Here is a 72,089-nt window from a genome sequence, read left to right as displayed (position 1 = left end):
CACGTGATGCTTTGGACTTTTTCTCTATTGGAAAAACTACCAAGTCTTAGCTTTTTTTAATGTATTTGACCAACATGTTACCCCTCGTTGTACTTATTTCAATGTCTTTCTCTCTTTCCTTTGCTCCACATTTGTTACGTAGAGTTAGCTTGTTAAAAAAGTATGTATTCATGTGTTCTTTTCTTTTTTGACACAAAAAAGTATGTGACCTTAAGAAATTTACATATACTAAGTCTATAAGTGTATGTTTAAATTTGCGATCAAAAAAATAATTTTAACTCAATTCATTTTATAAAATTATTGAATTGAAGGTAAAATGAATTATGTTGGATACAATCATATAAAAGTGTGTTAATTAATAAATTTTAGTTTAAAAATCAATTTTAGAATTAGAAGAAGCAATTTCTAGTTTCAAGTAGAATTAATTCATGAGGAAAAAAAATCAATTCTAATATAAAGAAACCAAACATGGGAGTGAAGGTGAGAAAAACACAAGAAAGGAGGGTTGAATTATGTTTTGCCTTTCTAAAAATCTTTTCGTGTTTAACAAAACAGAGTTAAGTGCAACGGAATAATAACACACAAAGAGATAAGGAAAGCAGAGAAAGACAACTCAAAGTGTTTATACTGGTTCCTCCCACAACGAGAGTAGTCTAGTCCCCTTGCACTTTCAAGAGAGTTCACATAATCATAACTCATTACATGCAATTTCCCAAACACCAAGTTTAGGAATTCTTTGCTCAAGTATCACGTACAAGAAACTTATATGCCCGAATTCTCTAGCCTAGGATTTCCTTGCTCAAGTACTACGTACACAAGCCCGACCTAGACACATATGCAACATGTGTTGTGGCATCGGGCATCCTAAAAATGAAGGCCTCAATTTTTTTTAAGTGTAGTAATATTAGTAAATTAGGTGTGCAAAAATTAATATTATACAAAAAACTGTAAAAACCCAATTGTTAGGCCCATAATCTCTTTTATGGAGTAGTAGTTTTAATAAATTAGTGAGTGTAAAATTTAATACATTACTTATTGACGAAATTCCTTCAAAAACTGTTCCAAAAATGACTCGTTTTAAGTAGTTAGAAAATATTTTATTATTATTGATTAAATTATGACTCTTTTTACTTTAATTGCATTGATGATTATTTTTTTTTATGATATTTGTAATTTAAATCAAGGATAATATTTTTTTAAAAAAAATTGCATTTTTATTTATTAAAGAGCTACTTTTTATATTTGTATATGGTCTCCAAAAACTTAGGACCGACCCTTCATGTACAAGAGACTTCTCAACAAACTTAAAACAAATTTAAGGGTGTTTACAAAGGTTGAACATTTGATATACTATCAAGGTGTTCACAATACAACGTAGTTCAAAACTTCTTATAACCCTTAATTCTAAGAAACAAGTTTGTAAGAATTACTAAGTGTTTACACAACTTTTGAATGACATAGTATGAACACTTTTAGAGGCTGGTGAATCTTGATGAAAATCTTCAACTGATGCCTCTATATAAGTGTTTAAACTTTGTTATCATCAAAACCATTAGATAGAGATTAACAAATCCAATTTTGTTCTTACGGGAAGTTGCACCATTCAGCAAGATTTTGACGCGAAAAAATTCTTGGAATAGTTCAGATCTAAGTAAAGTGTACTTTTTATCGTGAAATATGATTGTGGATATAGACAATGGAAGCGGAAGATGAAACTCTTACAATTAAGGTGGAGATTGTTGGGGTTGATTGTCAAATCTTACATTGCTCAGTCTCTTAAATAAATAAGGAGGTTAAAAATTAACTATTGAAGAAGTCTCACTTTGCTCAGTGTGGTGAAGCAAGAGAGAGATCAATGTTATATATTGGACCTAGGTTCTTTGTTTTTAGAAGCACTAGTCATGAGTAGCACTTTAAGCTTATATCGGACTTAGTTTAAATATTTGCTTTGTGAAAGTGTGGTTATACCGGATGTTGGGGGGGTCAGAGTGAGAGAAGTCTAGCTATGTTTGTAAAAAAGTTTACATAGTAATAATTATCTGGTTGTCAGTTTAGACAATGGTCGTAGTTTTTTTCTTCGATTTTAGAGTTTCTACGTTATATTCTTATATTGTGATCGTGCTTATTTTTCTTCTTCAGCTCAACAAAAACAGTTAACTATCTTTTGATATGAGCCTTGTTCTAATGTATGATCGTAAAGACTTGATTTGAAGTCCTGTTTTGAACCTTGATTCTTAAGTTTTGATATGAACTCTTGATTATAATGTCTTGATTACGAACTCTTGGTTCTGAATTTGATTTCTATTTTGATGATGGTTCTTATTGTTTTAATGATCAAGAATTAACCATTTCTTCTTCGGATAATTTAAATGATTGAAATTATGCTTTCATGTTCTTCAGAAAAATCAAAGGAACTTGATTAGAAATAAAATAACTTCAGATTAGTATGAAATAAGTTTGTTCACTCGTATATTTCCTATATAAAAACCAAAGACAATAACTTGTAATTAAGTTGTAAATTCTAAGTACCAAATAAAATTTTTGTCACAATTGACATTTAAAAAATATTCAATAGTCCAAACCAACATTTAAACTTCCTTTTTATAGAAGAAGGGTTTAAACTTTTTGTCTTTTTTTAGGCAAAAAATGTTTTTTGGATACTGGATCATGGGCCAAATTATATATAAGATAAAAGATGTTGCTTTTCTGAATTAAAATAAAAACGACATTTGTGACCGTTTTGGAAACCACAAATATTTGTAATCGACAATTAAGGTAATGGAATAATTTCGTCACTCAAAATTAATAACATTTTTGGTCATTTCTCTTGGTCTGTCAGGGTTTCTGGCCTCACAAAACTCATTTTCTTGTAGTGTCAGCTCTGATTAATTCACTCTAACCGATCAACTCTTATGAAAATATATCCATTATAGAATAAATATTTGATGGTCAGCTCAGTTGTAGAGACATATGCCTCTTTTGGATGTCTCCTGGGTCTGATGCAGACTCATTAGCAAGCGTAAACCAAGAGCTGCATCAGTCTTCCCGCCCTGCTGTTCCTATCGATGGGTTGCCTTCCACAAGTTCAGACATAGAAGTCTGTTAAGCGTATTGAAGTCCGACTAGTTTAGGCGCCTCCTTCCAGACTTATGATGAACCGCCGGGTGGTATTAACTCTAAAGCCCTATTATGTACTGTATGTGTAGGAGTCGGGGTTCGAACCCCGGACATTCCATTTATTCACCTTTAAAGTGGATTTTCTAGTCACTAGACTACTTGACCAACAAAAAGAAAATTGACAAATCAAAACATTGGGTTTAAGTAATGAACTCCCCCTAGAATAAATGGTTTGGGAGAATCCCAATTCAATTTCTGGTGAAAATATTTTTTGATCCTTACTTCACTTATCTTGCGACTGAACTCTAGATTATTAGACCTCCTTCCCTTCAAAACCAAAAGCTTAACCCAAAACAAATATTTGACAATAATTTTTCACTCAAAACAACGTGTCACTGCAAACGACAATTGAGTGATTTGAAAATCCAACTCATTGCCCACTTGAAACCCTTTGAACACCACCAAATTTGTCGAGAATTTTGTCATCATGTTCATACCTTCAGTAACAAGTATTCAAAATTTTATGCTTTATTTTAAGGTACCCTACACATTGTGGATTATGATACATCTAAAGTCATCAACCAACCGTGGTATCCAGCTCTACACTTCTCAATGCTTTCCATTCATGTCACAGCTTTCCACCAATATTTGTTGGTTGTAACCACAAGATCTAAAACTCAAACAATATTGCCTCAAACATTCACATCTACCTGACGTATTCATAATATTATTCCCAATATTTAACATTGATCAAAAGTTTAATTGAAAATTTTATTCCCAATATTTAGCGTTTATTTTTCTTGGTGAGCACTCCGGTGCAAATTTCATTTGAATATGTAATGGTACACTGTTAAGGTGGATAATTATAATAGGTCACAAATAATGTTTGATATAGAAAATTAATAAACACAGTCAAGCAACTAACTTCAACAGATATACCGATACATGTCCAAATAAGAAGTGTAGCAAAGAATTCACCATTTTCTTTTGTTTCTTTCTTTTCTTTATATATATATATATATATATATATATATATATATATATATATATATATATATATATATGGGGTTTTCTAACTTAGACCCTAGTTAGGTCTAAGTTAGCAAGGTGCACCTTTTGAGTTGGACAAAAATACCCATTTTTTTTTTTTGAAACAATAGAGCAACTGGGGCATGTATGTAATTTGCATCATAAAATAGCGCGCCCCCCAAAATAGCGCGCCCCCCATGCAACAACAACAACTATTACATTTTTTAAATTTCTTCCAAATTTCGACCTCATTTTACGTGCGAATCGAACGCCGATTTCAAAAACTAATACCGGAAAACTTTGTAAAATTGAAAAACGATCAAAATCCATATAAGGAACGTCGAGTTTCGTTGAGTATTGAGGGAGATCGAGGCGCGTGGGGGCGCGTGCGGCCTCAGGGATGCTCTATTTTTTTTTATTTTTTCATAATAAAATAGTAGATAATATTCTGGAAATTTTGGTATATTGTATGAAATTTTTGGAGACCTGAAACTATTTTTAGTTAATTAAATGATTAAAAAGGTAATTAAAAATATTATAATTCCATAAAAAATTTCCAAAATTTTATGTAAAGTACTATGAATTATTTAGAACCCTCTTGTGTACCTCACTCTCCCTAGTTCAAGTCATGAAATTATTTTCACAAATTCCGCTGATTATTTAAAACCATTTAACAAATAATAATAATAATTTCCTAGATTTGTACTCTGAAACCAATTGTTTTTTTATTTGTTTCTAATAAAATATTAGATAATATTCTGGAACTTTTGGTATATTTTATGAAATTTTTGGAGACCTGAAACTATTTTTCGTTAATTAAATGAGATAAAACGGTAATTAAAAACTATTGTTTGCTTCTGAAACCATTTAGCTGGTACTATGGTTTCAGAGAGTTGTACTTTGAAACCATTTTACTGGTAGAATGGTTTCATTGAGTTGATTCTTAGTTATTTGCTTATGAAACCATTTAGCCGGTAGAATGGTTTCAGAGAGTTATATTCTGAAACCATTTTGCTGGTATAATGGTTTCAGTGAGTTGATTGAGTGGTGCGTGTTAAATTACAACACACAAGTAACGTACTTAGTACGATACACATAATTTAAAATGCAATAGAACATATAAATAACGAGATTAAGGATGTGAAAAATTATGTTTATATATTACTATGAAACCATTTAGCTGGAAGAATGGTTTCAGAGAGTTATACTGTGAAACCATTCTAGCAGTAAAATGGTTTCAGAAGCAAACAATTAAGAATCAACTCTCCTGAAACCATTCTATCAGTGAAATGGTTTCAAAGTACAACGCTCTGAAACCATTGTACCAGCTAAATGGTTTCAGAATGGTTTCAGAAGCAAACAATTAAGAAATTACTCACTGAAACCATTCTACCAGTAAAATGGTTTCAGAGAGTTATACTGTGAAACCATTCTACCAGCTAAATGGTTTCACAGTATTATATAAAGATAATTAAAGGTAGTGAAAAATTGAGTTTTTTTTTTTGTGTCCAAATCAAACGAACCAAGTCTCTATTTGTAGACAAAAAAAAATTATGAATTTTGGTATAAAAATAAAAAAATAAAAAAATAATTTACAACGAAATAATTGAGTTTAAAGTATTAAATGAAAAAAAAACACGACAACCACCCAGCAGTTGACACGTGTCCTGCTTTTTTTAAAATAAATTTTTCTCTCTCCAGGCGCAGATCTAGTGTAGTGCACGCGCTGACTTATCATGGAGCTAGATGATCTAGATTGTCTGATTGATCCGACAGCCATGATGAGATCATCTCTTGGCCGTCTGATGGAAATCAACGGTCTGTAACGGTGATCCTGCGGTAGGCGCGCGACACTGGATCAGCGCCAATATGTTTTTTTTTTTTTTTATAAAAAGAAAGGGTATTTTTGTCCAACTCAAAAGGTGCACCTTGCTAATTTAGACCCAACTGGGTCTAAATTAGCAGCCCCCTATATATATATATATAAATTTAAATAATTAATATTTTAACTGCCAAAAAAATAGAGTTGTGCTATTTGTAGCGATAATTATTGTCCCGAACCTATCACAAATGAGTATATTGAGCATTAGATATTGTGTTTGGCAAACGTGGGTGGGTTGGAATGCATATCGTGGTCTTTTTGTGATGTGATTTTCACATAAATTAACATTTGTAAAAAAAAAAAAATTCATATCAAATAAAAACATTTACGACTGAAACCAAAAAAATAAAAACATTTACGACAAGAATATTGTCAATTTAAAAACTAGATGAAATATTTTATTTTACAATGAATTTAATAACTAAATAACCATAAATTTAATAACTGCGTATGCTAATAAAACAATAAATATTATTTTTGTAAATTATATTTATCACGGTAATCATTTTCAAAGTATGTCGAACACAGGGACGGATCTGGAGGGAGGCAAGCAGTGGCCAAGGCCCCCCCCTCCCCCTCATTTACATACACATACATAATATATTATATGATACATATTATACCATATATAATTAGTATATTGTAATTTATAATTATATTATATAAATAAAAATTTTATTGATATACATTTACAGTATAAAAATATTTATATTGTCGAACAATTATAAGTGTTGGATTATTAAAACTATAACCATTTAATTAAAAATTTAGTTGGTTTTTAAGTGATAAGAGTCTCGAGTCCTTTAAGCAAGTGGTCAAAAGTTTGATATTTGGCTCTTGCGTATGAACAAAATTCAATCCAGGGAAGAACTCATTTTTTGTGCCCCACATATTCCCCGGATGTGATTAGTCAGTCACCGTTAAACTAACGAAGATGAGTTTCTTATCATAACATGATAACAAAAATATTACATGGACAATGTAACAAAAAATAATCTCTAAGGGCCCGTTTGGTGCGCAGGATAGCATAATGACAGGATAGGATATAAAACAGGATAAAAATAGGATATGATAACAGCAGGATAACAGTTATACTCAGTTATCATATCCTGTGTTTGGTGCACACAGGATAACAAACATAATAACTATTATATTTTGTTTTTAATAGCTCATAATAATATGATAAGATATATAACATATTTAAATGACTATGACAAAATTACTATTGTAAAACAATTGTTATTTTTTTAAAATTATTTTGTAATACTTTAAATTTTATAAATAAAAAATATGAATAAGTAATCAAATACCTTTATATAATTTCAAATAAAAATTATGAGAAAATAATCAAGTTTAATTTTTTATATAAATCATGATCAAATAAATAACTCAATAATATATACATGTTAGATAAGCCAAATAAATATATGATATATCTCATACGTAAATAATAAAACTACTATTGTAAAAGAATTATATTTAATTTTTTATAAAATTTAAATTAATATCCCTATTTGTCAATTTTTTAATAATCATTTTACTTTAAAATATTGTAATCACATATATATTTAAAAATTAATTATTTTATTATTTATATTTTATTAATTTTATTTTATGTATTTTAAAATATATTTTATAAAATAAATCAGTCATTTTTTTTTCTTATCCTATCCTGCTGGTAACCCACCTCAAATTCAGGATAAGAATTATAACTAGAGAGACATGATAGGATAAGTTTAAGGATTAACTTATCATATCCTGTTGTATCACCAAACACTGGATTGCGATAGGATATGATACAATTATCATATCATGTCTCTTATCCTGTGCACCAAACAGGCCCTAATAGATTCATTTATATTATTTACTATTTTTCTCCTCCCGGTGTGATAAGTTTTTGGATCCGTCCCTGGTCGAACATGTTTCTTTTTGATTGAAATTTGTATTTAATCATCTTCTATTAAACCTAATATCCATCATTAAAATAAAAAATTTCACCATGTGATTTATTGTACATATATATATTCATTTTTTGTTGTAATTGTTTCACGCAATAGACAATTTCAGTCTTTAATTTCTCACGACTCTAATTTAGTTTTCATCCCATCCATTAGTTTTTTTATTGGACGGGTATTCAATCTCCTCTTTTTATATTCATCCACCTAATCTTCTTTTTTTGTTCTCCCCCTTTTACTTTTTTCTAAAATGGTATATAAAGGCCCCCCAATCTTTATATTTGCGTTAGTTTTGAACTCTTTCCACTGTATGTGTCAACCTTTTATACTTCTATAGTCTGTTTTTGTTTGAATAGTAGAGAAAGCAACTCATGTTTTTCAGATAAATAGTAAAAAATGGTTAATTTATACAATTTAAGGGAGACAACACTTCAACAAGAAAAATCAACAAGTTAAAAAGACTTCAAATGTGAAAAAAAAGAGCAAATGTGTTCATTATTTTACTCTTTCCCTTTTCTCTCTCCTTTTAATGTTTTATTGTTTCTAGTTGGGAAAAAATCATCACTAGTTGGATCAATTTATATTTTGTCGGTATATAACATCAAGAGTACTTCATGTACCACATGAAAAAAAACAATCCTCTTAAAAATTATAACTCATAAGATTTCAACATTAAGTATGAAGATAACTATATATATATATAGGGAGTTCTCATCTTATGGGCCTAACTCATCCTTACCGATGTGAGACTTTTAACACATCTTAGAATTGAGTATTGAGTCTAACTCATCCTTACAAAACCAACTTGTAAAGTGAGGATTGCCTCTAGTATATAAACACTTATTCAAGTCATCTCGCAACCGATTTGGGACTTCTTAACAATGGATGTTCTCAATTTTTTCTCTCAATTTTCACATCACAACCATCAATCAACTTTTCTTCATTTATTTTAAATATAAATATTGTCCTACATTTATAATCTAATGATTATTTCCTCATTGTTGCACCCTTCGAAGAATTGATAGCAGATCACATGCATATTTGGGTAGATGTGTATGAATCGTCTATATTTGAGGACCAAAGTTAAAATCAAACAAAACACACACACGCACATAAGATTTTATTTTATTTTTATAATGTTGGAAAATGTGAATTGTTTTATATATTAATTATATAACTCAAGTGTAGAAACAAATAAGTTAGTTAAGGGGATAAGAAATTCCATCACTTCAAGAAACACTGAATTTTATAGACATCATCACGGATAACCAATTAGGGTATCATTTACTTACATTGCCAAATATCTGAGGTGTGAGGGTTATGTGTCTTATTCTTTTGTGACAAAAAAATTGGGGGGCCAGGAGAGGAATCTATCTAACCTTGCCCATTTAACTATAACTTATAATATGCCACCAAACATTCCATACTAATATCTAATTACAATCTTTACTCCTACACCTATTTTATATAGCACATTCATATATTTAATTGTGTGATGATGGTGGAAAATATCGTTTGTTGCCTGCTGCCTGCTTAGAAGTATGCATTATATCTAATACTATGTTTTGTTGTCTCCTAATTAATAAATTAGTAGCATATGTTTGTTTGGCTAATACAATTCATTTGATAGTTGCGGTGCGGTGATACCAATAGGTAGTGGTCTAAATTTAAAAATGTGCGAATTTAGTCATTAGATTGTTTTTAGACAACAAAGAAAATAAATTATATTCTTCTAAAGATATATTTATGGAAATGATTCACTTTTTCAAACTAATTAATTGGGTTGGAATTTCCCACTTTCAAATCTGCCAAAATGCTCACCGACATTGCATTTGCACATTGATATTGTTTGAGTTGTTAATTGTATTTTTACGCACCATGCTCGTCTTGCGCTCAGTTGCATTATTAATAAAATTTAGTTGTTGAAAAAAATTTGTATTTTTGGATCTTTAATGAGTGTAGTACATTATTTTTGTCAAACTCATAGTCAATATAAATGATAAGAAACACTCTTCTTCTCCACTCAAACCGCCAACCTTACAACCCTAATTCTTTTTTCATTTTTTTTTTGGTTCATCCATTAGGGAGGGGTGATTTCGGATCAATCCAGGGGCGGAGCTGCTTGTGGGCTGGGCAGGGCCATGGCCCGCCCCAAAAAATTTAATTTTTTTTCATGAGTATACTGTATAGCGGCGGTTTTGATAGTAGGTAGCGGCGGTTCAAAACTCCCGCTAAGTCGTATTTGTATTCAGAACTCTCCCAATACGCTTTAGTTGCGGGGGTTTCAAACCCTTTTTCAAACTCCCGTTAAACATGTTCTGCTATTTTTATTTTTTTATTCTTAGTAGTTCAAATGTCCCTTTTAATTTACTTTTTGAAGCACCTCTTCTAATGTTATATTATTTAATAACCTATTAAATGTTTTAAAATGTGTTATTTATTTTGTCAAAATATTCATTTTTTTCTGAAAAAGTACTTAAGTTTTTTATTTAAAATAGAGTTTTAGTGTATAAAAATTCATGTTTAATCTATCTTTGGTTAAAAAATTATAAATTTTTGTGAGAAAGATTCATTGAATATTACAATTATAAATACTAGAACTAATTAAAAAAATGTGAATTTTACACATGAATTGACTTAAAAATAGGACAAATGTCATGATGAAAAACATTCGGACGAAAGACCAAAGCTTGCTTGAAATTTTTTAAAGAGATTAAAATTGAAATATAGTATATCGATAAAGTCTAAAAACTTATGATTAAAATTAATCCTTATGAGTATATTCATAGTGATACATAAGATATATATTAACATACATGAATTTCAAATATTTACGGTTCAAACCCCGTTTATATTTATAGCGGCCCACCCCCGTTTTTTCGTCTTGCTCCGCCACTGGATCAATCCGAAATCATCCCTCTTGATTGTTTTTTATTTATTTTCAATTCAATAAGTGATTTACACATAATTTTAGGGTTCATTTGAGTTTTTCCTTCGTGATTTTTTCGTTTGCCCCGCCTTAGTGCGGAGTCGTTTTGTTATCCTGTCTTGGTACGGTGTTTATCTCATCTTTGTACGGTGTTTGTTTTGTTTAAATTTGCAAATTTGTTTCAATCCAAATTCAGAGCATATTCAATGATATTAGAGTCGTCAACGTTGCAGATCTGAAGGCATGACTATTTCGGACACTTGGAGTTTATTATATCAATTGTAGGTTTTGTCATATTTGTAAAAATTGAGTTGTTTTATGTTATTAACTCGGATGCTGTGAGCTTGTTCATATATTCAAACTTTTTAGTTTTTAGCGAATTTAAATATGTAATGATTTCGATTGATATATTTGCCGATTTGAATGAATGAATTTCGTTTTTTTTCGTAAAAAAGAAATCTAAATAAAGGTTTGAGTGCCATCTTGTCTAGAGTTGATCTTGGGGCTCGGTGGTACTAGTGTGGTGTGGGCTTGCTCTCTATCTTCTTTTTTTGTTCTCTTATTCTCCTCTCCTTTTGGCCGTCTGGCGCGTAGGCGTATTGGTGGTGGCTTTTGTTTTCGTTGGAGGCCGCTTTAGGAATTTTACTATTTGAAAATTTCATTGTCTTTTTTCTATAATTTGAATTTTATATAGAAATTGCATTAAAAGCTAGGAAGCACCGACACCTCTATGATTATGTGTGTCGCGGTGTCCGACACGTGTCGGTGTCCGACACGTGTCGGTGTCCGACACTCTTATGACACTCGTCCGACACGTGCCGGATAGCTCATATCGGTGTAGGAAAAAATTCAATTTTTCCTTTAGTTTGACACTCCTTTGATCGGTGTCCGACATCTGTAAGACACTCGTATGACACGTGTCGGACAAGTGTCCCAAAAAAAATTATTTTTCTTTGCTTATACTCTCCTAAGACACATGTTAGACATATCTACAAGAGTTAAAGATGTGTAGAAACAACAATATTGATCAATTAGGGATTGAAGACATTACATTTTGATTACGATATTTTTAGTTTTTTCGATCGTAGATGGATAAATAAAGGTAAAATACTATCATATCTTGTTTTAAAACTTTTTTTAAAAAATAACTTGCTCAAATTAGATTTACATGTATATATTTTGATTCTCAATTTATATGTTTTATAAATATGTAGCGGTGTCGGTGTCCTATATTTTTTACATTAGCGGTGTCGTGGTGTCCGAGTCCGTGCTTCATAGATTAAAAGTAATCATCCAAGTTTTCTTACATAGTTAATCATCGATAAAATTGGTGAATATTTCACACTTAATGTATTATGTTTTTCATAAAAATGTATACAAAACTATCAAAATGTTTTTCTTTTATACATAAATACAAAACTACTAAAAAAAAAAAGAAACTGTACGTATATAGTATAGTATTTGAATAAATGAAATGGGACATAGACATTGGGAAGGATGGGAATTGGCAGAGATTCCACTTCCTTTAATTGAAGAAAGGGATGGGGCATACTTTCAATATCAACACCTGTTCCTTGACCAAACAAAAGACTATTGTGCCATTCTTGATTTATTTTCCTCATATATACCAAAACCAAACTTATTAATTACAAAAACATTATTATTAATTTCTTTTCTTTATCTGAAAAGAACAAAATATGAATATATTATGTCCACTAGAATAGAAGGCATCACCACCTTTCAATAAAATCCAAACCTCATTCAATTGTTTTGTAGCCCCCAACACCACTTTTCTTTTGCTTACCTCACTCTTTTCAGAGTAATCTGTACACTGTCCCCAACTTCTCCCTTCCATAGTACATATCTTGCATTACACATTGTACACACACTACAACATGCTTTTAAATTTTGGTCCGCAATCACAATTACAGCCGCAATATAAAGGATTTTGAAGTTTCTACAACTATATTTCGATAGAAATTTTGATCACATTGACAACATTTAGTTGCAATATAAGGGTTTCAGCGTAACTCAAGCGATACTTTGCCATGACTATTAGGTTAAAAAGAATCGGTTGGAATCTCAATTCAAATTTTGACCAAAACAATCTTTTTGCTAGACTTTCTTTAGTTCTCTGTCAAACTCTCGATTATCAAGTCCACTTCCTCTAATACTGAAAGGTTGAGATAAAAAAGATAATCCAAATTATCAAGTCTCTCTGCCCTACTATTGGAGGGTTAAATCCGCAAGAAATCGTTTATAACTCTAACCGCAACCGCAGTTTAAAACGATACTATACATTTTATTTAACTAACCCTTGATGACACCAACCCTTTTTTCTCTTCTCTCTCACAACACTAACACTCACTCACACACACACCACAGGAAGAATCCGTTTGGGAAATCATGTAGATAGCAATGTGTCACTTTCAAGAAATGAAAGCAATAAATGATGATGTTATTAGGTAATCTAAATAATACCTCAATAAAAAAAAATATATATGAATGAAAAAAAAATCATATATATATATATATTCATATGAGTTTCATATATGATTTTCATTTCATAATTTTGTTGTATTCTTTGTTGTTAATAAAAATGAATGGTCAAAGAGATGAAATGAAAAAACATCATAATGAGCTGACAAGCTTTTGTGGTGTGTCAGATGAGTGAGTGAGTGAGTGAGTGAGTGAGTGAGGAAATGAAAGTAATGAGTTCTTCTTTTAGTCATAATGTAAGTTACAGAAGTGATAATGTTGCAGGTGCAAAGAAAGGGAGAGAAGGTAACAACTATTCTGAGAGTGAAGAGTTCAAATTTTCATGAATATAGATAGATTTTGTTGTTCAACTTTATTTTCAGTGTTTCATCATCACATTATTTCATTTGGAAAAATTCACCAGGTTATGGTTACACCCTGTTGAACTCTAGCTGGTGTCATTTTATGTGTGCTTTTAATTTATTGTTTGTTCTTCGTAATTAATTCTTGCAAAACAAATACTTAGCTACAAAAGTGTTGCTTTCATCTTCATAATTACTCTCTCTCTCTCTCTCTCTCTCAACCTTTAATATTACTTTTAAAGAAAAATTAATAAAAAAATATAGTAGAAAGAAACTTTGTTTCCATCAAGGTGGGAAGATAAGAGTAAGAATAGTATAGCACAATGGAAATATATATGATGAGTATGGTTTTAAATTGTGATTGTGGTCGTAATTGCAGTAACGCTGTAAATCTTTATATTGCAAAAAAATGTGTTCGGTGCCGCTGAAATTACAGTTTATTTGTTCGTTGTGGAGACTTAATTAAAAACCCTTTACATTGCACACCTCAATTTAAAATCATATGATGATGGAGTATTAAAGAACCCTAGGTATTAAGGTGAAGAACCAAGCAAGTTAAATACTCCATTGAGCACTCAATGTGAAATTTAACATACACTCCATGAATCACTCTATAATTCTTGGCTAAAATGATGGGAGCTCGGAGCTCCCATTTTATTTTATGAGTAGATTGTAAACCTTCATCGATTGTATTACTAGATAGACGGTGGAATTACTCTTTTTGTTTTTTTGTTTAGTGGATGTAGTATCACTTGTATTTAATCTCAAAATTTGGATTCAATATTACATATACTTTTTTTCATCATCATTATATATATATTGGCATTAAACAAAAGTGTAACACTCCACAATGCATAAGTCTCTACTATAGCCGCAACCCCTAAGAGCGCCAACGGCCATAACATAATAGATTTTGAGATCTCTGCAACGAAATTGCAATCGCAACCACAACTTTCTAAAGCACCAACAAACACTTGGACAATCATTCCTTAAAATTGGTTGGAAAAGAATACACCACTTAAATAGTCCACTAAGTATTTCATTCCATGTGGGACTTGATCCTCCATAAAACAAAGTCTCTATTAGAATATGAAATTAGAAAAACAACTAAATAAGGGAGAAAAAGAAAGTCTTCACTAGCAGTGCAACAAAGGTTAAGGAATAATTGAAGTCTATCAGCTTTTGGAGTAAAATATAAATTAAGATTATTAAAGTCTGACAATGTACAGTATCTACAATAATATTGTGCTCTCTCACTATATATAGTTATTATTTTTTGTCATATATATTAATTAGTAGTGCATTTTGTGCCTTGTTACACTAACAAGTCAGTTATTACTTCCTAGTAGTTTCTGTGATTCAATAGTATGAAACAGTAATTTGATGTTGATATTTCGTTTTTACTAAGGGATTTATTCTGGCAGTGGCACTATTACCTAGTTCCACTGGTAGCAGTCATCAGAAAAAAAATTAAAAATTTATAAACCAAGAAAAAAAAAATTTACCTATAATAAGATCAAGATGGTAAAAAAAAAATTGACACAAATCAAGATGGTAAATTAAAATGTATTGGTCGTGTTGAATATGGCTCATAGACACATAATAAGGGTAAAGAACGAATGAGTTGAGAAGTGTAGCAATTCAGGAATACTATTGTAAACTGAAAGATAATATATATATATATATGCATGGAGTGTTAATGGATCGAATTTGATGGAGTAACTGCGACTCATCCTGACCATCCAATTTTTGATTGACGTCCCAGATGGTTTATAGTTAATTTTGTCTGTCTATAATTTGGATTGATTTAAAAACCAATGGCTAATATTTAATACAATGAGTTACCGTGTGATCTGCTACAACAGAGAATTTTTATCCGGATTGTTTGCATTACTAATACTGTAATTCATTTAAGTAATAATACGAAACTACAACTGCCGTGAAATCGAGATGTTAACAAATGTTATTGGTGGTGGAATTGAAATAAATGGTTGTGGTTTAGGAATCATGAGTACTTTGCTGATACCTTAAGAGTGTCAGGAAACAGAACGGTATGGAAAAAATGAATTCAAAATTAAAAATAAGTATATAGTATAAAATGCTGCTTCTGCAGGAGCATAATAGATCTAGCTAGGAATTAAGATAAGAGTGTAATCAAATCAAAGACATGGAGCTACGTAACTCATATAAATCATGTTCTTGTTTCAACTTTAAGCCACATAATAAACTAATACTATAGTATAATAATTTAATATTTTTTTTTGGCATAAATAAGATATACTCTGTGCATAACTGCAGAGACTAATCTTCCAAGTTTTATCAGACTCAAATGGATGGCAAATGTTTCCAAAGAATTTTAAAATGTGATGCATGTCAAAATTAGGGATCGAATCCACACTTTAGTTAAGTTAGAAGACACATACGTCATCTTATTTAAGTGTTCTCGAATAATTTAATATTATATTACATTTGGCTTTTTTGTTGTTGATTGAAGATGATTCATGAATTTGGGTGAGTTTTGGTTGTTTTCAATTATAAAATTGAAAAACGAGACTTATTTTTAGGTGGTGGGCCCCACAAAAAAAATTAAGAAAACTATATGATATTCATTTATTTCACCTCTTTTTCTTTTTCCCCACCCACCTAAATAAAAATGTGTGAGGGGTATAAAATATAAATGTGAGATTTCCTTGTTGGTGTGTGCTTATATAAAGGAGGAGATAGGATGTTGCAGTTTCCTACTATTATTAAAGATACCTATAGCTAAAAGGGTTTCAAGAGAAGAGAAAAAAGAAGAGCTATAAGCTATAGTTTCTATAATTGTTATATATATTATTTTTGTGAGGGTTTTATTTTTTATATATGGAAGAACATCTAACTCCATTAGCTGTTACTCATCTTCTTCAACACACTCTAAGAAGTTTATGCATCCATGAAAATTCTCAATGGGTTTATGCTGTTTTTTGGAGGATCTTGCCTAGAAACTACCCTCCACCCAAGTAAGAAATTGAAGATCATAGGATAACACATTAATCAATTCTTTAGTTCAAAATGTTCATGTAGAAAACATCACATATCCTTTCTCTGATCTTAAATATAAGCAAATACGTACAGATACTTTTTTGTTTGTATCTAAGACTAGATGAAGCATATACATATAAGGACTAATTAATCTTATATGTTTAACTTCATAAAAATATCATATATACTTTTTTCTGGTCTTAAATATAAACAGATACAATATCTAAGACCAGATGAAGTATATACATACTTGCATATAATATAAAGACTAATTAATTTTATATACTAAACTTCATATAAACATTTTCATTAGTAAATAAGTGCTTATTTTTTCTTTATATTTTTGTTTTTGTAATATAGATGGGAAGGACAAGGGGCATATGATAGATCAAGAGGAAACAGAAGGAATTGGTAAATGATTTAATAATTTTCATGAGTGTTAATATAACTTCAAAAATGGAAATTAGTTAATTAATTAATTACATTTTTATATTGTTATAATCATATGCATGCATAGGATATTAGTTTGGGAAGATGGATTCTGCAATTTTGCAGCATCAGCAGCAGCACCTGAAATAAAGTCTGGTGGTAGTAGTGATTGTCCTAACTCATCATCAGTTTATGGTAACTGTGAATTAATTCAACCTTACCAAGGTCTTCAACCTGAACTTTTCTTCAAGATGTCACATGAGATCTATAACTATGGTGAAGGGTATGTAGTTATGTACTATGTAATGTAACATTTTAACATATCTAATTAATCTATGTACTTAATTCACTAATTTGAAAAACAACATTTCTTAAGAAAATAGGCTTAATTAGTTAGATTTTATGGAACAGATTGATTGGAAAAGTAGCTGCAGATCATAGTCACAAGTGGATATACAAAGAACCTAATGATCAAGAAATTAACTTCTTGTCAGCATGGCATAATTCAGCTGATTCAGTGAGTAAAAGATTGATTATTAATATAATGTTATAGTTAATGATTTCATATTAAAAGTTTGTTGAAAGAGAATGATTTCTTTTACAGCACCCTAGGACTTGGGAAGCTCAGTTCTTGTCTGGTATAAAGGTATGTATTTGACAAAACATGTTCAATTATATATGTATGTGCTTAATTTCTTTATTTGATTCAATTTATTTATATATATCTTGTAGACTATAGCCCTCATTGCTGTTAGAGAAGGTGTTGTTCAATTAGGAGCTGTTCATAAGGTTCTCTCTCTTCTCCCTTTCCCCTCTCTCTATCTCTCACACACACATACACACGATATGTACGCGATATTGCAAAGAATCACAGTTAAATGTAGCACTGAGTACCAAGACTTCAAATTGAAGACATGTCTGGTGTCTCTAACATGTGTTTGTGTCTTACAACAAGACATTCACATGTGATTACATTCGGTTACAAAATTTTCTCAAAAGTATTAATAATGTCAACAATATGTCTGAGTGTCAGTATCGTATCTGGTGTTTATATTTGTGTCGGTGTTTCATAGGTTATAAATGGACCAGAGTTGTGATTATGTTGTAGTTGTGAAGACGTCAAAAACCATGATGTCATAGATAGATCAGTCCTAGTCGCGGACCTTTTCTTAAAACATTACACAATATATTATACTCACTCAACTCATTTTGTGTCTAGCACCAATACATGTGATTACATTCGGTTACACCATTTTCTCAAAATTATTACTAAAGTCAACACGTCAGCATCATTTTCAGTCTCTGCAACCACAACATCAATTATGTTATAGTCGCAAATCAATTAGTCCTAGTCGCGGACGTTTTCTTAACACATTAGAAAATTATACTCACTCAACTTATATTTTGTGTGTTTCTATGGAACTCAAGGTGATTGAAGACTTAAGCTATGTGGTTCTATTAAGAAAAAAGTTCAGCTACATTGAAAGCATACCAGGAGTACTACTACCACACCCATCATCATCAGCATACCCTTACAAACTAGAACCCTATGGTAATATTCCATCAGAACAATGGCATAATTACCAAGGAAGTTATCCACCACAACAACAAAGTGATCAATTATATGATCATTTCAATAACATGCCAATGAAAGTAACACCATCAATGAGTAGTCTTGAAGCATTACTCTCAAAGTTACCTTCAGTTGTTCCACCACAACAATCACAACAACAACATGTTTTAGCATCACAAGAACAAAGAGCATTGGAATTTATGGGAGGAATGCAAAAAGTTGCAAAAGAAGAGTTAGATGAAGAACAACAAGAAGAGGTATATAGACCTGAACAACTTGATGTTGGTGAGAGTAGCACTAGTTCTATGTCAAGGTATCAACATCATCATCATTTCCATCAAGATCATCATCTTGGGAATGGATCAAACAATAATAATGGATTTTGAGTAGTAATAAGTCCTAATAAGTCCTAACATTATATGGTAGTGAGAGTTAATTATTAATTAGTTCTAAGTATATGAGTATTATTATTATGATAGTATATTAATAATAAATAATAATAATAATAATTAGTATGATGAATTTGAGGTTATTGTTGGTAGTGTATTTGTTCCATGCATGGATGAGTGTGTAGATTGTGTGAGTGTACGTAGTCATTCATATACACTGCCAATCTACCACAATATTGTACTTCAATATCTAATGCTGATGCTGCTTAAGGATGTAATGTAATATAATATATAACAGCCAATAATTATTAATTTTTGTATGTTTTATAAAATATACTTAGCCACATATATATACTTGGTAGGTAGAATTAACTTAATACACATAGATTAAGGAAGTTAGTTTAACTCTTTGTAAGGGATATACTAATGGTTTTGTCTTTTGTGGCTGCAGTAGATAGGTTAAGGAGTGAAGTGATAAGTCAAGTCATCTTCGAACTAACGGTTTTAATTAATATAAAAAATTTCCTTAAATTTATATAAAAATAAATGAAATACATTTTCTTTTTGACAATGCAAAATGGAATTTATTATAGATTAGAGATCTTAACATTTTACTTGTACTAAATTAAGTAAATGGTATATTCAAAATTATGACATTAATTAGTGTAAAAAAAAAATTGGACGTAAGTTAGTTAAAATTTGCTTGAGATTAAAAACATATCTGTAATTTTTTGTTTTCACATTTTAAAATTTTACCTTTCTTTCAATTTAATATATATAGACTACCTAATTTCTTCTAATTTTAACATATTTTCTAAAAAGAATCTTCAAAAGAAAAAAATCAGTAAATTTCATTCACGTTATAAAAACAAAAGATTAAAAATTAGCTCGCATATAAAAAATTTATGAAAAATAAATAAATATTAAGGTGAAATATATTACGTGTACTCACAAAATAAAAATTGAATTGCTCGGAAAATAATGTGAAGTAAAACTTATAGTATAAGACTAATTTTTTATTCAAATTTAAGAATAATCACAAAATAAAACCATTCCGAAAAATTAAAAAATGCCTAAAACTCCATCAACGACAACACCAATAAAGAACCTAACCTCGTTCTTCCTACTTGAGGTGTTCTAAGTTCTTAACTTCTAATAATAATTCCTTTCTTTTAAGTTACTCAAATTTGCGCGACATATTTGATATTGTCGGCATTTGTTCATCCCACTATTGATCCCTCCTTACGGACGAGTCATTGATTTTAAGTTTGAAAATGGAAGAATTTCTTCCCTTCAAAAGTTATAGCATTCTCTTGACAAATGTTGCGCCATAGGCTACCTAAAATCCTCGACTTATTCAAGCGTAGGGTAACTCCGAATTACATCTTTCCATTTTAGCTCACTCATCTATATTTGGTATGAGGTTTGTGGATGGGGGTGGGGGGTAGCCCTTCAAAGATAGGATGGAAGAGGGATTGTTATGATTTGTTATTATTCACTAATTGGCCATTACCGATCTATATTTGGTAGATGTTTTCTCTTCCCACCCACCGTGAATCTTTTATCCCCCTGAATTTCCATTTTTGCCCTTGAAAAAACTTCGGTTCGTAGAAACCGAAGTTTTTTTTTGCCTTGAAAACAAATTTCGGTTTCTAAAAACCGAAATTTACTCTGAATTTGCACTAGAAAAAATTCGGTTTCTGCGAACCGAATTTTTCTGAAAGGGCAAATTTGAAATATATTGGGGGGTATAAAAGATTCATGGGAGGGGGGAAAAGAAAACATCTATTTGGTATGAGGTTTGTACGGGGGGTTAGGCCCCAAGACCTTAAGCAATTATTCTTGGGGTTTTCATCTTTGGAGCCTTCAAAGATAGGATGGAAGAAGGATTGTTATGAGTTTTGGGGTATCTTGGAGCCTTAGGGGGTCATCCATACATGCTTGTATTATATAAGTGGTGGTGTGTGTTAAATAATAATATTATTAGGATATTAAGTATTGGACTTTATATGTTAGTAGTCTAGTAGTCCATTAGAAATTATTATAAATTGTCTTGTAATCCTTATTATGTCAAACAATGTTATTCTGATATTATTGAAACTCTTTTCTGTATTTCTCGCTGAACTTTAACAGTGAGTAGAGCCTAATTATGTTTTTCTCATGAAATGAGACTAGTTCATTCATTTTTCTGGTTTTCCTTTTTCTCTTTTAAACTATTTGTCGTAACTACCTTCGAATCATAAGTTAATTGTTTCAACCAATTAAATTATATTTGAATTGAATGATTAATAAACTAATGAAAAGTAGAAATAAAAATGAGATGAACCGGCTTTACTTTATCATTAAGGTACTGTTTGGATAAACAGTTTTTATAACTTATAGTACAAGAGCTTATCATGATAAGTGTTTATGTATAAGATTAAATAAGTTATTTGTTCATTTTAAATTTAATAACTATATTATAAATACAAAATTAAATTAAGATTAATTAGTTTAAATTTGATTTTTTAAGATTGAATTAATATAGGATTAAATTACATTTGATCTAAAATTTAAATTAGGGTTAAATATAATTTAATTTAGACTTGAGGTAATGACTCAGTGGTAAGAGTTTATACTTGTAATCTAAGAGGTACTCAATTTAAAAATTCCTTTGAGGACGGTTGTAAAATACTCCCTCCGGTCTCAAATATAAGCAAACATTCTCTTTCTATTTGAGATCGGGGGAGTAATCATTAGTTAGTGGCAGATGCATGTGTTGGCTATTGGGGGCTCTCAAGCCCCCAAAAAAAAAAATCATAATTCCTATAATATTAGTAGTATATTTTTTTGTAAGCCCCCATTTGTAAAATGCATTTTTCATATACTATATCTTGTAAAAAATAATTGCAATTTAATTATCATTAAAATCTTAAACTTTTGAATGATTTTTGCAGACATGTTTAAAATATCATATAAAGTTCATTTACTAAAATTTAGAATTTTTTACCATTAGATGAATTAAATATGAATTTTTTAAACGGCAAAAGTTTAAGATAAAAGTAACGAAGCTCATGACCTAAAAATCAAATTTTGAACTCGTTTTTTATGGAGTGCCTTTTTATGATGTTATAAATATACCTGCGAAAAAATCATTCAAAAATACACTTTAATTTAACAGTAGTGATCAAAATTGAATGCATGATAATTTTCCAAGACTAAAAATATGATAAAAAATAAGTAAACTAAGCTTAGAAGATTACTATTTTTTGTCAAGTAGCATAATGGCTAGAATTTTACTTTTTAAAGTGAAATAGTAAGAGTACCAGAGTTCGAACCTCAGTCCCTGCATACATATACACTTTATTTTATAAGGACAAAAATATATTATGTATATACACTTTATTTTTTAGCCCCCATCAGCAAACATTTCTGGATCCGCCACTGTCATTAGTGTCACTTTAATTAATAAAAACAATAAAATTTAATTTGATTCAAATTTAAAATTATGATTAGATACAATTATTTAATTTGATAAATAAAGATAAAATTATAAATAAAAGAACTTAAATAAAGCATAAAAATTGGAGAGGAAAAAAGTAACATAAAAATTTAATAGTCTATTCATATATAGAAGAACAGATGACTTTCTATAAATCTTAGCCCAACTAATAATATCAATATTGCTAAATTGGATGTGTTTGCCCGTATTCAAATCCACAATCTTTCTGTATATATGGTTTGTAGTGGTATTTATTTACCTCTTCGTGGGAGAGAAAAAAAAATATACATGTCTATTAATATTAGGAATTTGCTTTTCGCACCCCCTAAAATTCTTCAGCCATCTCCTGAAATGATCAAACTAACTCTCTCGCTTTTTAGGATGCGAACACTTTTCGTACTCTAAGTAGCGAGTGACAATATTTTTAACTCAGACTCAACGTCTGCGCCCGCTAGATGAAAAAAATCATGAAAAAAGTAGTTCGCATTCAGTTTGCAATTTACTATCTAGAAAAAGAACTCTTTATTTCTTTTTATTTTAATCATGGGAAGCGTATACGTTGAGTTTGAGTATAAAATATTGTTACTCGCTTGTAGAGTGTGAATTGAAACACATATCACTATTTAAAGTGCAAACTCAGTTTACACTTTAACTATCTTATAAAAATGTCCACTATCTTATATCATATTTTAATTTGCCACTGGAGCAGTTGTGACATTATCGACCAATCACACACACCGTAAACATAGCTAAACGAAATTGTTACTTTATTTGATATGACCAAGTTTACATTTATACTTGCAATATACATGTATCAAGGCTACAATAGTTGATAAGTTTGTCAGAAAATAGAAAATTAGGTCAATGAATGGTTCACACTTTTACTTGCGAACTGTGTTTCATTCAAAGTTATTTCATGTGAGATGAGAGAATGGTGAAGAGGACAAAAAAATTGATTTTTATAAGGTTCGCATCCTACTCCTAGAATGCGAACTGGTCAGTTTGTAGTTTGCTATATAGAAAGCGAACTTTTTTTTCCAAAAATTTTGCTATTTAATTTACACACTCGCTTTCTAAGTAACGAGATGAGTAAATTTGAGATATCAGGGGACGCGCATGTAAGTCGGGGTGTGAAAAGCAAAACTCTTAATATTACTACTAATATAATGATTTTAGGCTGGGGCATGAGTATAATTAAAATCATAATAAAATTACTTATACTAATAACATTTGTTATTAGACATAGTCAACTTACACATAGTCAATTAACATATTAATTTTATTCATTAAAAAAAAGCTAACATGATTAAACAGGGAGAAGTTTTCTCCAACATGACTATGAATTTATGAATCTGAAGTTTGTGTCATCTAAATGTGTGATTTTAGATGAAATTATACCGCCTAAAAACACAATTTCAAAACATGTGATTGTTTAGAAAACATAAATAAGTAGCCATAAATTAATAATCCATTGGTCACAGGACTAAAAACCTATAGGGAGATGGAGATTATTTTTTTGAAGAATTCTAAGAAAACCTGAAATTGTTGTATTTCTCTGTATAACAAATAGTTTTAAATGAGAATCATCTAACAAAGTGAATTTTCAATAGGAGCTAATAAAAGTTCTTCGGACTCGTATTTTTTTACGGCGAATTATGGTTGATCAATATAAGATTTCAAATTATGTTCACATAACACAAGATCGTAGACATCTGTTATCCAATTTATTTGAAAAGAATCATGTCGCAATATTTGAACTGCAAATAAGTTAGGTGTATGATGTCACTTGAAGTAACTCGTGTACATATTTAGTTATAGTTATCTAGTCATTTTTCAACATAATTGACTAATTTCTTTTCTTAATAAACTCTATTTTCAACATAATTAACTAATTTCACTCTATATATAAATTTAAAAACAGAACAAGTAGAAAATTATAATGACAAAGTTGAAAATTGAAATAGTAACAACACTTCATACCTATTGTTTATCCAATTTATTTGAAAGGAATCATGTCGCAATATTTGAACCGCAAATAAGTTAGGTGTATGATGTCACTTGAAGTAACTCATAAGTGTACATATTTAGTTATAGTTATCTAGTCATTTTTCAACATAATTGACTAATTTCTTTTCTTAATAAACTCTATTTTCAACATAATTAACTAATTTCACTCTATATATAAATTTAAAAACAGAACAAGTAGAAAATTATAATGACAAAGTTGAAAATTGAAATAGTAACAATAATCATTGTGCCCAAGTGGACTAGATAGAATTGTTTATATAAATGTTCTCTTGTTTCATCGAAGGAGTGTGTATCCTTCATAAAACCTCTTTCCCTTCGTATTTTCTAGCCACTGTAGCCGAAAAAACATTCACATCCAGCCACTTTCTTCCTCAATCCAACAGTGATGCCTCCCTTGATTTTGAACTTTTCATCTTTCTTTTGTCTTTGAACCCCTACAAAGAAGTCATATTTTGTGCTAACAGACAATTTTGTATCGACCTTACCGAGCTTCACATATTCAAATGTTGCATCGGTCTCCTTTTGTTCTATCCCGTGTCCGGCTGCAACCGAAATCCCATAGTCAGGCCATGTCCCCCTACATCAATGCCATGACGCTTCACTTCCCATTTGAGGTGCCCTCCGAGTTTAATCGGCCACCCGACACCCACAATTACATCACCTTCAAATTTGTTTCCTGCTTTAATTTCTCCTGACAAGCTGATTGATCTTCCACCATAATTGTAAATTAGTTTTCCCAATAAGTCCACAGGTACAGTTATCTTTGTGTCGTCAGGTACTTTGAGATATTTCAAAACATATGCTAAAGAAATCTATTTTTTTCGAAAGTTGTACTCATGTCCTGCATACTACGTTAAACAATAAAATCTAGTTAGAAACCAACTGTTCTGAATAAAATAGTAGTGGCAAGGTTCAAAATCAAGAGTGTCTGACTTGCACAATATACGATAAATTAATCTTGAGCATTAGGTCCACAATCACCTCAATTTTGCCATTAAATCCGAAGGTGCATACAACTTAATCTCCATGGATACTTTAAGGTATTTCAAAAGACAACCTAAAGGAATTTAAAATTCGTCCCACTTGTATTCAAGTCCTGCATACTACATCAAACAATCGGGTTAAATGTAATCCATTATTATAAAGTGAAAGAGTTTTTTCTAAACATTTGTTTATACGATACGATTCTATAACGACAAAGTTGAAAATTGAAATAGTAACAATAATCATTGTGTCAAAGTGGACTAGATAGAAGTGTCTATATAAATGTTCTCTTGTTTCATCGAAGGAGAGTGTATTCTTCATAACACCTTTTTCCTTCCGTATTTTCTAGCCACTGTAGCCGGCAAAACATTCACATCCAGCCACTTTCTTCCTCAATCAAACAGTGATGCCTCCGTTGATTTTGAACTTTTCTTCTTCCTTTTGTCATTGAACCCCTACAAAGAAGTCATATTTTGTGCTAACAGACAATTTTGTATCGACCTTACCGAGCTTCACATATTCAAATGTTGCATCGGTCTCCTTTTGTTCTATCACGTGTCCGGCTGCAACCGAAATCCCATAGTCAGGTTGTCATACCCCATTTTTTGACCGACTGTTTTTTTTATATATATTTTTTCAGACGGGTTTTTCTTTGTTCGTTTCTGACGAAATTTCGGCAGAGAGGCATTTTAAAATACCTCATTTATTTGGTTTCATTTTATTTTCTTATTATTATTATTTTTGTTATTTCTTTATTTTTCATTTATTTTCGTTTTTATTATTATTATTATTATTATTATATATATTATTATTTTAATTTTAGTTGTGTATTTTTCCCTTGTGGCGTTTTTGCCAATTTTTTTTAAAAAAAAGAGGTCCAAATATCTTTGTTTTTATCCTGGTCCAGGCCCAAAAGGGCAATTTTGTCCAAATGGGAAAATTTCATCAGCAAACCCTAATCCCTGACACAGTACAAATACTGCATTTATTACACTGTTCCCTAGAGGAAGAAGAATCATCAGCGCCGCAGAACAACAACAACAAGAACAAAATTCTCTTTCCAAAATCAAAATCAAATCAACAAAGAAGTCAAAAAAATGCAAATAATTTCATCATCACCGTAATAACATCATCATCAACCCGAAACCAAAATCCTCCATCAAACCCAAATCCGAAATCCAGAAGCAAATCATTCATCATTCATTCAAACCAAAACGGAACCAACCTAAATCATTCCAACAACAATCAAAAACCCAGAACCATCAAAACATCGAATCCAACCGGAACTAAAACAACTCAGAATCAAGACCAAATACCACCAAGGTCACGAATCCAGAACAAGATCAAAGAAAAAGGTTGAACTTCTTTCTCTTTTAAACGCTGGAACTGTTTTTTTCCTTTTTCCGATCTAGAACGTTTGGTTTAGATTTAGGCTTTTGGAAGGGGTGTTTGGGTTTAGGATGTTGAATCGAAACTGTGGGTTATTTTTTTTTTTTTTTTGGTGAATTTAGAGGGGTTAGGCCGCCAGAACCGCCGCCGAAATCGCTCCGACGCGGTGGCTCACGGCGGCTACCGATGAATCTTCATCGGAGAGGATGAACCCTAACAGAGAATAGAAGAGAAGGAAGAGAGTTTTATGAAATCTTTTAGGGTTTGGGGGTATTTATATCCCAACCCGATCCGGTGTGCGCATGTCCATTGCAGCACACCATACACCTTCTCTTCTCAGCCTTTGATTTCAATCACATGGCTTAGATCTTGTCTTTTTACTTTTAGATCAGAGCCGTCTGATCCATCAGACGGCCATGATTGATCCTGCGTTTTTTGTTTGGTAAAGAGGCCTATTCTGGACTGGGCCTTATTGTTCTGTTCATTCTTTGCACCCCATTCCTGCTATTTACACTCCTGTTAGAATGTGATTAGGAAATTTGTAATTATAAATAAAATTTGCATTGCATATGTATGGTTGCATTCATTCATATTTATTTATTGAAGTTTAGAATGTAATTAGGATTTATAATGTAATTGCATTGCATGCATTTTATTTATTACGCTTTATGCCGTGCTTGCGATCCAACGTCGCTTCAATCCCTCGCGTTTAGTTTAGTTTATTGCAAAAACTCAAAAACATTCAAAAAAATCAAAATCTTTTCAAAAAGAAATCTTCTACTCTTTTTCTCAAATAAAATTAATTGATCGCGTTTTTTTTTAAATTTGAGGTCAAAACCTCTTTTTCAACGCGCAAAACTTTTTGCTCATTTTTTCCTTCAAAATTGAGGTCAAAACCTCTTCAAAAAAAAAAAAATCAAATCAAAGAAAACATTTTTTCCAAAACATCAAAAATCTCAAAAAATCATTTACTCTTTCAAAACCCTTTTCCAAAAACAAATTACAAAACAAAAATATTTTCAATACAAAAGCACTTGGATTTCAAACCAAGTTGCATTTTCAAACTCAATCAATCAAACTTCTTTTTTTCTTAAACTCTTGGATTTTAAACCAAGTGGTTTCATTACACTCTTTTCCTAAAAACCTTGGACTTCAAACCAAGAGACTTTTTATCATTCAAACATTTTCAACACAAAAGCACTTGGATTTCAAACCAAGTTGCATTTTCAAACTCAATCAATCAAACTTCTTTTTTTCTTAAACTCTTGGATTTTAAACCAAGTGGCTTCATTACACTCTTTTCCTAAAAACCTTGGACTTCAAACCAAGAGATTTTTATCATTCAAACCATTTTCACAAAAAAACCTTGGACTTCAAACCAAGTGTTCGTGCCTTTTTTTTCTAAATCAAACTCAATCAATCAAACTTCTTTTTTCTTAAACTCTTGGATTTTAAACCAAGTGGTTTCATCACACTCTTTTCCTAAAAACCTTGGACTTCAAACCAAGAGATTTTTATCATTCAAACCATTTTCACAAAAAAAACCTTGGACTTCAAACCAAGCGATCACGCCTCTTTTCTAAATCAAACATCAATCAATCCTAATCATTTAGACTTTCTTTCACCAAATAAAAATCAACCAACCTCACATTTTATGCCACTTTGGCTTTTTTTTTTCATCTTTAAAACCTTTTTTTCAAAACCATAAAAACAAACCAACAAACAAATCGACTTTTTACCCCGAACTACGGTGGTTTGATCCCTCGGGTACGTAGGCATGAGACTTGTCTCTCCAATCAAATAAAATCAACAAAAACATTTTCCCTCTTTCTTGTCATTTTAAATTTTTCTCGATCACTACTTTGACTCTAACACTTATACATTTTACAAGCAATTAAAATTAAGCGCATAGATAGAATAAAAAACAAGAGGTTCCTATAGAGTATTATAGATGCTTATGGTGCTAATACCTTCCCTTCGTATAACTAACCCCCGAACCTTGTTCTCTAAAATAAATAGGGTTTTTTCGAACTTTTTCCCTTTCCCTCGGATAAAATTAAAGATCGGTGGTGGAATATCAAATTGCGATTCGAAGTTAATTAATAACTCGATATCCAAAAATCACCGCGACACAGGTCATGTCCCCCTACATCAATGTCATGACGCTTTACTTCTAAATATGTTTCCATGAACCTCATATCCCATTTGAGGTGCTCTCCGAGTGTAATCGGCCACCCGACACCCACAGTCACATCACCTTTAAAAGGAGGATGTGTCCTTCATAACACCTCTTTCCCTCCGTATTTTCAAGCCACTATAGCCGAAAAAACATTCACATCCAGCCACTTTCTTCCTCAATCCAACAGTGATGCCTCCCTTGATTTTCAACTTTTCGTCTTTCTTTTGTCTTTGAACCCCTACAAAGAAGTCATATTTTGTGCTAACAGACAATTTTGTATCGACCTTACCGAGCTTCACATGTTCAAATGTTGCATCGGTCTCCTTTTGTTCTATCCCGTGTCCGGCTGCAACCGAAATCCCATAGTCAGGCCATGTCCCCCCTACATCAATGCCATGACGCTTCACTTCCCATTTGAGGTGCCCTCCGAGTTTAATCGGCCACCCGACACCCACAATTACATCACCTTCAAATTTGTTTCCTGCTTTAATTTCTCCTGACAAGTTGATTGATCTTCCACCATAATTGTAAATTAGTTTTCCCAATAAGTCCACAGGTACAGTTATCTTTGTGTCGACAGGTACTTTGAGATATTTCAAAACATATGCTAAAGAAATCTATTTTTTTCGAAAGTTGTACTCATGTCCTGCATACTACGTTAAACAATAAAATCTAGTTAGAAACCAACTGTTATGAATAAAATAGTAGTGGCAAGGTTCAAAATCAAGAGTGTCTGACTTGCACAATATACGATAAATTAATCTTGAGCATTAGGTCCACAATCACCTCAATTTTGCCATTAAATCCGAAGGTGCATACAACTTAATCTCCATGGATACTTTAAGGTATTTCAAAAGACAACCTAAAGGAATTTAAAATTCGTCCCACTTGTATTCAAGTCCTGCATACTACATCAAACAATCGGGTTAAATGTAATCCATTATTATAAAGTGAAAGAGTTTTTTCTAAACATTTGTTTATACGATACGATTCTATAACGACAAAGTTGAAAATTGAAATAGTAACAATAATCATTGTGTCAAAGTGGACTAGATAGAAGTGTCTATATAAATGTTCTCTTGTTTCATCGAAGGAGAGTGTATTCTTCATAACACCTTTTTCCTTCCGTATTTTCTAGCCACTGTAGCCGGCAAAACATTCACATCCAGCCACTTTCTTCCTCAATCAAACAGTGATGCCTCCGTTGATTTTGAACTTTTCTTCTTCCTTTTGTCTTTGAACCCCTACAAAGAAGTCATATTTTGTGCTAACAGACAATTTTGTATCGACCTTACCGAGCTTCACATATTCAAATGTTGCATCGGTCTCCTTTTGTTCTATCCTGTGTCCGGCTGCAACCGAAATCCCATAGTCAGGCCATGTCCCCCTACATCAATGTCATGACGCTTTACTTCTAAATATGTTTCCATGAACCTCATATCCCATTTGAGGTGCTCTCCGAGTGTAATCGGCCACCCGACACCCACAGTCACATCACCTTTAAAAGGAGGATGTGTCCTTCATAACACCTCTTTCCCTCCGTATTTTCAAGCCACTATAGCCGAAAAAACATTCACATCCAGCCACTTTCTTCCTCAATCCAACAGTGATGCCTCCCTTGATTTTGAACTTTTCGTCTTTCTTTTGTCTTTGAACCCCTACAAAGAAGTCATATTTTGTGCTAACAGACAATTTTGTATCGACCTTACCGAGCTTCACATGTTCAAATGTTGCATCGGTCTCCTTTTGTTCTATCTTGTGTCCGGCTGCAACCGAAATCCCATAGTCAGGCCATGTCCCCCCTACATCAATGTCATGACGCTTCACTTCCCATTTGAGGTGCCCTCCGAGTTTAATCGGTCACCCGAGATCCACAGTCACATCACCTTCAAATTTGTTTCCTGCTTTAATTTCTCCTGACAAGTTGATTGATCTTCCACCATAATTGTAAATTAGTTTTCCCAATAAGTCCACAGGTACAGTCATCTTTGTGTCGACGAGTACTTTAAGATATTTCAAAAGATATGCTAAAGAAATTTATTTTTTACCAAAGTTGTACTCAAGTCCTGCATACTACGTTATACAATAAAATCTAGTTAGAAACCAAATGTTATGAATAAAATAGTAGTGGCAAGGTTCAAAATCAAGAGTGTCTTCCTTGCACAATATACGATAAATTAATTGTGAGCATTAGGTGCCACGATCACCTCAATTTTGCCATTAAATTCAAAGGTGCATACAACTTAATCTTCATGGATACTTTAAGGTATTTCAAAAGACAATCTAAAGGAATTTTAAATTCGTCCCACTTGTATTCAAGTCTTGTAAACATAATCCATTATTATAGTGAAAGAGCTTTTTCTAAACATTTGTTTATATGTTACGATTCTTTTTTTTGAACAAATATGATATGATTCTATATTTCGTTTTTTAATACAACATTAAACTAAATATAATACAATGTTGTCATTATATTAGGGGGATAACCATTATACAACCAATTCAAAATGTAAGTTCAATATGTAAGTCATCCATAAACTTAATGGAAAATCAAAGTGATAACAATATAATAAAACATCATACGGTTCTTAATATAGAAGGTACAATAAACAATTGATCAAGATACACTTATGCATGGATTATCTACAAAAGCTATAAAATGAATTATGTTTAACATAATCCATTATACAGTATTAACATAATTTGATTTTGTTTTATCTACAAAAATCTTTTCCATCTAACTGCTTCAACGCTCATTGTTATATAGGCAGCATCATGCACTATAAGGATTATAAAAAAAGTTCCAGACTTGACATAAAATTTTATCAAGGAGAACTAGCACATAAGCTCTTGAACATATTAGGAAGGTAGTTTTTCATCTTCTTTAATCTTTTATAGAGTAGTGCTATATGGTACGAATGTCATACTTCACGAAACGCAAGAAAGCGGGAGGATTCACAACGTGCACTTGGAAATTTTAGAAATTAGATATATTTTTCAGGCAAAGTTTACACACACAATCTACAACTTATGCATTATTTTATTTTTTCGTTTGAAATGACAAAATAAAATAAAATGAATATGATCAAAATATTTCACTCTATCAAAGTATTTCACCTCTTCCAAAATATGAACACCGCTTTTGTCAAGATAAAAGTGAAGGAACGTGAACTTCTTTTAATTCAGTGTATCAATTCAAGGTTGAAAAAGAGATAAAAACATAAAAAAGTGAGAGAATTAGAACAACAATGCTCTAGAGGAGTTGTGGAGCATTGAAGCACGTCACTGCCACATGCTTGCCATAACAGCAGTGTTGGACTTCACTTAGAATAAAAGAGGAAAAAAAATAGGCTTCCTGTAATTCGTGCGTAGATAATGTCTCAACAGTAAGCATTATTCATCTTTATAATGTATGTTGTCAATCACATAGTGTATTTTCCCATAACCCACTTTAGATATTAATTGAAGTAAGCTTGTCTATGATAGATTTAGCACAAAAAAATTATGTATTATATTTGTGTCAGTGTTGTTAAATACTTGGTATAGCGCTGGTATACCGGTATTGTGTACCGGAATTTTGGCTATCCGATGCAAAAGTCAGTACAGCATCCTGACTAAAATATGCTCAATAGTGTCATTTTTTCTCATAAACTGGTATAGCCGCTATGCATTAATATTGGAACTGGTTAATATTTTAGGCTTTTAGCGGTAGATCATTTTTTTTAAGCAGTTGACCCATATTAAAAAAAAAAAAACAATGTCAAGCGATGGAGTGGGTGCTGAGTTGGTGTGGGTGGGTTTATATTACCCTGAACCCACTTCCTAGGTAAACAAACCAACTCTCATATCTCATAACCTCTGCCTCCATGTGAATTTTTTAGGTAGAAAAAAAAGTGGAAATGTGTTACTCTAAGAAGAAAAGACTTACAAAGAGCCCATATTGGATCTGAAGACAAGCTCAGACAAGCTACTAATATTCAATTATTCATCCTAAAGAAAAATAAATTATAATATGCAATTCAAATGGTGATAAAAGCTTATAACAGGTATTATAAAAAAAATAATAATAAAAAAAACTTTCTCTGTAGAGGATTGTCTAAATTGGCTTTTCAATAAACAAGTCAACAATAAAAATGTGTTCAAAAATGTCTCAAGTGAGTACATTGCAAATTTTGCTCAACAGACAGTATATGAATCATGACAGTAGTGAAAATACATTAAACTTCAAAATCATGTCTAAATTAGACTACATTGTCATGTTGAAATTTAAATTATGCACACATATGTGTACACCTGCGAAAAGTTATTGGCGGTATAAACTTGCTTCAACAGTTTTACAAATTATCAGTGGAAAGCTGCAACCTCGTCTTTGAAGTGTTTGAGCAAATTCTCAATATTCATAACGCTATGGTCTGCCTTGTCCCTGACTCGTACACTCACCTGGAACAATGAAACAACTCTTAGCTTCCAACCAGAAGTAAAAAGACTCGCCAGAAGTCAGCCACGATATTAAATGGAAAAAAAATGGCTCCAAAAGATTTGAAATGCATGTCTATTAATATAATAGTTCAAGTAATGTAGTTAACTTCTTCAAACAGATCAGAAACCACTGCCACCTCTAAAGATAATGATTTGGATAATCATTTGAGTCCAGTCCTTACATCAAATTCAGGTTCTAAGTTCTGCCAAGCATTAACATGCTCAGGCTCTTTCAATTTTAACAAGCCTGAACTGAAAAAATATTTAAGCGAACTAAAATGATTAGCCTAAGCTTTGCTTGGAAACAAGGTCAAGGATATATAGTCTTCCTTTAATCTAATACTCTATTTCAGATTTTTAATTTGAGTGATGTTAAACTCTAAGCTTTGCACATGACATAATGAAATAATGCCATATGCAATGAAGTACGTCAGCGAGCTATTCGCAATATTCATACAAATAAATACACCTATTTGCGCTCAATCTACACAAACACACAGGTGCAAGCAAACTTGTTCCTTTCTACACTTCTCACGAATTCTATTTAAATAGGCAGTGTTTGAAAGGTTCGTTAAAAATTGTGATTAACTGGTCTCAGGCAAACATAAATTTTAAGGCATGTTATTATAGCAAGAAAGGGGTAGTGGTTGATTGGAGTTTTTGGGAACAAAATTAGCAGAGTTAAAATTGAAACCAATTTATATTTATTAGCTAGATAGTGGAAATAGGAAGAACCTGTCCGGTATTAGCTTCCTCTTCTCCAACAACCAAGATGTAGTTGTACTGTGCTAACTGAGCTTCTCGTACCTACAGAATGCACAGCTTTTTGTGAATGCAATTTTTATTTCACCCTTAGATTACTGATAATAAAAAACCATACTACGCAAAATAAAACTTTTAAATTGGCACTTGAATGACCGAACTCAAAATAGAGATGAAACTGCATGACCAAAAACAAATGCTGCACCGCATGAATAAGATGTAAATAACAATAGTAAATGCACTGAGGTGGCCAAATAGGCAAAGGGAAAAACACAACTTAATATAAAGTTCACTTCTGCAATCAGAGCCAAAACACCACTTACTGTATGATCATTAAGAGAACTAGGTTTCTCAATTATTCAAATGTAATTAACTATGATATTTTAAACAAGCAGTAGATCAAAACCATGACAGCACTATTTTCATGTGAATGAATGGCATGAAGTTCAAAATAAAAATATATTGGTTATAATTTATAAACGTATGTGATACCTTCTTCTGAATCTTCCTATCAGTTGTATCAGCATCTACGTAATACCCTGCTTGGTGGATCTGATCCCGTACCTAGAAAATTGCAGCATACAAATATGTTACAAAACTGATCAGCACCTTGCTTTTCACATCAAAATATTTACAAGTGTCCAACAAAAAAAGAATTATAACAATATCAAAAGCTAATAGAACTATTCAAGATAAATTGTCCAAGCTTCATGAGGAACCACAGAAAAAGTTCAAATACAAATGCATGAGCAGATCTAAAATATACAAACTGGTACAACGATTTTATGATGCAAACAACCAACAACCTAAGCAATTGCATCTGCTACGTGGAGTAATAGAGTGCAATTTGAAAAGCATGAAAAATGACATAGGATGACAAAAAATGCACCCTCAAAGGAGTTTAAAAGTGTTATCCAATGATATGGAGTACAGATCAACCCCACCCACAAATTAACTGTTACGAATTGGACAAGTATACTACAGGACAAAGCCAGCACTCAGAGCTATGTACCTGAAGCGCATAAGCCTGTGATTTCTCAGACACAGGGCACAAAATTGCTTGACGAGGACTGAGCCAGAATGGCCATTTACCCTTGTAGTGCTCTAAAAGTATAGCAAACATGCGTTCAACAGATCCTAGAATGGCTCTGTGTATCATAACAGGTCTCTCAATTTTGGCTTCATCCTCAGCTGAGAATTCCAGCTTAAAACGATCAGGGAGCTGGAAGTCAAGCTGCAAGTATCCAGTTTATCCAATTATCAGTAAAAAAAATCAACTGAATGGTGTGAATGAAAGTCAAGTGAAACATTGTGAACCTGTAGAGTTGCACACTGGAATTTCCTACTCAATGCATCAGAAACACTAATGTCTATCTTTGGTCCATAAAATGCACCATCCCCTTCATTCAACTGTAGAATTTTACTCAGAATATAAGCACACAATTGAAGCCAACAAATATTACATTCCATAGAAAATAATAAAATAGAGACGCATAAAAATGATGTGAGTATAAGGAAATAAAATGGCATCAAGTAAATCTATAACTAAATTCAAAACATGATAAGCATACCCCACTTTTAGATGCCCAAACTGAATTAGATATAACTAGAAATACAACCACAGATTTGAAATAACATCTTATAGCAGATATTAAAAGCCATCTAGAATACCTGCCAAGGTTTGCCAAACTCGTCCAAAGCTTCCTTAAGAGCATTTTCAGCCCTCTCCCATGTTGCATCATCACCAAGGGCATTCTCTGGCTTCTACTCAAATATTTAACACAAACAAGAAGAAAATAACCGAGTCATTAAATTAAATATAGTATAGCAATTACTATCAGCAAGCTAGCAGCTCAGATATAATGATCAATATCCCCAAAACAAATGAATACCCCCAAAACAAATTTAGTATAGCAATTGCTCTCAAAGTGAAATTAGGGCCTTAGCTAATCTTGGAGTTTTAAGTGAAAACCTAAAGTGGTTTAGGGGCCAGAGGGTTGCAGCAAAACCAAATTGGGGATTGTGAAAATCCACCTACGACGAACTCACAATCCCACAAGCAGCAGCAAAACTAGCAATTTGGCTGTGGTCTTCAGCCAACATTGCACCGAATCTTTAAATTGAAAGCCAGACAAAAGCTTTGGGATTTGCGCCTGCTTCCATTTCCCAAATTTACTTCTCAAGTCTGACTGTCAATAACATTCGATCACAAAGAATCCACAGACTCCCTTGCAATAAAGTTGTGACATGACTAACTATCAACCAAACATAGAATGTGATAGCCCTCCAACTCCAACCCTTTGAATTTAATTGTTCTCGATTGCTGTGAGGGAATCCTTTTTTTTTTAAAGGCCAAAATGCTGTGAGGGAATCCTTGTGTGCATACACTTTCAATAAAAGCATTAATTGATAGCAATCACTATTGGCAAATATACAAATTTGTATTATTGATCAAAGGAGGAAAAAATAACATGAGCAAAAGCTCCCAAGCGTGAATGATCTCTAGACCCGAAACTATTTGCTTACAATTCCCTATATAACAAACGTCTCTTATTTCTCTATTACTACCTTTTCCTCACGCACATTTCCTGCCTAAGGTAAAATTAGGGTCCTTGAAAGAGCAATACAAGCACAGATTGGCCAAAACTCTTTTCCCTTTGCTGGAAGCCAAGATAAGGAAGGAAAAATTAATTTCCTTCTTTATATGAACGTGTCAGCGCATTTCCAAGATAATACGAGCATCAGTGCTACGTGATGGGCATTGAGAACAATAAAGAGCAAATGCATACCAATGAAATTTTCAGTTAATATATGAAACGAAACATTTGAGAATAATAAAGAGAAAATGCATACCGTTGAAAGTTTCAATTCATATGTGAACCCAAATATTTGATAGACATAATCGATGAAGTTCAAGGCATTTCTGACTTCATCTTTTACCTGTAAAATGAATTGAACCAATAATTTCAGCTTCAGCAAAGATTTATGTTGCATAAATTTACATTTTACATTCAACACACCTGGGACTCCATGCAGAAAATGTGTGCATCATCCTGTCCAACAGAAAAAGCAAAGGACATAAATAATACATAACTTCGAATAGTATAGAAACAGAATTTAAAGAAGAGGAAATAATGAAGACGCTTGCAAAGTCCATCCTGTTGCAAGTATTTAAAAATATTACCTTGAAAAATAATTAATAATTTATATACACTATAACTCACATTGACACGTCTATCCAAAAAAAAAAAAACTCACATTGTGGTAGGTGTTGAGGAGTTAAGAATTGGAGTGATAAGGAGGTCAGGGGTTCGATCTACACCCAAGCATAAAACTAGCAATACTAACATTTGTTGTTTCATAAAAAATAAAAATTTAAAACTCGCATTCACACTATAAATACAACCTTGGTGTTAGGTTTTTTTGGTTTACAATGGAGGACCTCTAACATACTACCCAAATCCCTCACCACTAGACCAAACCTAGTGGCTTAACCTCGGTGTTAGATGAGCAAACTATTGTAATGTATATATGTGTGTGTGTGTGTGTAATTTTCAACACCAAAATCCATACTCCCCAATTTGTTTAAACAACTAAATATTTCCAAGACATCTTCTAGCATTGTTTCTGCACCAATTAATATCACTATAATTTATTTGGGCTTGTGCCCATATAAGTATTTCTCCAGATGAATGTGATCCCTGGTTTAATAAACAAACAAAAACTGACATTATTTGAAAATGTGGTAGCAATTAAGGTGAAACATCTCCTAGGCGATTTACATGTCTTCGTATCAATACCCACCATTTGATTTAATTAACGATAAACTCCCCTGAGCAATAATTTGATTTCTTGCAATTACTCCTCTTCAAATTAAATCCCCAGTCCTATGCACACATTTCCCCCACCTTCTATTCACAACTCCAAACCTCACATAGAAGATGTGTTAAGCACACAATTTTGGGACCGCAAGCCAATCATTCACTTGCAGTACATGGGGATGGTTATCACTAAGAGACGCATCTAAGGAATCACAAGTGGATCAAAACACAGTGGAAGGTCTAGTTTTGGGGTCACTGTAAATGGAATTCTCAGGTTTTGAATTGCAACTGACTGACTGAGCAGTGTGCATGTGACGGTGGCAAAGGCAAATATGATGCAATCAAGGGATCAAGGCCAAAACCAAAAGCCACCACCAATGTTGAGGATCTGCATGCTGGGCATTCCAAGCCTGGGAAGCCGTTTTGAAATTGCTCAACCATTTTTCAGCTTCAAAACATTTAGGGACTCTACATTGATGTTTCGTTTTTAAACCAACACCATCTATTACGGGGCATACATTCGAAGCCAATTATAAATGTAACCAAGATAAAACAAAGAAACCAGATCCCTTCCACAGTTCCACCAAAACTTTTATTTAATTATCTATCAGTATATATAATACAGATAAAGGTTTACCTGCTGAAATCTCCTAACTCGTGTTAATCCACTCAGGGCACCACTGGCCTCATTTCGATGCAAGACCCCAAAATCAGCGAAACGAAGAGGAAGTTCTGCAAACCATTAACAGTGTTGTGAGGTAATATTTCATATGAAAATACCAGCTCAACCGAAATTTATTCAAACTATACACCCACAAAATGGAAACTAAATTATCGCTACCTCCCGTCTTACCCAAGTTATAATTTTTAGCCACTTCCAGTCAATTTTGGGACATAGTTTTTTTGAAACAGCCAATGTTAGTGTTAGTAATTAGTATTGTTAGTTTTTGCTGCGGGTGAGAATCGAACCTCTGACCCCCTTATCACTCCACTCCCTAACTCATCCACCCCAGTCAATTTTGGGACATAGTTGATTGAAAAATTCTTGCTCTATATGCCAAAATGATTTTGTGGAAAAAATACAGATTATTCATAAACCACCTCCCTGAGCTATATGTGAATATGTATGTAAGTAAGAGGAAAGATGAGGCCATATAACTTATAAGATAACACTGGACAAGTATTTCTCAATTTAGGCAAATTCAATTAACTGCCAATCCATTAACCAAGAAGTTCAAACAAGTGCACTATCCTGATTTCAACAGTAAATTCTGAAGTAGCTCAGCCACCCCGAGTACGGAAACAAAAGATGCCATTTGAAGACATATGTCTATGCAAATCAAAATTACCTCTATATGATCGAACCCTGTGTTTAAACATCAAGCAGTGTCCTGGGCAATTCATTGGTTTCAATCCAAACTCTTGTTTGTCAATCTAAAACACACAAAATATAATGTGGTTAGACATATCAAAATAAAAAAAATAAAAAAAATAAATAAATAAATAAAAAAAGCTAATTTGAAAGTTTTGTAGTTGGAGATGTCTTCTTAAAAAAATATATCAAATTAATACTTCTCCAATTCGCTATTAAAACATAAATAAAAAAATAATCTACAAATAGATGCACAAGATTTACGAGGCAGGCCAAAACAGTGAAAAGATAAGGAAAAAATGAAAGAAATTAAAACTAAAGAACCAACCAGCTGAAATACTTTTAGCACAGAGGGCATATACTAAGTCCAGACATATTTACAGTTACGCACACAAACTGGTAGATTCAAAATGACAATGGAACTGTAAATTATTATTTACTAATTAAAAGAGAAGATCCCCGATTGGATGCTAAACAAAGACTCTGTTGTTGGATCTGATGGAATTGTCCTTGTGGGCCTTAATCAAAATAGGCCCAATGTTTGGAGAGTCTATGGATGTAAGAAAAAAGAGATAGGAGAGATAGTCAGGGGTACTGCAGAGTGACAGGAGCTGCTGCCACCTCAACAGTTAGTTACAATATTCCAATATAATGATTTTGTGTGTGTGTGAGATCTACCAAAAACAATTTAGCAATAATACTAAAAACAATTGTTCCAATTTTCTCTGTTCTTAGTTCTACCAATCCCCCTCTAACAGAAGGAGTTGTCCTTGATCAAAGCATCAAAAATGCAACACACCCAGGGGAATAAACCCCCTATCAAAGCAACTAGCTCCTAATTCCAAAAATGGCAGAAAAAAAAGGCACTCGGCTCTCTTTCCACAAACAGATTCGTATAAGTAACTAGTACAAGAGCAATAAGATTTGTATAAGTAACTAGTACAAGAGCAATAAACTACTTGACCAAAAATAGTATTCATCTAGGAAGGTAAAAAGACATTACATCCATGCATCCAACACTTACTCTTCCAGAAAAATACATGCAAACAAAAATAATATACCTCTAGGACAAACATGTCATCTTTATACTTTTCCGCATGACCAGATGTATTCCACAGCTCTATGTTAAAGACGTTCGGTGATATAACCTGATGAGTACATGTATGTTATACTAAGTACTTGCAAACGATTGCTTTTAGTCATATCAAGAAATTTTTATACCAAACTTTACCTCTTGATAGCCCCTGTCTCTGTACTGGTCTCGAATGAAGTTCATGAGTTTGTTGTAGATCCTAGCACCGTGTGGAAGAAAAAACCAGCTTCCCGGGCTAACATAAACAGGACAGATCAAGAGACAGCAGTAAGAAAACAAGCTTACTAATTTCTCCAATCAGACAATAATGGACTCACTATACCTCCACTCGTGATGATAAATAAGCTCCTGTTTCACCCCCACGATCCTGTGATCATACTTTTTAGCCTCTGCAAGCCGATTCAAATATTCCTGAAATAAGTACAGAAAAGGAAAGGAAAGTAATCAAATCATAAAATCATAAATACACCATATGGGCATGGCCACAATCTTACTAGACCGCAAAAATTCAATAATACAATAAAGAAATTGTTTTCACCCAGAAGCTAATGGAGCATCACATTACTTAACCAAATAATGGTACTATCAGTATTAAAAACACAAAGTTCAGACTATAATGAATATTCTCAAAAAGTGACAAAACCACGGTACATATACATATATTATTTACCAAACTTTTGCATAAAGATATTACAAAAAATGCATAATGAATATGAAATTAAATAAAATTTATTTTGTACATACATGGAAGCCATAAAAAAAAAGTATTTGTCTTTTCTAATGAAAGCAAGTGAAAACCAATCTATAGCGTCCTATAGATATAGTACACAGGATAATAATATACATACATAAACGTATACAGTAAAATAAATGTAAAGTGTGTCATTGATTTGCTTCCATGTGCTCATACATGCATGCAGAGCCGATTTCGGGCTTAATATTTGATAACATTAAAAACATCAAATAAAGAAGCCTTGAAATGGTTGAATTGCCCAAACCACGAGGAGTCCCTCAATTTGGCCAGTTCACCAATGGATTTCCAGTGTGGCCAGTATGATGACTGGCTGGAATATCTAGAGGAGCAGTTAAAATGGACTGCTCTAGATTAAAAAAATGGTGAATACTAGATACCTAGAAAATCGATCACTTACACAATAGATAGCTCAAATAGCCTATGACCTGGAAACGAAGTTACTCAGAAAATGGCATATATGATATATCAAATCCAAAAGTGGTACACTTGATATGATTGAATATGGCAATATATAAGCATAGTACATATAGCAGCACAATCCAAACATTATTTTGAAAATACAACAGTAACATGGGGCAAAGGACTTAAGGCACTGATAAATTATATAGTACACTGTTATCTACTATTCGGTACTTCCTTATTCTTCAAAGGTAATTCAACTAAACACTCAGTCCATCGCATCTAATATACTAGAAAAATATAATGTATAAATTGAAATCACCGCACCGTTAATCTCTTCTGATCAGGAAAAGATATGCCATAAACTCTTTGTAAACTTTCTCTATCTTTGTCCCCCCTCCAATATGCTGACGAAGCCTGGAATTGCAAAACCAAAGTGTTTACATTGATATGATTGGATAAAAAAGTAAACTCGGATGCAAAATGTTTCCATAAGACAGAACAAACACATACCTTCAAACATTCAATTGCTTTGACAAAGGATGTATTAGGAATATGTGGTCCTCGACACAAATCAATGAGGGGTCCACATCTGTACACTGTTATAGTCTTGTCAGCGGGCAAATCATTGATAATTTCAACCTGATAACAATTGCCATACAGCAGGGCAGGAAATCGTCATATCATTAATTATAGGTGAACGAAAATAGGGAGTATAGTTCATATAAATATGATTACATAGTACAAAAGATAAGAAAACTAATGTCAGAAACAAGTGAGTGTACTTGCCTTAAATTTATTATCAGAAAATATCTCAAGTGCCTGATCACGTGTCACTTCAATGCGCTCAAAGGGTTGTTTATCCTGCAAAAATAACATTTATCATCCATCACATTTATTTACTAACATAAAAATAAAAATATATTCATAGTAAGAATAAGCATTAACAACCATGAAATCTGAGTTCATAATTTTGAAAACACAAGTTGGGAGATAAAAAAAATGGAAATAACAACTGGATCAAAATTTCTAGATTAAAGGGGGGATATCAAAATATCTTGCTCATTTAAAGACAGACTCACTTTAGAATATCCGTGTTTTTTTTTTATTTAAAGACAATCTCACTTTAGAATATCTGATATATTTGTTGATTGCACAATATTACAATCTCCTAATTTTCTCTCTAAATCACTTTAGTTCCTATTAGCACAGATCTCTTGATAGCACAAACCCACAAAAATGGATACTGCTCAAGAACGAGAAAGACAATCAAATCTATGACCACATATTATACAGTGAACAAAATTTATTCCTCACATAGAAAAAATATAGTTCTTCCAGCTGCCAATCTCTAGCAATTAAGAAACAAAAGGTTTTTCTTTTCTTTAGAAGGTTAGAAAGTTATGGAGGGACGACACAAGGTGGAGGACGGTGTTCTTGGGTTGTTTTTTACCGGAAGCTGGTTTTGGCTTTCTTGTGGATCAATTTCCCAGTGTGATTAAATGAGATTGGCAATGGTGGTGATACAAAGAGTTCACCAATTTTTACTATTGAAGTCCCACATTGAAAAAATACTCTCTTACACTCTCCTTTTCTCATATATCTCATATATAAAAGGGTACACCACCAAATATAAGATTCATCCAAAAGTAATGAGAAATTTTGTAATCTATGAAAATTGATCATTGGGCCTAGTGTGAATTATATGACCCTTAGTTTTTTTATTTATATTTGAGATTCATGTTGAAGAAATAAATGTAGTCCTTTTTATTGTATTTTGGTTCATTTGATTTATGCTATTGAATTGAACCTATCGAGCCAGAGCAAGTTGTTCGTGAGCTTGAATTGAGTCGAATTCAAGCGGGAAAAAAGTTTGTGACGAACTCGAGTCGAATTTCGAGTTGATACAATTCTTATTTAGTCAAATCAAGCTGATTCAAGTTAGACTCAGCTCAACTCTTTTCCAGCCCTAGCGAGTACCCATATTTTAGAGATGAAAACAGACTTCAAGATTAAGAAAGATATGCAAAGACACTGAAATTCCAAAGACAACTTAATAATTCGTTCAAGTTTCTTCCATCAAACTAAAACTCCAGGCTTCGAGGATAAAGGAACATAGACAGAAGGAAAAAAATATTTAAATATGTATCATTAATCACAATATAACCAGAAACAATCCAAATAGTAAACTAGTAGCTACAGAGACTAAACATTAAACATGAATAAGATAATTCAACAGAACACAAGTAATAGAGGATAAAGATGAGAAATAATACCTTAACAGCCTTCAATGCTCCATCTTTAATTTGTTTAAAGTGATCCTCATTCAGACTCAATTCCCCATAAAATGCATCATAATAGAATCCCTAAACAACAACATCGTCAATTTCTCATTCCATGAACCTCTCATACAAAAACATCAACAAAAACAATGAAGTGTAAGTTTGGTTCCATTTCTAGGGGGGCAAACTTGATTCTAGAAGTGTAGAATTGATTTTGACATATATGGTTTCTCTAAAATATACTCCAACTAGTCCTATATATAAGAAAAAATTTACTTTTTAGATTCATTGTAAAATTGATGTATTCCTTGTAAAATTGATGTATCTAGACTATAATTGTCTAGATACATTAATTCTAAGATGAATCTAAAAAGTAAATTTTTTCTTATATATAGGACCGGAGGGAGTAATTCATTTTGCCACCAAGATTGATTTTACCTAAGCTAGAAATTGTAGTGATTTTACTTAAGCTAGAAATTGTAGTTTCTGATTCTAGAATTGATTTTTACACTAAAATAATTTATTGTTGAACTCACTTTTACATGAATGTATCTAAAAAATAAATCACTTTACATTCAACTAACTCAATTTTAGTCAGAATCAGTTCACTCAAAATCAATTTTTCTCACCACCGCACCAAACACACAGGCATACACAAAAAAAAAAAACAACAAATAAGGCACAAACCTCTCCTCTTGTAGTGCAAGGTCCAATGCAAAGCTTGCATCCATACTCAGTCTCGAGAGACTACACACACAAAAAAACATCATCGTCATCATTATCATAATTATCATTATCAATATCAATAATCCAAATTCAATAGAAATTAAAAACGATTGAAACACGAATGTTGAACAAACCTGTCCAAGAATATGAGCACTAGAATGCCAAAAAGTATCACGACCTTCATCATCTTCAAACTTAAAGATCTGAAGCTTAGAATCCTCTTCAAGAGGACGATTCATATCCCAAAGTACATCATTAACCTTAGCAATAAGAGCATTATTAGCTAAATTCTTAGAAATTTCACGAGCTATATCAAACGGAGTTGTTTGCCACTTCTTTGCTTCTTTCACAGTTCCGTCGGGAAGTGTGACCTTAATCGGATCCGGTGACAGTGATAAGCGGCGAGTCTGTTGTTCGGCTTGAATCGACTCGAATAATTGGATTCGTTTCGGGATTGTGGCGGATAGGTATGCGTCGTCTTTGGGATGAGCAACCACCATGGTGGCGGCGGTGGATGAGGAAAAGGAAGATGAAGAGAAACGGTTAGAGAGATGAAGAAGAAGCGAGGTTGGAGGTTTACGGCGCAAACGGATTAGAGAGCATAGCATAGCATAGCGTACTGTGTGTTTTGGTTATGGGTTTGGGTTTGTGGGTTTTTAGTGTTTAATTTATTTTTTATCTTTAGGTTGAATTTATCTTTTATCTTTTATCTTTTAGTTTTAGGTTGAATTTATTTATTCACATACCAGATTTGATTTTTTTTTTTTTTAAGAAAGATTTGAATTTTTTATACTTGTATGTAATATCACATATTTAATTGGTGCTTGTAAAAACAAAAACATATTTAATTGGTAAAATATTGTACTGTATGTAATATCCACTACCAGATTTTATTTTTATTTTATTTTTAGAAAGATTTGAATTTTTTATACTCTAACCTATTCACCTTATAAAAATGAAATTTTAGTCATTATAGTATTTCACAAAAAAAAATTATATTCCTTCTGTTCGACTTTTTATCCGTTAAAAAAGATAAAAAAAAATTCTTTAGAAGTGACAAATCGGAAAAAAAAAAACTATTTTTTTATTTTTACCATTAGTATCCAGTTAACTGAACCGCCAAATTTGGTTCAGGAGTCAGTTCTGACATCAAGTGATTTCAGCTCATTCCCGATCGCAGTTGCGGGGAATCGAGTGATGGTCTTCCGACCAAATTCAGCGGCAATCACCACTTAACCAACTAACGATTGGTAAATAAATAAATAAATATTTTGTGTCAAGTACAACTTGTCTAAAATACTTGCATTTTTATCTACCAAACATTGCATAATACAAAAAGTTGGGTGTGGTTATGGTGCATAAGCCCAAACTTATGCACCATGCATAAACTTGCTTTCTACACCCACCATATTTGCTTTCTACACCAAAAGTCAACCAAAGGTCAGCCCAAGCCCAAAATTAGGCAATCCATTACTCGCGCGCCCCCCATATACTACCCCATTACTTGCGCCCCCCCTTTTGCTTAGCGCCCCCCCAATTTTTTTTTCCTTTTTCTCCTATATTTCTTGTGAGCCCACCAATTTTTTTTCCTCCCCTAGATTTCTAGCGCGCCCCCAATTTTTTTCCCTCCTCCAAACTTCTAGCGCACCCCCCCCCAAATTTCTAGCGTGCCCCCCGTTTCCAATTAAATAATAATTTTTGTTCCTTTGAAGTATATATTATAAAAATCCAGAATGGTTCATGTATATATAAAGCTTACTTGTCAAACATACAATTTAATTTTAAGTTTTATCAATCATAATCACAATATAAATAAAATTTCATACATTAATTACATATATATATATATATATATATATATATATATATATATATATATATATATATATATATATATATATATATATATATATATATATATCGATTTTTCTTTACAATAAAAAAATGATCGAATCCAATATCTCATGCATACTATCCAAATTTTTTTCAACTAAACTAACCCTAATTGCTTTATATGATTTTTTGTTTTATGTAGCATGGTTTTGTAAAATGGTTATGTGATGTTTTACTTAATAACGATGGTTTCAATGCATAACATCTTGGCACTAATGCCCATATGAAATCATTTAACTAAAATAATGGTTTCAGTGTATAACGCTATGAAACCATTTAACTAGACTAATGGTTTCAGTGTATAACATCTTGAAACCAAATAACAAGACTAATGGTTTCAGTGTATAACGCTATGAAACCATTTAACTAGAATAATGGTTTCAGTGTATAACAGTATGAAACCATTTAACTAGACAAATGGTTTTAGTGTATAACATCTTGAAACCAATTAAAAGGACTAATGGTTTCAATGTATAACATCTTGACACTAATGCTCATATAAAATCATTTAACTATAATAATGGTTTCAGTGTATAACAGTATCAAACCATTTAACTAGACAAATGGTTTCAGTTTATAACATCTTGAAACCAATTAACAAGACTAATGGTTTCAGTGTATAACATCTTGACACTAATGCTCATATAAAACCATTTAACTATAATAATGGTTTCGGTGTATAACGCCATGAAACCATTTAACTAGACTAATGGTTTCAGTGTATAACGGTATGAAACAATTTTTGCTGTGGAATGGTTTCAAAGAGTTGTTCTCCAAAAACATATTTAACCCTTAATAAAAATTGTGAAATAAATTTAAATTTTTAAGACGATATAAAACCGAAGAGAGTGAGGTATCTCCAACCGTTCCAAATAATTCAAAATACTCTAAATAAAATTTTGGGAAAATTTTATTAATATCTTATATTTATAAAAGCATATTTACCTCATTTAATTAACTAAAAATAGTTCCAGATCTCAGAAAAATATCAAACTGGTCCCAAAATTCTCAGAAAATTATTTACTATTTTTATGTAAAAATAATAAAAAAATTTGGAGTCTCCTTGGCATCGCACGTGCCCCCACGCGCCGCCAGCGAGAGTGGGCATGGACGCGCGTCACTGTTCATCATCTTCCTCACCCATTTTCTGCAGAAACGGGTCACGACGACCCGGTTCGTCGACCCGGTTCGTTCTCCCTCAATAATCAACGAAACTCGACGTTCTTTATACCGTTTTGATCGTCGTTCAATTTTATGAATGTTTCCGGTATTAATTTTCGAAATCGGTGATCGAATCGCATGTAAAATGTGGCCGAAATTGAGCAAGCAAAAATATAAAGTTCTTTAGTTATGATTATTACATGTGTAAAATCATCGGATGGCTGTGAATGACTTATGCACCATACATAAGAAAAGGCTTATGCATATTAACTATTGCCCAAAAAGTTTGTCTATACTTTAATAATTTCTTATGTGATTCATTATTTCCTTGCTTCCTTAGATCCAATTGAAAACTCAATCTTGATCGTTTCAGCAACGTATGCAATTTTGTCTATTCTACCCTCGCCAAAGAGATTTTTTTTGAAGGCTCGATTTTGATGATGAAGTCAGCAATTTTTTTTTGGGTCACCGTGGTAGTGGTAACAACGACATTGAGACGACAACGCATATGGTATTCACATACGCCATGAAGTGAAAGAATATTGTTTACAATTTCAATTGTTGAATGTCATACAAATAAATGGTACACTAAATAGATCAAAGTCGTACTCAAAAAAAATGAGATGATATTAGATCATCTTACTTAATAATTATGTGGGGTTGAGTTCATTGGTATTTGGTACGGGACTCCATTTTCACTTAATCCTCAAACTGTATTTAGTTAATTTCTTCTCAACATTTTTTTTACCATCTCAATCGTATTTAGTTAACTTATAAAAACATTTTGATATAAATACTCTTAAACAAAAACATGGATAAACTTGTGGGAGTTTTTTAGGTAAAATGGGGGAATGAATTCTCTCAAGTGTGATTTACACTTGAGAGAATAAAGTGTAATCTAACACCATCTAAATTCATTTTCTCTAAATTTTTATATGTTTCTCTCTCTTGATCAATGACAATAAACCACACTTTATTCTCTCAAGTGTAAATTACACTTGAGAGAATCCATTTCCGTAAAATGGGGTGCAAATAGAAGTTAACCCCTCCCCCTTATATGTTTAGGGTCAATGTGAGTCGGGCCTTATTGAATCTCAGAAAAGAGCTTTTGAAAAATGTACTCCTTATTACTTCCATACCTATTCCAACCACAAACCCTGTGAGATAAAATAAATCCTTGAAGTAATTATTTTTACCAACCTTGAAGTAATTGAATAAAATAAACATAGAAATACATTTATTTTTCTTCACAACTTTATGAAAATTTTTGTTCTAATAAACTCAAATTTAAGTTTGTCAGAACAAAAATATGTTCCGAGAATGTATTAGTTTTTTGACGAAAAACAAGTTTTAATAAGTCACATTTTCACTTCTTCAAAACAAATTATGGTTTAGCAAAAAATATGTTTCAAAAACAATGCAAGAGAAAAATATACAGTATGTTTCAAAAAACTTAAATTTAGAGTTTTTTGGAATGCCATAAAATTCAATTTACAAAGAAATCATCGTAATAAAAAGAAACTAAAGAAATGAAGTCAGAATTCATTAACACGAAGTGTTAAACTTATATATTGACACCAATTTTATTTAATCAAACGGCCGGCATTTATTCCATTATTTTCTAACGTGACATTTTTTTTCCACCTTTTGCATCTTCTTCTGACCTGCATCAGCAATATTGTGGAGGGTTTTACTTTCATATGATTTTTTCTTCCAATAAGTGCTCGCGGGAACATCTCCTTGAAAGCTCACCAATATTATTTTCCTATCGAGTTAATCTCTTGCTTTCACCATTATCATTAGTTATATATCCTAATTTCATTCGTCTTTGATCAAAATTCCAACAAAATACTACTACATCCACTTCAGTTCAATTCCAACCACAATTCAGTTTCATTGGTATTGATTATAAAGTAGACAAAATTAATCTAACAATAAATTGGAGGTTACGATGATTTGCATTATTGGAACATGATTCCCCTATTTAATTCAACAATAAATTGGAAAAACTATCAAATTACGATGATTGGTGGACAAAAAGTTATTTTGTTATTTTAGACAATTTGTGTAGAGAACAAAAAATTGTCCCGTGATTCGATGGGGACAAGAATTTAGGTTTTTGTCCGGTCTCTTGGTCCGCGAGTTATCCAATCTCACGGACAATTTTGAAATCAAACACAGTACATCTGAATCTCTAGTCCATTATTTTTAGCAGATTAAATACACTCATGAAACACTAAATGGAGATGAAAATAAAGATAGTTATTTTATTCGGTGTGAAATTTGTTGGAGAGACTAATAGGGACGGAGGTAGTATAATCCTTTAACAAAAATTGGAGAGAAATCAACGAGCAAACCTATTACAATCATTAAAATACTGGACATTTATTATTTGTTAAGAGCCGTGTTATTTGAACATCAAAATACATACAATTTAAAGTTACATGTTGTTTTATCAATTTTTACAAAAATACACCTAAAACCAAAAGATATTGTATTTACTCTATACGTCTCAAAAAGATTGTCTTTTAAGGTTGTTTCATACATTAAGAAATATAATAATGTTGTTAAAAGAAATAATATTTTCACTAAATTACCCAAATAAATTATAGGTTTATTTCCTTGAAAATAATACATATAATAATTATTAGAAATACAATTAAAAAATATTATATTGAATAGTGACGATGACATTTATTTTGAAACAAATTTTTATTCTTAAAATGAATTATTTTGAGAAAGTAACATGAAAGTGATATCTCCTTGCTAAAGGTGGTGGTAAGTCCCACCAATTTGGCACTACACTACCCCTTATCTCAACCTGTCAAACAATTAAAATGTCAATTTTGCCTTCTTTGCCATATCTATGACTCTAAGTAGTTGTAGTGGACCCAAACAAAAACCTTGGATTTTGAAAGTGGCTTTGGTCTTCACTCTTCACTTCACATGACCAACAAGTATTAACATTTGGATGTGGAGCAGCACAATTTAATACTCACTCCATCACTCATCATTATCATCATCACCATCATCATTATTATTAGCATTTTCTATTTTTTCATCAGAAAGAGAGAGAATTAACTCATCTCAAAATTTTGCTCAGATTTCAAATTTTCAACCACTTAGGTAGGTCAACTACAACTACAAACATTGACATTTTTCACCCATGTTACTTGTGTTACTTACACTCATACTCTTCTTAAACCCAACATAAAAATTTCATTTTTTATTTATTTTTAAATCTTTGTTTAATCCTCTTCTTAACCCTTCTAATCTACTAATTGCTTATTTTTTCACAATATATGAGTTAGGTTTATTCCCAAATCAAGCAAAGATTAAAACTTTATTCAAACCTCTTCAAAATTCAACACTCTCTAATTTGAATTTGTAACCCTAAAAATTCCCAAAAATGCATTGGATTCATTCTCAAATCACAAACCCTTCAATTATATCTCCATATTCTTCTTCTTCAATTCCTTATAATTCTAACAACAACCAGAAAAATTCAGAACAAATTCCAATTTCTTCATCTTCTAGCAACAAAATAAGCCCTGCAATTCTTTTCATCATAGTTATATTAGCTATAATATTTTTCATCTTAGGTTTACTTCATTTACTTGTTAGATTTCTCATAAAGCATAGATCTTCATCATCATCATCAACAATTTCTCAATCAAATAGGTTTCAAGAAATGTCTGAATCTGATGCATACCAAAGACAGTTACAACAACTTTTCAATCTTCATGATTCAGGTTTAGATCAAGCATTCATTGATGCTCTTCCTGTTTTTATATACAAAGAGATTATTGGTTTGAAAGAACCATTCGATTGTGCTGTTTGTTTATGTGAGTTTTTAGAACAAGATAAGTTAAGATTATTACCTAATTGTAACCATGCTTTTCATATTAATTGTATAGATACATGGTTGTTATCAAATTCATCTTGTCCTTTATGTAGAGGTACCCTTTATTCACAAGGGTTTTCTTTTGATAAAAATCATGTTTTTGAGTTCGAGGATCAAAGAGATGAAGATTATGTTTTAGGTATTGGTTCTGTTAACAAAGATATGGAAAATAACATTATGAATGGAAAAAGGGTTTTTTCTGTTAGGCTTGGAAAGTTTAAAAGCTCAAATAATGAAGGGGGTGTGGAAAGAAATGAAGGTGAGAGTAGTAATTGTAATTTGGATGTTAGAAGATGTTATTCAATGGGATCTTTTCAATATGTTCTTGCTGATTCAGATTTGCAAGTTACTTTGAGAGGTTCTAAAGGTGAGAGTATGAGACAATTGAAGGGAATTAGAGAAGTTTGTGATGAGAATTTTTCCAATGATGGTGATGTTGAAGGCAAAAAAATCAACATTGCAAGAAAAGGTGAAAGTTTTTCTGTTTCTAAAATATGGCAATGGTCTAAGAAAGATAGTAGGATACCAAGTTCATCAGATACACATTTTCATAATTGTGTTGCTAATGAAATGAAAGTTTGTCTTGGATGAATAAAGCTAGAGGTACATGATAATATGATATGATACATTAAGCTATAGTTAGTTTTTTGTATTTTAACTAATTTCATATTTTTCAAATTCAATGAATCTTAATTGTTTTGGTTAACTCCTACTTCCACTCACTTTGATTTTACATTTTTGTTTAGTGCTAATACATGTAAGTTGTGCCATAGAACAGATAACTTAATCTAGCTATTGTCTTTGAACTATATCATTCTTTTGTGTGTATAGGAAATTAAGTCCTTATTCTGTTCTATATGTTGTAGTATATATTTGGCTTTATTTTGTAATATCTCATACCAATATGATATGAATCGAATTGGACGGTTCAACCAGTTCAACCTTGAATCGATTTTGTTATTTGAGTAGTTCATTCAATTGTGATTTTATTTCAGTTAAAATAATTGAACTATGATCTAGAGTTCTCACGGATTTGATTCCTTTATACTTATAGAGATGTAAGTTGGTTGTAACAAATTAGCTTATATCTTTTTTTTGGTATAATTAGCTTATATCTATTAGATGTAATTACAAGGGAAAAAGAAGAGTAAAGTTAGTACATGGAAAAGATCACACACTATATGATATAGGGAGCATAACTTTTATTGTAGGACCTTCCATGTGATTGACAAAAGTGTTACTTATTAGCAATTTCTTACAAGGTGTAGGAAGATGAAAGTGAAGTCAATTTGGGGAAATTGTTTGTTTGGATGCTTTTGGTTTTCTCTAGAGGTTGCTTTTTCACTTTTTTGGGTAAAAAGAAGTAAAAAGAACAATTCCATTCACTCTTTCATTATTATTGTGCATGACCTTTGTTGAGGGCATCCTTTTTTGGATGGTTAACCATTTAACTACCAAGATGAGAAGATAGTGATGGGGTTGTGCCAATGCTTCAAAGGATGTGTAGGATAATAAAAAGTGGCTATCTTTTTTATCTTATTTTTATTTCATTTTCTATTTTGAAGAATTTGTTAAGAAAAGAATGATGGTAAAAATATTTGCTTCATAAATTGTTAAAAAATGGAAAAATTATAATGAAGGGCAAAATGGACCCAAAAAAGTCAGTCCAAACTCTCATATCCTCTTTATATATTGTTATAGATAATAAGAATTTTGAGTCCTTTAAACATGTGATTAGGGATTTGATGATTAAGTTGGTACCAATAACCATCCTAAAAATGCAGGAGATAGAAACAACACCGTGGCATATAGTGTGTCAATATTTTAATCGGCGATCCCCGAGCACAAATGGTCCCTAGCCAAGTTTCTTGAAAAGAAAAAAATATGTATGCTACCTCAAAAAAAGAAAAATGTAAAGACTCAAATACATTCTTCCACAGATCCTCCACAAACTAAGGAAAAGAATCAGTGCCCCGATGATGCTGGGGCCTATAGAAAAAAGAGTAGGTTTTCAACCTCCTCATTATTGACCCGTAATAATGGGGTGCACCACACATCTCTTTGACGTTCACTTGGCAAAATGACAGAGAGGCACAACACCAATTTAACTAAGGTGGTGTAGTATAGCTGGAGACTTGAACAAGTAAGAAATTTAACTAAGTCAAATATTATTAGTCAACTACCTTTGTGACTTTTAATAAATCAAATTCCAACAGTACAACTAATTGATCTACGGTTTGATTATTTATTTGAGCAGTTCAATTTCAATCTCATTCCAATTTGAACAGTTTATAACAGTTCTAAATTTCTAATCATGATTCAAAAGTCTTGATTAAAATTTCAATATAGTTTAAAAATATTGCTGTCAACTCAATTTAGTGATGGAGAAAATCTTTGCTTTGCACTGTCTGAGGTGGGACAAAGAAAACAACAAACGAGGTGGTTAAAGGGCAGTTGAGTGATTTTTGTCTTGCATAATGGTATGAATGACAGCACAAAATTGAGATATTGCCATGTCATGTATTTCAGGTAAAATATATAACTCTAGCATCTACCAATTCAATCTCTCAAACGTCAGTTTACTAAATTAAATATCAGTTATCTAAAAAATAAGATTAATCTGGAAAATCAGAGTACACAAGTTATTTAGTAAATTAGATCACTCATGATAATATCATCATTTGGCATTACAATCTTATGTAGATTGCTGTTTTAGCAATCGTAGCTCGGTTATTTCACACGATGTTTACAAATAAAACAATTATTTTAGAGTTCATACCTGAAGACCTTTACACTTATTTAAACACAATCCTGTTTGTTTAAATTGGATCATCTACGTATACACAGAAAAATGCACATCATGAAATCCGTTTACAATCAAGTTATATATTTGCGGAAACAAGATAAAAACATTTTGAAATAAGTGTCGATCATCAAATACTCTTGACAGTTTTAACATCACAACAGAAAATCCTCAATTTCAAATAAACAGCTAGAAATGGAGGGGGAAAAAAGGCTTAAATAATTTTTTGGCAGAGACATTTCATTAATCTTTGAGGGAAAAATGTTACATAAAATCCAATATAATATACCAATTGTCTAAGGGATACCAAATTGCATTCAACAACACTATAACTTTAGACAGTAAGAGTTAAGACCGAGTTGACTACCCCCAGGAAGTAGCTAGAAAGCACCTCAAGTTCTCAACATCAAACAACTCTCAGTGCCTTGAGAGGCAAAATTTGATTGACCTTTTTCATACACAAATATTTTATACTAATGTACATAAATCACCTAAATAAAGAGAAAAAAATGGCAAATATATGTGAAGCCAGCAAATAGACTTCAAATTTGAGCTAACAAGTGATCCCATCTGCTCGAACCATGCCTTCCTCATATGAAGGAACATGAAAATTGCACTAGTATTACAGAGGGCGGACAAAAACAATGGGTTTTGTGCATCACCTTAATGACCCCTGGCCTTTTTTTTGCTTCATAAATCACGAGGAAAATTACTGATTTGTCCTTCCTCCAGTGTATCCTTGCCATTTATCTTGTATGCTATCCTTATGCGCATGACAAGAGATTTCTGAAAAAATAGTTGCTGGCTATCAAGTCTTCTCTAATACACACACAACGTAGTCACAAAGCGCAAATACAGAGAAAAAAGGGGAGTGGGACAAAGGAAGTCTGATCTTTAGTTGTCAATCCAACCATTATACTGATATTTTCAGATGCACTAAATAATTTATACTACGTAAATGCTCATAACTAAAAACTTAGATTACTAGGCCCCCCTTCCTCTAGGAACCGGAGGGTTAACACCAAAAAAGAAAAACTTATCGAAATTTAAATACAAATTCATATATATAATTTTTGCAATGCCTAATGGGAGTTTCCCTGCTTGTCCAGTAAACTAAGAATATGGAGTATATTCACTCCATATCAATCAATCTATTAAGTTTACAGTTATAAACTTAATACCACAATGCACTGAAAAACTGGTTTTAAGACCGCCAATTTGCTGAAAGACCGGTTATAAAACCAATTCAATTATAAACCAGTTCGAATTTAAAACCGGTTTGAACCAAATGCTGATCTTGAAACTGGCTCATACAAATTAAACTGGTCCTAAACCGGTTCCAAACTGGTTCCAAACAAGTTTGGAAAAAAATGGTTTTACTATAATGGTTTTTGGAACCAAACTGGACCATAAATTTGGTTGATTTGGTTTGGTTTATGAACCATGCACACCCCTAATAACTAAAATATGGTAGTTTTTGCTGTATGTACTGTCAATGCCAAATTTTAAAGTAAAACATGAGGCAGCATTTTGGCAGCAACATGCCAGTGATCAATGTCTCATTTAGAATTCAAACTGGACAAGGTGCATGATAGAACGTAAATATTTACAGTGAAGCAATACTAATAAAGGATATCTACCTTTCCATGCTGGCTATTAGTAACTCTCAAAGTTTGCGTGATGGACCCATTTCCAGTAGCAGGGAGAGTATTGCCACTAGCTGGATCTAAGTGCAATTGAAGAAACTGAAATTCAAAATAACTACATACGTAAGTACTAGATAATAGAAGGTACCAGGCAACACAAGATTTTGAATATGCAGCAGAGCAACCGATGAAATAGATAATTATCAAACATCAAACAGTAAGTGCAGTTATTTAGCACTAAAAATCAGATAACTAATTAGACTAATACAGTTATTTAGCATCACATGTAGACAGCTCAATAGCATACTGGTTGGCATACCTTAGGAACGGCTGCCTGGAAAACAAAATCAGTATATGTATTGGAGGACAAATTCGTAAAGGTAGCCTGGATAACTGTTGTCTGTGGATTTCCCGGTTGTTTTGTGAAATTGAACGTCAACCTCAAGGAGCTGCTCTCAAAAGCAGTTACAGATGGATAAACTGGTCCATTGTTTTCTATTCAATATAAGAGAAGGAGTCAGTTCAACTATATTTAAAATAATGATAATACCCAAGTTATAAATAGTTTACAACCTGTTGGTGGGCTGGAGGAAATACCACCCAATAAATCAATCACAGGACCAGCATTTGATGCAGATCTTGAAGAAAGTGAAAGTGATGAGAGATCATCCAATGGTGAAACAGGAGCTTTGTTACTAGTATTTGAGGATAAGATGTCTACTGAGTTGCTCTGGACAGGTGACCCGATAGATAAGAGATCCAAAAGAACATCCGTGCCACTTTTTGATGCTTGACCAGCACCTAAAATTCCAATAAAAGTCAGACATGCTATGTAAGTAAGTTTACATGTTTCTTCCTCAATAAAACCAATTAACAACAACAACAACAAGGCCCTATCCCGCTAGGTTTTGTTGGCTACACCGATCAAATAATGCCATCCAGCAACAAAAACTAAATTATCAATAAATCCATGTAAAGTGTGGTCCTTTTTTAATGGTTTTATCCTATAGATCAAGTGGTTCAAAAAATAGAGAGGGCTTCATAAAACAATCCCACTTTGTTTATGAAAACAGTACAGTACATTATTACATATATAAAGCAATAAACAGGGATTTGTAAACGGAGATGGTAATCATTAAAAACAAAAATGTTTAGTTTTTAGGACATCATAATAATTTATTAGATGCACTATAGACACCAACCGGATTGCTGTGATGCTGGTGACAGATCAACACCAAGAAGGTCCTGAAGAAAATCGCCACCAGAAGAGCTAGGTGCTACAGGATCATCTGAACTTAGATCAAGGAGATCTACAAGAGGAGCGGCAGGTTTGGCTAACCCATTCGGGAGACTAACTGAAGGCGCAGTTGCTGTAGAAGCGGCACCTGGCAAAGACCCAGCCCTCCTACCTATGAAAGTGGCCTCATCCAAAACTGGCATCCTTTCTACGAGAGTAGATCTGCAAAATAACAGGTTCTCATAATAGGATCTCTCTTATTAGAGTATAGCAGAAACCTGGCTCTTTATATAATAGAATATGCAGCTTAATTAAACTCACCTAATATTTTGGTGCTTAGAAATAACTGAATTGAATTCAATAGCTCTCTGCTGCAATTCTAGCACAAGATTCCCTTTGAACTGTACAATAATTTCCCCAATCCTCCTATATACATATTCAAAGGAGAATGAAATTCCCATGTCAAAATACAAAGTACAAGAAGAAACAAATTTTTACTGGGTGAACAATTTTTTTGCATGTCTAGTTAAGTACAAAGGGTTGTGGAGGGAAAAAGTTTGTCATCGAGATCAAGTCGCATGCATGGGGATTAATTTTTTTTAATCTGGAACCTGGTATGATCAATTATACTAGAATCTTACATCATATATGTAAAAACATTCACAAGCCTTCACTTATTAATTTAATTGCTTAGAAGAATTGGCTCTTGAGTCTTGACGGGGCATCAATGCCTCTAGGTCCAAATGGTCACGGGTTCAATCCTTACCACCACCATTATTGTAAATTCTAAACAAAGTATGAATTTCAACACAGTGTTCCAATGCACTGCCTACCTTTCAAGCCTAAAGGGATCTTATGTGAGGGACAATGTTATCAATGGCAGATTATGGCAGCCAGACAAAGATCCGCCCTATAAACATGGCGTTGCGGCTTGTGGTGGAAACATCGCGGATATAATAGGTGCTGCAGCTTATGCTGGCAAGCTGCAAGCATAAAATCCGCATTGATATAATGCCATGGCAAAAATTTGACAACACTGGCGAGGGAGTGTACTAGAAAGTAAAATCATTCATGAGCCTTCATCTAAAAATTAAGTTTTTGGGACATTTGGTTCTTAACAAACAACAATTTATGTATGATGCAATAGATATTAAACCACTTAAAGACGAGCATACTCTGAACAAGACGGGAAACGTGAAGAGAGCTTTAATAAGGCAACCAAAGCCATTGCTTTTGTGGTAAGATCTGATGCATGGCGTTTTATAGCAATCTCTACAACATCCACTGCATCTGACTCGGTCACCTGGTAGATAAAACAATTATGAATTTAAAAGTAGAATTTTTTATAACAAAAGGGTATGTATTAAAAGATCATATTTTAATATTTTCCAATTCTCTTCTATATACAAGCAGACTTAAAGACATCAACAGTGAGTAGTCCAGTCATGGTTCCACTAAGCTGTGTATATGTCACAAAAGAAAAGACACAATGGTCATGGGAATCAACTCATTCCTCTGTATAAGACAATCCAATAAAAACATTGGAAAGAGGCAAGCCACAATCCTAATGTTTATGGTTTAAGCACCAAGCACATCCCAGATTTATTAAAATAGAAAATGAATGGAGTAGTTTCTGACATAGGGAATGTCCAATACACCGATCAAACATGCAAAACAAATCCCAATACTTAACTCATTTCCTCCCGGGCAAAGAAATGGGAATAGAACCATATATGAGAATGTTAAATTGAGACTGAAACCATACAAAAAGGAGCCTCATCAAAAGGGCGCTGTTAGAACATCTTTGAGACCAATCCAAATATATTGATTTGATAATATATTGCTTGAGGTCATGCAATTTATCATATTCAAGCAACTTGAAGCAATAGTATAAACATGTGTATAAATAATCAACCATTCACTCACTGTTATTGGATCTTCTATGTCAAGCATTCCAATATTATTGACTAGCATGTCACCATACTCCCCAATGCACCACACTGTAACTCGAACTAGAGTTTCCTGAAAGAAAAAAAAAGTATCAGGTGATGTTACTAAATAAACAAGTTAAAATCAAGAGCAAATCAATAACGTGCATAGATTTTGTCAAGGAATAAATGAGCACCTGTTCAGCAGATGTTTGAAATGCCCTGTATAATGCTCTTACTGTATATCCATGAAGCTCAGAAGCATTGCTTACCACAACAATTAAGGCATACCACACTTCATCTTTTACAAAATTTCCAGCCTACTAACATAAGATAAAGATCAGTACATGCACTCAATATAGTAAGCTGATACAGAAAATGACTTTTTTATACCTCAGACAGAACCTTTAGCATCTGATCAATGTACCAGATCTTCTCTGGGGAAAATCTGAAGCAACAATAAAAAACACTATAGTCAACTCAAGATATTTGCTACTTCAAGAAACTCTCTAATTAATTGTCATAAACTGAAAGGGGGTGACAAAGATGTAGACCACGCAAAATAAGGCAAATGGATTGTTTTATTTTACCAAATAGGAAGAGAAAAGGGGAGACTAAGAAACAACAATATCCAAAATGCAAAAATTGAAAGGCCAACACAGATTGTATCTTTATTATCACAAACAATAGCAAAACATGTTCCTGTGACTAATCAAACTGTTTTATATTGATGTAATATCACAAGTGGTACAAAATGAGAAGTTAAGAGACCAAGTGGAGTCAGACATGCAAGTTTTCCTTATTAAAAAAATCAAAAGTAGTCCCAGAAATGACTGGATATGGTAAATAAATAAATGAAGTGCATGGCTATTCTAACATCATACGCTGCCCCCAACACCCACATCTTTCTTAAGAAAAGGCAAATGATACTGAAAAGGAATGCAATTCAGAACCTTGTGACTCACTTTGCAACTATGGAGCATATTTTGGTAGTAAGGTCCTCTCTGAAATCAAGATCACTGACTTCCAGATAATCTACAAGCTCTTTCACTAATGGCTTCACATTAGTTTCATTCACCAGAACATATACAAGTTCAAGGGCTCTTTTCCGAATTGAAGCATCTAAATCCTGAAGCAATGAGTCCAGTGATTAACTTCTCTAGTAGCAAAAACTCATTTGCATTCGATAAGTAATAACAAAGAAAACAAATCAAATACCTTCACACATTCTAGAATTGTTGCACGGTGCCTTTGCACTGCCTGAGCATCAGCAGTTACAGCCCTCATTAGCATATTTAGTGCCACGTATCTGAAGGAAGAGGAGTATGGTTAACTACAATAATGAAGTATAATATCCACAAAGCACAAAGATTAAATTTAACAAATAAATTTGTCAGTTGATAAAAAGTACTAAAACAAAAGAGATGGAAATTAATTTGTCAGTTGATAAAAAGGACTAAAATAAATAATTTGAACAGGCATACAACTTATTTTATAGACAAATATTGTTTCTCACTTCTTCTCTAAGTATAAGTTCATTCTTTTTAGTAATTTAATGATCACTGTAGGTCCCTTTTTCTGTCAAGTGGCAACATCCAAAGACAGAATTATTAACAGGATAGCACATATTTCCCTAACAACCTAATCAACATGTAAATTGCATCTTACAGGCATGAGTCATGAGTTTGACCAAGATTAGTTTAAACAATAACAGAGATGTCAGAATATAGCCATGTACTCTAACAGACTACACAAATACATCAATTGATTATTTTGTATACTGCATCCATCAATCACACACACAATAATTTATAGGCATTGTCGTTCAAGACTATGTAACATACATGCACAAAATCATACAAGCACATGCTTACAAAAATTCATAACCCAGTACACAATTCACCTATCAAAAGACATTAAGGAAAGTGGGAAACATTTTTAAGAGTATTAGGTATTGGGCCATAAGCCCATTTGTGTATATATACATATATAGCTTTGGAATCTCCTATAATCCTATTCTTTGTTAAGTAATAAAAAGAATTTCTACAAGCACGTCGTACTGGTCGGTAATAGATAACCGGATCATTTTTGTGCCAGTTAAAATAAGTGCCCTGGATTGAAAGTTGTAACCTAAGAAGGACTAACGTTAAAAGTGATAGCTTCTCCATATTCAGTAGTCAACATACTGGTTTGGGTCCCTAGAACAAATAATCTCAATATCCTAACACACACACACACACACACACAAAAAGAGGTTCCAAGTCACTTGCAAAAGGCACTATGGTTGAGGGTTGGAAGAAAAGAAACAGGAGAATGTACTAAGGGGCCAACAATCAATCCGAATGATGAAGATCACTACCTAAATTCTTGTATCAAAATATCAATTCATTTGACAGTAATCAGACATTCTTCCCTGGTTGGACGAAACATCTTAGACTTCTTATTGGTTTCAATACTCAATGTACTGGTGTTAGTCTTAATCAAGTTTTTCAGTTACTTATCAAGGAAAATAAATGACCAGAAGTAAACCTGATATTGTTGTCACGGTTTGACAAGAATCTTCCCAGGATATTGATGGCTAGTACGCGTAAACCACCATTATCTTCAATGCTCATTATTGTTTGAACACACTCATATAAAATGGCATTCCCTGCAACTTTATTTGACTCAGTTTTTGTAGCCACCTAAAACAGATAGCAAATTTTAAATTATCAACCTTAAATTTCAGAAAAGACAGCCACTAATAATCATTAACACATTAAAAATAATCATTAACACATTTACCTTAATTACATAGATTTGGCACATAATAAACAAAGCCTAAGAATATTGAAATAAATGATATAAAACTTTATGACTGCAACAAGTGGTTAACATCAGTTACAAAGAAAATTTAATTGTAGCTTCTAACATAGACTAAATCATAGATATAATAATTTAATAATTAGCCCCATGCAATTCACATTTTTTCAATTAAATTAAATTTTAATATATTTACATGAAAATTTAAGAACTTATATGGATCAAGACTGGATTTTTTAGGATAATTTCTCAGCATACTATACTAATTTTGGGTTATTTAGTGGTAAAATGATAAAACTAATCAGAAATCGTGGATGTATTTTGAACCCGATGAAAAGATATTAGAGAATAATTAGTTCAAATTTGAATTTAATATGTTGAGATTAGGGGATAATTAGGAGGGGAAAATTAGGATAAATTCCAATTTGGATGAATTTTTTAACAAAAAAAAAAAAAAAAACTGGGTAAAGGGAAAATTATTACTCCCTCCGTCCCAAATCTTTGGTCCTTTTACATTTTTTGTTTTGTCCCAAATCTTTAGTCATTTTAAGAAATCAATGCACAATTAGTGATGCTTTACCATTTGTACCCTTACTAAAGTTAAAACATTAATTAAATATATTTTCTCTTTCTTAATAAAGTAAGGGTAAAAATGACTTAACTTATCATTTTTTATCATTTCTTAATTTCCGTGCAAAACTTCAAAAGGACTAAAGTTTTGGGACGGAGTGAGTATTAATTTGAACTTCGTCCCTTGAGACTGCAAGGTCAAACTCGTATCCCTGAACTAACATCTGATGGACGAATAGAAAAAGAGAGGCTACTTGAAGGATTTTAAAGGGCCATGTGGTTATTTTTGGGAGATAGTTTAGCAAGTGAGTATCTCCCATTCAAGAGCCGTGACTTTCATTTAAATTTAATATATTTAATATATTATATAGAAGCAGGTTACAGAGTAAACAAACTATTGGAAAAACCAACTCCCACATTGAATTTTTATCTCTGAATAAAAAGGCTGAAACACACTAAATAATTCTGAACGATCCTTCAATAATGTTGTCCAAATACATCGCGAGAAATCATCAATGAAAGTGACATAGTATCGATATCCTAAATTAGAAGGCACGCGGCTAGGACCCCAAATATCAGAATGCACAATATCAAATGAAGACTTAGATCTTTTATTGGCACTACTGTTCATTCGCGCGCACTGTTCATCAAGTAGTCATTGGAACGTTTTTCTTTGGTTGTTTGTTTGTCTGTTTGGTTGATGGTTTGATTTGATGGCTGTCCTACAAACTTCCCCTGCAGCCACTTTGGCACATATTGGTAATTCGACAGCTTGTCTATCTCACTCCGTGGGATCATGGATTTTAGACTCTAGTGCTTCTGATCATGTTGCTGGTAATCCCTCTCTTATCTCTAACTTGTTACCTCCTAGAATACCTCACAGTATAACTGTTGCTAATGGTTCTAAAGCACAAGTTACTGGTATTGGGCAATCTTCACCTTTGCCATCTCTACCCTTGAATCAATGTGGGACTTGGTTTTTCCAATACAAACATTTGACCAGTCCCCGACAAAAATAAAATCTCATTTATTTGAGTAATATACAATTACAAACGCACACCAAGAGCTCCTCCTTTTCCTGAAACCCTCTCCATAATTCTTCAAAGAATTAGATTATAAACAAAAGTCAAATTCGATCTGGAGATTAAGAAAATCCAGCTTCTCAACAGGATTCCATTTTCAACGGTTACTAATGATACAATAACCCCACACACTAACATGAACACGAGAAGAAAATAAAAAGATTAAAAAATATGCAACTTTAAGCATATTCTACAAAGTATATGCTTACATCAACATTATTTTACTTTCATTTTATGCTTAAAAATCATTATCAACGCATCATGCATATCAGTATGGCACTTTAGAACCACTTGCAAATTGATAAATCTATATACAATATCGCCTAGAATTGAACTCGTGTAAAAACTCATAACTTAGATCATAGTTACCAATTCTAACTTCATAATAAGGTTGTGTTTCATTTGCAGTTTGGCACTAACATTGTCTTAGTTGTGGTTTGGCAATGATTTTTTCTGTGGTTTGGCACCATTTTTGTCTCAATGGTGGTCTAGCTCTAGCCTCAACTTTTGTCCAAGCTACAATTTAGTCTTGACACTTGTTCCAGTTCCAGATGCAATGATCCGGCCCTACTGATTTTATTTTTTATTTTATTTCATAGAGTATATTTGTAAGAAGCTTAAAGCTTTGTGAATTATTACTATAACTTGAGGGGAAGTGCTGAAAGATATGCTAATATCATATACGTAAAATTACACTGCATGTCCTTTATCTTATTTATTTGTAACACTTAGGTCCTTTATCATTTTTTTTTCCCAATCCAGTTGTTTATCTCCCAAAACGCGTACAAACTGGTCCTTTTCATCAATTTCGTACATAAAAATGATGACGTGTCTGTTTTTAGCTGATGCGTACATACCTACGTGTTTAAGATGCAATGAAACGTTGGAAACCATAGAAAAAGCCCAAATTGAGATGTTTGATTCAAGGGTCTTCAGAAGATAGAAACTTGCAAAATCGTTACATCCGCGTGCATAGATTGGAGTTTGTTTGATTCCATTGTTGAAGGTCTAAGGAAGGTAGATTGTTCGATTCCCTTTCTTTTTCCATTTACGTTTTAGGGTTTATGTGTTTAGATGGTTTAATCAGTTTGTATGTGTTATTGGTTCTATTTCTCTATGATTCTTCTGTTTCTATTTGTGTTTTTGGTTCTATTTCTCTATGATTCTTCTGTTTCTATTTGTGTTTTTGGTTCTATTTCTCTCTTTGTTCATTATGATTCTTCAGTTTCTATTTGTGTTTTTGGTTCTATTTCTCTATGATTCTTCGGTTTCTATTTGTGTTTTTGGTTCTATTTCTCTCTTTTTTCATCTATTTCTATTTGTCTTTCTGGTACTATATCTCTTCTCTCTGTTTCGACTGTTTCTTCTGTATCATCTGTTTCTAAAATAGGGGTGGTCTATTTACATGGTTTGTATTGTTTCATCTGTACCTTGAGTTGGTAGCTTCTGGAATTCGAAGAACTGGTGTGGATTGAAGCCATTGAAAATTCCAATTTCTCTTTTCGTTTTAGGGTTCATAAATTGGGGGAAACCTATTGCTCTCTATTGTTTCCAGATTTTAAGAGGTAAGAAAGTTTGCCAGGCTGTTAATTTCACATATATAAGTGTTTATTTAAGTTTTTTAACACATCAGCAACAAAACTGACACATCAGCGTCTTCTTAAACAGAAGGCGTCTTCTTAAACAGAAGTGACGAAAAGGACCCGTTTGTATGCATTTTGGGAGATCAAGGACTGGATTGGGAAAAAATAAATAAAGGACCTAAGTATTACAAATAAATAAGATAAAGGACCTGTGGTGTAATTTTGCCTATCATATAATATCTTATCTTAGATTATCTCTTAGGATTAGTTTCCATAATTCATTGTCGCATATTCATAATTGAAAGTCTTTATTTTTTAAATCTCTATCTAAACCCTGTATCTTTAACACCAAGATTTGCCTTAATCAAATCACATAGAAGTGGAAAAAATATCCTAAACCCATATATGGTATTCAACATACAAGGTCGGTCATCTACACTACATCATCTACACTACAGAGCTATGCAATATGACAAATAAGCAACCATTGTAGCATGAATAATACAGTATCATTTGTCATGAAAATAACAACGGACACACACAACTGACCTGGGCAAGTATGTCATTCATAGAGTCACTAGCATCAGCATCACCTTCACCTAACACTCGCAAAAGCTTAAGCAACCTAATGTGGAGAAATGGATCTGTGATGCCAGCAATATCATACTCTGGTGAATAAGGGCTGTTCGCTAGATCTCTGAGAGATCTGACCAAACCATCTGTGCACTTCTGTAATAATTGTTCAAAGAATATTTTGTTAGATGGCCTACAGTCAAAGCTCAATCTACAGTGTTTCTAATACGAAAATGCCATTACAGTAAACTTTAGCATCATAATGTCGTACATATGAACCCTCTTTTATTTTCTTTTACAGTTTACATAAACATACGCTATTTACACCCAACGGGTTCTCTTGAAAAATATATATATATATACTACGTCCCATTGAAACTGTAAGATAGATGAAGACCATGAATGATTTTGTATTATTTTTCTATGAATAACATTTTCAAGAAGCAAATTCAATAATTTATGGATGCTTTTAACTGAAAAAGAAGAAGACTGCTCACAAATATAGATTATAATACACTATGTGATTGACAATATAAATTATAAAGATGAAAAACTACCTTCCTAATATGTTCAAGAGCTTCGGTGCTAGTTTTACACAGATCTGTACAAAGCTGAACCCCAGTGATCAAAACTCCATGGTGTTTCTCCCTAAGTAAGGAAGTAGCAGGATTGATAAAATTCTCTGCCAAGTCTGGAACTTTTTTTATGATCCTTATAGAGCATAATGCTGCCTATATAACAGTGAGCGTAGTTAATTTATGTGAAATCATACATGACAACTCTCAAGCAGTTAAATGGAAAAGGTTTTGTAGATAAAACACATAACATGCAATTATTTAGAACATGGGGGTAAGGATATCACAGAAATACAGATGTGACGTGACAACTAACATTACTACATTAGGCAATGCAACCATCTTGCTGTATGTCAAGTTCTTAAAAGCATGTGAGTGAATAAATAGATTCCCACTCAAAATTATGACAACTGGAAGAAAACGGAACAGGAAAACAGCACTAAACAAAAATCATGAAAAAAGGTGTTATCAACAACCACCTAACTGTGACGTGGCAAATAACATTACTACAATGCAACCAGCTTGCTGGATGTCAATTTCTTAAAAGCATGCAAATAAGTAGATTTCCACTCAAAATTATGAAAACTGAAAGAAAATGGAACAAGAAAACAGCACTAAACAAAAATTAACACAAATCATGAAAAAAGGTGATATCAACAACCACCTAACTGTGACGTGGCAACTAACATTACTACATTAGGCAATGCAACCAGCTTGCTGGACGTCAATTTCTTAAAAGCATGCGAATAAGTATATTTCCGCTCAAAATTATCAAAACTGAAAGAAAAGAAAATGGAACAAGAAAACAGCACTAAACAAAAATTAACAAGAATCATGAAAAAAGGTGATATCAACAATCACCTAACTTTTTGTATTCAACCTCATAACTCAGAAACATTTTTGCTATTATATTACCATGCATTATTATACATCAGAAGTTTTTTTATGTCAAATAGTTGTGGCACAAACCACCATAAAGTAATATTACTATTTGCTATCACGACAATATAATGAAACTGCGGACTCTTAAAATGAGCAATTCAACATAAAGCATCATAGTCTGTGCATTAAAATTACTCCTTTAAGCCAAATCAAATAGAAAATTTATTTGATCAAAGGCATAATTTCTGGAATGATTGAACATGTTTGAAAATACACATTCACCAGAAAACACCAAAACAGAACAGGAATTTTTATTTGACTGGGAGCCTTATATCTATGGCAGATCATGTCTTTCCATTCTTTTCCTATTGCAAATGATTGGGTGGATGCAAGCTGATTCTCCATATATAATATTTTAAAAATTAAAATTAGCAATCACACAAAGATGGAGGCAAGTAATGTAACTATTTATACATGGATAAGGATCACAGTCCGGTCTTATGGGATATTTTATTGCACTAAAACAAAATCTAGTATTGATTGGTTGCTAGATGTATGTAAGAAAATTAATCACATAAGTGAAGAGCAGTTCAAAAATCTAGTATTTGTAGGTTGCTAGTACAGCAGTTCCAAAACTAATCCCTATAAGTGAAGAGCAATAATATGTTATTGTCACTATGGAGCATCCACAGCCTCTTCTCCGTCGATATATAACAAACAAAAAAACAGTATCTGTAGTTCCAGAAGAGGTATAAGATGTAATAAATGCATGAAATACATTGAAAATGTCACCTTCTTCCGAATATTGGGATCACGAAATTGTAGCAATCTCTCAACCTCTGGTGCAAGATCACGAGCCATTTCTGCTGAACAAATGTTTCCTAAAGCGCAAAGTGCAAGTCCCACTATATACTGATTTGTATGATTAAGATCTCTGCAGTTCGGTTAAGGCTTTGTAATATAAACAATTATCAATAGTTTTCCCTCATTTTGTTTCAGTAGAAGACCAATATATCAATAACACAGTATAAAGTGGAATATAAAAAAAGGGAATAAAAAACAAAGGAAACTATGATTTAAGAAATGGATACTGTTTTAAAGAATTGGTGACCAGCATTAGAACTTCTTGTCTTTCATCAAGAAGCAACATGAGGCCAAGATAACCTATTCTCTTCTCCGGAAATCCTGGGGACGCTATCAACTTGAGACACTCCATTTGACCAAAATGTGTCGGGTACCCAAGCATATGAATGAACATTAGCTTAGCCATATTACGATGCCTGTAATCTTGGTCATTTTCATTTATTGAAGCACGAATGGCTGCACATTCTTTTCTTACAACACCACGCTCTTCTGCTGCAGTCTTGCATGCACGTATTGCCCGAATCATGTCCCTAAAAGGTAGGATATGAACCATATAAGTAAAAAATGATGATTATAATTTAACACCAAAATAAAACACATCAAACACTTATCATCTTTGTATCTTGCAAAAGAACCTGAAAATATGTTAACCATATCTGATTTGGCAAACAAAAGGTATTTTGAAATAAAAAGTCAATCATAATTCATAAGATACAATGAAAAACACACATATAGCTGCAGGAATATGCTGAAAATAAAATCCTGCTTGAGTCGTTGATCTATAATATTATAATTCCAATTCTATAATTCAATGTTTTCATCCATCTGATTGGTTGTTGTAGTACCTATTACTTAAATCAGGACAACATCAACGACACTTCGAAAATAATAAACTATTTTATAATGTGTAAGCCAGACACTCTTTTTTTATTCCGAACCTCGCCACTAATTTTTTCACAACATTTGGTTTCTAATGATATTGAAAGTTTGAAACTACATGTCTGTAATATATTCTAAACCCAAACAATTGACATTGTAGCATCATTAATGATTAATCCATATAGTTGACCTCACCTAGTGCAAAAAAATTGATTTTTATTTTAATATGCAAAATATATGTGCTATTTATGAATTATCCCAATGGCTAATGGTTTCAGAGATATAGAAAAGAACCTATGAAGATGTGCAATGTCAAACTTAAAACTAAAGTTGGATGCCACATGCTAGAGTTGATTTGCAGCACTAACTAAGCACATCAAAACCATAAAACAAATGAATTCTCAACAAGATCACTAATTTCAGCTTAAAAATAATAAAATCTATAAGCTAGAACTCAAAAAAAGACATAAATTCCAATTAGATAAAAAATGCAAACATAATTCAAAATACTCCGAAACACAAAGGCTTAATCAGCTACAAAATCAGCATAAAGAACGCATTGCAAGAAGAGTGTGAAGCTGATCCGATTCGAAATGATTGAATTGGTTACCTCAAACGCGTTCCTGAAGAGAACGGATTCATGATGATTGATGATTGTGTTCGCCGGAAAGTTTAACCCGATCGAATTGCGAAGGGAAGGACTCGATGAATCGAGTGGTCGGAATCGGAGATCGGAATCGGATCTGGTACGAAGAGTGTTATGAGTTGTGTGAATTTCGGGGAAAAAGCACTTAACGCCACCGCTTTTTTTCTTCTGTTCTTTCTTCTACTTTGCGACGATTTTACAATTTTAACGTTTCTGACTCTGAATTTTCCGAGATAAAAAAAAAATTAAAAGAAATGAAATTTAGTGCTGAAAAAGGACCAAATAATGAATAAATTAGATGAGTGGGGATAGTTTCGTAAAATTAATATATGTCCTTCCGTAATTGAGATTGAGATTAATAGAAAATGGAGGAACATTTCTATTGCACAAACACAAACTATTTAAATTTAGACATACATAAAATTTAAATAAAATTTAAAGATAACAGGACTTATGATATTGATTAAGGGTAGGGATGGCAATTTGACTCATACCCAGAGGGTACCCGTAAAAATTACCCACAACGGGTAGGGTAAAAACCTGCATTTTAGGTATGGGCACGGGTATGGGTAATTATCCGCAAAAATGAACGGGTATGAGTGCGGGTACGGGTACCTTAGTACCCACCCCGCCCCATACCCGCATAATATATATTTATTTATTTTACCGAAATAATTGTTTCGGTACCTGCGAACCGAAATGTCCCAGATTTCGGTAAGTGGTTACCGAAATTTATCAGCATGTCAGCTTATTTCGGTTCGTATAAACCGCAGTACCCCCAAGGGCAAAAATGGAAATTCAGGGGGTAGAAAAGAATTGAGGGGGGTTGGGAGAGAAACCATCAAATATGTTTGGTCCATCGAAATTGACATTAGAGGCAATCAAACCTAAAATCTCGAGAGGAGTACACCTCAAGGTTCCAAGTCAACTCCACTAGATTAACCCAAGTGCGTTTATACAAGTGCATATTATGACAAAAAATGTCAAAATTGTTTCCATTTGGGAATAAAAACAAAACAACATTTTTTGTATGGGTGAAACATGTGGGTTTTTTTAAGGACGAAAACCAAAAATCGTTAATTTAATAGGGACGAAAGACATATATAATCTTATTTTAAAGCAAATGAGAGTAAAACGTTTTGACGGTTTTCATTTTATTATTTATTTTAACTTGTATTTTTTTCAATGTTTTTTAAACAAGAATGGAGAATTGCACATAATCTAATTTTTGAACTCTAGATTAATAAAATTTGGTTGTTTTCAATTTAATATCTAAAGGTTGGTTTCACTTACCATATGCTTAAATTCCACTTTTTAACTAGAAAGTGAGGTGAGCGGGGATCGAATCTAGACCACTTAGTCATAGAGGCTCTGATACCATGTCAAATCACCGATTATCTCAAAAGTTTAAGCTGTTAGGATAGAGCCACATCAATGATTTTATATTATTTCTAACATTCTTCAACATTAATTTCTCCCAATTCTCCTTTCAAAACCCCACGAGAGATATTTGATATGTTAAACACACACACACCCCCCAAAATAAAATGAAACCCCAATTTTGACCAACTTTCTACTCATAATAGAAAAACAGACGCAATGAACGAGATAGTGGAAAAAGGTTCCTCATCTTTTAACAATGCAATATGCTTTTTGAAGACATCATTCTTAACGTCTGTGAAGAATGCCTCATTAAATCGTGCATTATCAGTAATAAAATCACCTCATGTTCAAGACCTTGTTAAGACAAACGCTAAGCCACCGATTGAAAGGATTATCAAAAAAAAAAAAAACCACCGATTGAAAGTAGTAATAAGTTGTTTTTATTATATATAAAATCAACAAAAAATAAAATAAAAAATCTTACTGAATCTCTTCCGGGGACCAAAGACCATCTAATTGCTGCACCAGCTTAGATAGAGTGTGCCCTTCAATGGTTGGTTGATGATGTTTGGAATCGGAGGCGGAGGTGGCTCATGGTGAATTAGTTGTTGAATTGGAGGTGGAGGTGGCGGCACCAACACAAGTAGCTCATGGTGAATTGGTTGATGAAGTTCAACTAATTTTCATGTATAGATATGTTCTATAGTAAATTCAAATAATCAATTTTGACAAACTTTCTCCTCATAATAGAAAAACAGGCGCCAT

General features: G+C 32.5%; 4 protein-coding genes across 5 annotated transcripts; 2 read left to right on the top strand and 2 right to left on the bottom strand.

The window, feature by feature from the left end:
- Window positions 1-16,399: 16,399 nt before the first annotated feature.
- LOC123906747 (protein RICE SALT SENSITIVE 3) lies at window positions 16,400-19,484 on the top strand. The gene is made up of 7 exons (XM_045956724.1): window positions 16,400-16,751; window positions 17,134-17,184; window positions 17,291-17,485; window positions 17,614-17,719; window positions 17,807-17,848; window positions 17,935-17,991; window positions 18,631-19,484. The coding sequence occupies exons 1-7, from the start codon at window positions 16,615-16,617 to the stop codon at window positions 19,159-19,161; spliced, it is 1,119 nt and encodes a 372-aa protein (XP_045812680.1). The 5' UTR covers window positions 16,400-16,614; the 3' UTR covers window positions 19,162-19,484.
- Window positions 19,485-33,274: 13,790 nt separating this feature from the next.
- On the bottom strand, window positions 33,275-45,578 carry LOC123906745 (threonine--tRNA ligase, mitochondrial 1). Of its 2 annotated transcripts, XM_045956722.1 has the most exons (19): window positions 45,048-45,578; window positions 44,875-44,934; window positions 44,182-44,271; window positions 42,695-42,769; window positions 42,419-42,547; window positions 42,233-42,322; window positions 41,075-41,163; window positions 40,891-40,987; window positions 40,721-40,807; window positions 39,637-39,721; window positions 38,925-39,019; window positions 37,487-37,519; window positions 37,320-37,406; window positions 36,138-36,230; window positions 35,784-35,876; window positions 35,479-35,700; window positions 34,959-35,030; window positions 34,440-34,511; window positions 33,275-33,665 (listed from the first exon to the last, which is right to left on the bottom strand). In XM_045956722.1, exons 1-19 carry the CDS (start codon window positions 45,519-45,521, stop codon window positions 33,570-33,572), a joined length of 2,139 nt encoding a protein of 712 aa, XP_045812678.1. In that variant the 5' UTR covers window positions 45,522-45,578; the 3' UTR covers window positions 33,275-33,569. The 2 variants fall into 2 exon arrangements, with proteins under 2 accessions (XP_045812678.1, XP_045812679.1); XM_045956723.1 differs by lacking the exon at window positions 34,440-34,511 and having other exon boundaries at window positions 45,048-45,576.
- Window positions 45,579-50,837: 5,259 nt separating this feature from the next.
- Window positions 50,838-52,577, top strand: LOC123906744 (RING-H2 finger protein ATL47-like). Its single transcript, XM_045956721.1, has 2 exons — window positions 50,838-52,130; window positions 52,209-52,577. Exons 1-2 carry the CDS (start codon window positions 51,377-51,379, stop codon window positions 52,460-52,462), a joined length of 1,008 nt encoding a protein of 335 aa, XP_045812677.1. The 5' UTR covers window positions 50,838-51,376; the 3' UTR covers window positions 52,463-52,577.
- Window positions 52,578-54,938: 2,361 nt separating this feature from the next.
- LOC123906743 (AP-1 complex subunit gamma-2-like) lies at window positions 54,939-70,340 on the bottom strand. The gene is made up of 18 exons (XM_045956720.1): window positions 69,906-70,340; window positions 68,644-68,946; window positions 68,345-68,486; window positions 66,653-66,826; window positions 66,072-66,251; window positions 62,015-62,169; window positions 60,704-60,794; window positions 60,451-60,614; window positions 59,879-59,933; window positions 59,683-59,805; window positions 59,484-59,579; window positions 58,733-58,860; window positions 57,879-57,983; window positions 57,523-57,779; window positions 56,894-57,121; window positions 56,640-56,815; window positions 56,315-56,419; window positions 54,939-55,460 (listed from the first exon to the last, which is right to left on the bottom strand). Exons 1-18 carry the CDS (start codon window positions 69,935-69,937, stop codon window positions 55,365-55,367), a joined length of 2,610 nt encoding a protein of 869 aa, XP_045812676.1. The 5' UTR covers window positions 69,938-70,340; the 3' UTR covers window positions 54,939-55,364.
- Between the last annotated feature and the right edge of the window lie 1,749 nt (window positions 70,341-72,089).

This window comes from Trifolium pratense, linkage group LG2 (genome assembly GCF_020283565.1).
Source record: "Trifolium pratense cultivar HEN17-A07 linkage group LG2, ARS_RC_1.1, whole genome shotgun sequence".
NCBI lineage: Eukaryota > Viridiplantae > Streptophyta > Magnoliopsida > Fabales > Fabaceae > Trifolium > Trifolium pratense.
The sequence above is the reverse complement of the archived record's forward strand: the minus strand, read 5'-3'. Positions and strand labels throughout refer to the sequence as shown.

Coding starts and splice junctions, on each gene's coding strand:
- LOC123906747 (XM_045956724.1), top strand. CDS start 16,615: ATGGAAGAACATCTAACTCCATTAGCTGTTACTCATCTTCTTCAACAC. Junction 17,185..17,290: donor AGAGGAAACAGAAGGAATTG/GTAAATGATTTA, acceptor ATGCATGCATAG/GATATTAGTTTGGGAAGATG. Junction 17,486..17,613: donor ATCTATAACTATGGTGAAGG/GTATGTAGTTAT, acceptor TTTATGGAACAG/ATTGATTGGAAAAGTAGCTG.
- LOC123906745 (XM_045956722.1), bottom strand. CDS start 45,521: ATGCTATGCTCTCTAATCCGTTTGCGCCGTAAACCTCCAACCTCGCTT. Junction 44,935..45,047: donor GTGCTCATATTCTTGGACAG/GTTTGTTCAACA, acceptor TTGTGTGTGTAG/TCTCTCGAGACTGAGTATGG. Junction 42,323..42,418: donor AAGCAATTGAATGTTTGAAG/GTATGTGTTTGT, acceptor TTGCAATTCCAG/GCTTCGTCAGCATATTGGAG.
- LOC123906744 (XM_045956721.1), top strand. CDS start 51,377: ATGCATTGGATTCATTCTCAAATCACAAACCCTTCAATTATATCTCCA. Junction 52,131..52,208: donor GGGTGTGGAAAGAAATGAAG/GTGAGAGTAGTA, acceptor TTGCTGATTCAG/ATTTGCAAGTTACTTTGAGA.
- LOC123906743 (XM_045956720.1), bottom strand. CDS start 69,937: ATGAATCCGTTCTCTTCAGGAACGCGTTTGAG. Junction 57,122..57,522: donor ACCAGCATCACAGCAATCCG/GTTGGTGTCTAT, acceptor TTGGAATTTTAG/GTGCTGGTCAAGCATCAAAA. Junction 56,420..56,639: donor TCCAGGCAGCCGTTCCTAAG/GTATGCCAACCA, acceptor TTTGAATTTCAG/TTTCTTCAATTGCACTTAGA.